This window comes from Prinia subflava, chromosome 13, assembly GCF_021018805.1.
Source record: "Prinia subflava isolate CZ2003 ecotype Zambia chromosome 13, Cam_Psub_1.2, whole genome shotgun sequence".
NCBI lineage: Eukaryota > Metazoa > Chordata > Aves > Passeriformes > Cisticolidae > Prinia > Prinia subflava.
The window spans coordinates 5,416,491-5,474,051 of NC_086259.1; the positions used below are offsets into that span (position 1 = coordinate 5,416,491).

Genomic DNA, 57,561 nt, shown 5'->3' on the forward strand with positions numbered 1-57,561 from the left:
TGATCCTAATCCCCAACAGATGACAGAGAGGTCCTGAAGCTTCTCAAGAGCTCAGGTGCTGCAGGCGGGGGGGGTTGATGGAAGAACCGTACCCACAGGGAGGTCTGCAGGACCACTCGCCTTACACACAGCATGCTGCGGTCAGTTTTGGAACTCCATAAATACATGCATCATTTCAGGCTGATTTACTCCAACTGTGGGGCCATTCATAAATTAGTCCAGGATTCTAATACTGAACTCAACAGACACTCCATCAGCATCCATGGAACCACAACCGGTGATCCCCCAAAATCCACACTCAGCTGCCCCAGGGGAGGCTGCAGGCACTGACCCTCATGAACACAGAGCTCAGTGGCTGATGCCTGAGCCTCTTTAGGGACCCAAACCAGGACAGTCCCAGGGAGCTCTGGGGTGTGGGTGCCTTGCAGCACACCCTGTGCTCATATGAAAGGATTTAGCTCCCCACAGGAATCAGCAAAGACCAGCATTGATCACCAGGTAAAGATCTGTTGCATAAAGGCTTAAAAGTGCTCTACAGCAGAGTCTCAAGCTTGTGTTTCTTGCTGCAAAGTGTGTGTCAGTCGTGAGGCAGCTGCCCGCCTCCATGGCTCTTCTGACGCTGAGCTGGCCCCAGAAGAGCTTCAGGCCAAGGAACAGGGCAGGTGTGACTGTGCACGCTGGGCTCCCCAGTGAGGATCAAGGGCTGGGCATCGCGAGTGGAGGTTTAACTCACGATGCTGTGAGCCCTGGGGCTCCGAGGGTGGCTGCTGCAATCAGACAGCCTGGCCTCACCCTCAGCTCAGCGGGCTTCGGGCTTTGCGCTGGCCTAAGGTGACAGTGGGGCTGGAGAAGAGGAGACTCAGGGGTGACCTTTTCCCTCTCTACAGCTACCTGGAAGGAGGGTAGAGCCAGGTGGGATCGGGCTCTTCTCCCAAGTGAAAAGTGGCAGGACTTACTATAGGTGCACCTCAAGGGAAGTTGAGGCTGGACAGCGGGAAGAATTTATTCACAGAAAGATGATTAGACACTGGCATGGACTGACCGGGGAGGTAGTGGAGTCTCCAGCCCTGGAGGCGTTTAAGGACTGGACGTGGCTCTCGGTGCCATGGTCTGGGTGACAAGGTGGGGATGGGTCAGCAGGTTGCACCGTGTGATCTCAGAGGTCCTTTCAAGCGGCCCTGTTCTGTGATTCCGTGGCGGGGGCTGCGGCGGGCGCTGCCCGGGCCGGCGGGCGCGGGGCGCCGCGGGGGCGGCGCGGGGCGGAGGGCGCTGCGCAGCCGGTGCAGTGCGGCGGGCGGGCCCCGGCGGCTCCGCGGCCATTCCACACGGCGGCACCGGCCTCGCACGGCGGCACCGCGGGAGCCGCCGCAGCCCCGCCATGGCCAAGGAGGGAGCGCAGCGAGCCGAGGAGACGGAGCAGATGATCGAGAAGGAGGGCGGCAGGGAGGCTGCCGAGAGCGGCGCGGGCGGCAGCCTGCGCGCCGGGGACGCCAAGGAGATGCGAGCCGTGGTGCTGTCCGCCTTCGGGGGGCTCAACAAGCTCCGCGTGTCCAAGAAAGCCATGCCGGAGCCGCAGGAGGGCGAGCTGAAGATCCGCGTCAAAGCCTGGTCCAGTATCGCCCCTCGCCCTGTCCTTCCCCGGGGGCGCGGGCGGGTGCGGGACCCCGCGGGGCCGGGCGGGGTGCGGGGTCCGGCGGGTGCCCGCGCTGGCGGCCGTGCCCTGCGGCCGGGCATCCCTGTGGCCGTGCCCTGCGCCCGGGCATCCCTGCGGCCGGGCATCCCTGCGCCCGGGCATCCCTGCGCCCGGGCATCCCTGCGGCCGTGCCCTGCGGCCGGGCATCCCTGCGGCCGGGCATCCCTGCGGCCGGGCATCCCTGCGGCCGTGCCGTGCGCCCGGGCATCCCTGCGCTCGGAGCGCGCCGGAGGAGCCCCGCAGCCCGCGGCTCTGGCGCCGACTTCCCTCACCTGTGGCTTCCCCGCGGGGCAGCCCCGCTCCCGGCAGCCGCTGCCGCCCCGTCCCTTCCCCGGCGGCGCCGGGAGCCCCGGCTCAGCGCTCAGCTCCGCGCTCCCCGGTCCGGGGCGGGCAGCGGGGTTCGTGAGCGCTCGGCAGCGGATGCGAAGGCAAGAAAATTGTCCGTGGCATTTCACGCTACCACTACCAGCTAGGGGAAAAGCGGGGAAAGCCTGGCCAAGTGCGTTCAGGCTTTGGGTTTCTGTGAGAAATGTGCATGCCAGATTGTGCGTGTTGCTCAGCACCTGTCTCTTTCCCTTCTCACACTGGCTGTTGTTTTTCTCCTGGGAATCACTTCCTTAAGTCAGCATCCTTTTTCATGGGAGCTGCTGTGGCAGCGTGGCCAGAGCTCGGGATAACTTCCCAGTGCTGGTCCCTATGGCCAGGTGACAAGTGGCTACAGTCTGCCAGCATCATGAAACGAGCTTTACTAGATATATTTTTTTTTCCTTGTATTCCCAGACAATAGGAGCAGACTGTTCTTCCTAGATTGCTGCTTCTTAGTGCACGTTCCTTCGTGAAAATAGGATTTTTTTTTTTTTGAGTGAGAGAAGCCACATTAGGCTCTTACTACACAACTTGATGTTTACCAAAGATTGAATTAATTTTGCCTAGGCAAGGATTTATCTTCTGTTGTTTTCTGCTATGTGAAAATGTGGATGTGGTGCCTCTGGAAGATAAATTCCAAGGTGAAGGCCAAGTTGTTTACTTTAGAAGTAACTTGTGTTAAAAATGTTATGGAGGAGTGATCTTGTTTTGCATCACGTATCAGTGGATCTGCTTCAGATTTGGGATATCCTGGTAGGTTAATGCAGCTGAGTGTCTTGACCTGTACAGACGCTGTGCCTTCCATCCAGTTCATAATGGGGCTTATAAAGTTTTTGACCCATGTGAGTATCACCCGTACCAAAGTGTTGCCTATGAAAAATAGTGACATCCATCAATCTGCATGAGTACTAACAAATAATGGGCTGGAATGTTTTGAATTCACATTTGGTACTGGGTTTTGGGTTTTTTTTCTCTGCTAGTCACAATGAGAAATGCAAGAAATTCTGTGCTAAGTGAACAGAAGTAATGGTGGCATCATATCTGTTGGGCAGCTCATTTTGCTATCAAGCAGGGCTGTATTTTCATTTGACAACAGTCTGTCTTGTTTCCTCAGTGATTTTTTTTCCCCAGCCATTGGGTTAACAAAAGTTAACATGCAAAACCAAAGATGTTATTAGCACATGGATATATTTCTCTAAATGTGTCAGGGGTTTACAGCATTTTCCAGTACCTGTATTAATTTCACTTTCATGAGACTGGTAGCTGGGTATGTATCACAAATAGCAAGCTACCTGCACAGGAACACTTGGCTGTAAAATAAAATTGTGCAGCCACAGCTGCAGCTGCTCTCCAGGGCTGCAGTGTCAGTAGAGCTGTGTGAGTTGCACACGTGCTGTTTGACATCAGCAGAGCTGCTCAGCTGCTCCACAGGTGACTGCCAGGCTGCACAATGCCAGACTGCCCCGGGTGTTTGGGGAGCTTCCCTTCCTGCCAGAGAGCATCTGCTTGTCATTCCTGACTGGAAATGGCCACAGGGCTGAACTGTCACCAGGTCACCAAAGTGTGCTTCAGGCAAGGCTAAATCAATTTGCCGATCCTCTTGACCCAAGCCTGTAAATGCAGAGGATTGATTGGGATGATGATGGGCTTGGGAGACTGAGTGAGAAAGGGCTAGGCTTGCCCAGGGCAGCATGCACATGTTGATGCAGGCCATGCTGAACATACCCAATATGGGTTGCTCCAGTCATCAATACTTCTTACAAATCACTTTTTTTCTGTTCAGTTTTATAGTTGACCACCACTAGACATGATGATTGTTATTATTATTTGACTCAACAAATTGATGGAGAAAAAATAAGCTTTATTTTAAGAAGGATATGCACATGCTTGATGAATAGTGTACACCAGTAGAAGAGCAAGTTCTGTGTGGTCTCTGAATTCCCTGTGGATAAAACCAATTGAATCAGATGTCTAGACCCATTAAGTTGTATGTATACACTTCGTAGTATGGTACTAGAGATGGAGGAGATGGAGGATATGTTGCTATTAGCACTAAGACAGATGAATAATTCTTTTGAAAGTCTGGAATATCAGTGATCCAATTGAAAATGTGTCAGCTGAGATGAATCATGTGTTAGCCTCATTCAGTGACTAAGAAATAGAACAGCCATCAATGTCCAGGCTGAGTCACAGCTTCTGCATATTTCCTGAAATAATTTTTGATTGATAATGATGAAGCAGTTGAAGCTCCTGTATTTGTTTGTATTGTGATTTGCAGGCAGCAGAACGTTGGGATACAGACTGTTTAAAAGCTGAGACAAGTAGCTGGAATGAATGGAAGTCGTATTTCAGATAGGTTGTGTGAATAAGCAATGGTGTCCTATAATTACCTTCCTCTGTTGTTCTTTTTTCTCTTATAATTGTTTCTTCCTTGTGCTGCTGTACATGTGTGTCATGAGGAATGAGGCAGAAGTGACCCTTCTGACTCTGTGACTGAGATAACAGTACTTAAAAAAAACTGGAGCAGATAAAAGAAATCCTAAAGTGTAACAGAGTAGGGGACAGAGAATTGGTGTTGCTCCTAAAGGCAGTCTTGTTCATACGGTGTTGGTTTCTGCTCAAAAAGCATGAGAGCTGATAATTTTAAACCTTTCCTTTATATATAGATATGGTTGGTTTTGTTGTTTTGTTTTTTCTTTTTTGTTTTTGTTTTTTTTTTAATTTAAAGACTGAGTGGTTTTCTGGCTGGGGTTAAGAGGAAGGATTTTAAGAATACAAAACTCAGGAGTCCTCTTGTTTTCTCTGTGGCATTTCATTAATTTCAGTAATTAACTTTAGTGGAGTCTTACAGTGAAAGAAGATCAAAAGCAGCACCTCTCCAAACCAAAGTGGAGTGGTCTGCATGATTTGGGATTTTACAATGGAGAGCATTGGACATCCTCGAGTGTGTGGGATGGAATAAGGAGAAACAAGTTGACTGTTGCTTTCCACACTTTAGAAAAGGGAAATAAAAATGCAGCAAAACTAAACCGTAAGTATAGAGAATAATATTCAAGGCCCTCAAAAGGACCTGGTGTTAAGGCAGAGCATTGCAGACTGAGAAAGTCAGATTCAGATTCAAGAATAATTCCATATTTGAAAAACTCTGCCTCCAGTAGTTCACAGTTAATCCAGTCTGTGCAGGTCACAGAGACATCCCTGCTATGTCACAAAAAGGTTCTTGCAGAAGCCTTATGTCAGTGTATTGACCTTGGTAATTCATATCCTTCCCTCTTTGCATCCAGCTCTTGATTTAGGATTAAAAACATGCTGTGTACTGTTTGTCACTGGATTCCTTTGCATTTCCACTTCTCCCTCTGCATATTCCCTCACTTAAAGTTCAGGAGTCACTTTCTCTGGCTGCACACCAGAACAGGCTATGCTGGTTCGCAATGGTGCATAAAATAAATTGTGCTTAATCTCTAAATCCACCACTCTTCATGAGACATATTCTCTCGTGATGTTCTGCACAGCCAAACTTTTCCTGAGTCTGCTGTTGACTGAATCCCAGTGAAAGAGCTGGGTGTCTTGGGTGCAGTTACAGAATGTGCCATCCATCTTTAGGCCCTCCTGGTTATTCTAAGGAGAAAAAAAAAATGGCTGAGTTTATCAATATACCATAAGCATGCTTTCAGATCTACTGGTCTTCAAATTTCTCAGGTAAAATAAAACTTTTGTCCTTCCTCTAATGTGGAGAAGAATAGGAGTAAATGCATGTATGGGAGTAGCAGGGATGCCAAACATGTAAGAATATAAGAGATAAAAGTGAACAAAGAAGAAACTCTCTATAAGGTGACTAGAAATTATTAGAAAGCTTCGTCAACACTTAATGTTTCAACTAGTAATTAAATGATAAGAACACAACTTGATTATTGTTTACCTTGTGTAGTGTTTTTTTCTTGTCTTATCATACGTGTTCTATCACACCTCTCACCTCTGTGTGAGGTCTTCTAAGTTCATTGTAATAGAGATGAATTCTCAATATAATTTTGCTGCCTTTTATCCCTCTTTGGGGAAAAAACAGATGAAAAAGAAATGGAACTAGGACAGAACTGAACTGCCAGTATTATGTCATTAGATGCAGAACTGAACATGTGCCTTTTCAAAAACTGTCTGACAATTTATTTCATGAGAAGGAATCTGTTTGTGATCATTGTCATTAGCAACAAGCAATGGCTTTTGCATATCTACCTGCCTCCTTTCTAACTCCTTCCTGCCTGCTTGTTATGCCACCCTGGGCTGTGATCCCGCCCAGGTTCCTGCATCACAATCCTGCCTCCAGCTGCCTTTCCTTGCAGGAATGTGGGCAAAAGTTGACTTTTTGTAAAACGCTTGCAGTGTGAAAAGATGCATTTAAAAGACAGTTGCTGAAGTTAAGGTACACAGACAGTGGCTACCACCATCAGTGCTGTGGGGTTTCGGGGTTTGTGGTTTGTTTTGGAGGTTTTGTCTGTTTGTTTGTTCCTCTTCCCCAAACAGTGGCTGCCTTGCAGGCATTTTGCTCTTTGGAATTTCTCTTTCATTATCAACATCACAGTGGAGATGTAGCAGGTGGTCTAACCCGCTGGGTAAGAAGAGACCTTTCCAAAATAATTTCAGATTTTCCAACTTAACTGTGTGAAAACCCCTCCTATCTTCCATATGATTGATATAAGCTTTGTGTATGAGCATGGTGAAATTTGTGGGTTCAGGTTGCTCTTAAACCCTCCACCACAATTATGAATGCTTACATTCGGTGAGATTTCCTTCCCCCTCCCCAGTGACCTACATCCCATGAATACCATGCTGTCTTCGTGCTAGGGCCGTGTGTCTACTCTATTAATTTGTTGAGTCTGTTCAGTCTGTCTGTGTCTTGATTAGTATCTGACTAAGGCTGCATCTAATAAATCCTTGTGCCCATCAGTAATGTGACATATCCAGGCAGTTGCTGGTATGTGTGAGTAGCACTGGCTGTGTGCTTGGCTAACCATAAAAACAGGGCTGTGTTTTGGAACAATGGATTAATGCTGAAGTGTCTTTCACCCAGCTAGGAGTTTTAAAGTTTTAACTATGGCATTAAAGCCAGTAATCAATATATGCACATAGTAGATAAGTGGTACTTTTTTTTTTTTTTTTTTTTTTTTTTTTTTTTTTTTTTTTGTGGCTGCCTAGAAAACCACAACATTTCCCTTAATAAAATTAGATAGCATACAAAAGACAATGCAGAAGTGCTTTAGTATTTTTGCAAAGCTGACACTGTGGGGAAAGACGTGTATTTTTTTCTGAGCAGCAAACCTGAGAACTTCAAAGACCTAATAACTTTTGAAAAAATGTACAAACATGATCCAGGAAGAAACAGTTTTAAAACAAAAGCCTATCTGGTACTTAGAAAGTTCATGCCAGAGTTTGGACTCCTGCCTGAGACAAACACAAGATGCACTCCTGGGGTCACATCAAAGGTTAAGACAGTAACATCATGTAGCTTCTAGCCCTAAATAACTATAATGTGTGAGGCTTGGAGTTTTCTTCTTAAATTGACCTGGCTTGACTTGTCACCTAGTAATGCATTGGTGAGAATTCCAGTGTTTCACTGTACTGAGTGTGAAATGGCCTGTGTGGCTGCTGAGCAGTGTGGCCAGCCCGGGGCTGCTGCCAGCTGTGGTGTCCTGGCACATTCACCCTCTGCCCAAGGCTCAGCATCCCGGGAGCGGGAATGTCTGCTGGGCTCCTCCTACCCTGCACAGCCCAGCTTTTTGATGCTGCCCTGGAGTTTTCTGGCTGTCCCATCACTCGGGTCATGTTTTCCTCCTCTCCTTTGTTCTGTGGTTATAGTCTTGATTTTATTTTTCCTGTGTTCCACAGTGGTTTGAACTTTATTGATTTGATGGTGCGACAGGGGAATATCGACAACCCTCCTAAGACACCGCTTGTTCCTGGGTTTGAATGTTCTGGAATTGTAGAAGCTCTTGGAGACAGCGTGAAAGGATTTGAGGTAATATTTTTTTTTTATTTTCAAAGTGAGAGTTATAAGTCTCATCTAAATAATCACCAGTTCCTAACTCCTTCTGCTCTGCCAGTGACAGCAGCCTTCACCACCTTGCTGAGATTTAAAAGGTCAATTTTTCCTTGCTGCTTCCCAAGCATGAGAATGACTTCTTGAATTAGTTTCTGAATCCACCACTGTCATCTCCTTCAAATCCTCCCTGAAAAGTCACTTGTGCCATGGGCACATCCTGATGGCTAAATAGGAATTGGAAAGCATGAGTGATGTCCTTTAATAAAATGAAAGAAATTAAGTTAACTTGTTAAGTTTCTTTTCTTGGCCACGTTTCCTGTCATCACTGCTCTTTTCCTCAAAGCCCAGGTGCTGCAGGCTCTGGTTCCAGCTTTTGATCTTGAGTTAACAGAGCCCTGTTTACAGTGAGCATTGCTTCTGAAAACTGCGTGCATTAATGAGGTGCAGATTAAATTAGGATCCTGATTCTGGATATAGGACTTAGTCTGATTGCTCAGGAAAAGCATCAGTTTCACTTGACAGGTTGTGATAAATGACAAATAGTTGATGTACATAATCAAGATTTCATAAGTGGTTATGGACTCTTACTGCATTTAAGCAACATTTTGTCCTGCCTCCTATTCCATTATTGATATTAAACATCTATATTCACTGCAAACTTGCATTTTATTGCTTAACTAAGTTGAAAATTTTGGAAATAAATCCTGAGTTAATACATCTCAATCCTATCTTAGGTATTTGCAGAGTCAGTCATGTCAAAAGGTAATCAAATTTTCTGAATTCTTATTATATCTGGATCTTAAGAAGATATAAATATTTTTATCTAAAGACAAAATTTTTCTAAAACAGCTAAAATTTGTCAGTTGGATGAAGGTAGTGGCCAGTTTAGTTTAGACTGTTTTCAGTGATGAGATCTTCTTAGGGGATTTGTCTCAGTTCCTTTCCACCCCCATCTCTGCCTTGAAACAAGTTGAAATCTTTCAATGTACTTTGTGACAAATAACAACTGAAGGATAATTTTGCTGTTTGAAAACCTTTGCTCCTTCGAGGAAAGTTCTGCTAGTTCTGCTCTAGCATCTGTACTTCATAGCTGTGCCCCATATTGAAGAATATTCTCTGAAAGGAGTCTGGAAAGCCTCTGCTCCAGATCAGCACTCTCATTTTTAAAGTTCTTGCTATTTTTAAAGGGCCTCATGAGGCTACAGCATATGGTGCTTGTTTGAATAACACTGCACCTGATTGAATATGCTGTATCTCTTTTTAAAGTGATGTCTTTGTTGTGACTGTGGAGCACGTTTGTGCACTGGTGTACTTCTCCAGTTGAAACAAGCCATAGTACTTTATTTTTTGCATATAACCTTCATAGCCACGGTGGTGTTTGAGTGCTGCAGAAAAGGGTCCACACTCAGAGAGACAGCTGTGCATGGGTATGAATCCATCAGCAGGAGGACATGCCCTGAGGATGAGGATGATGGAAGATCGTTCTGTAGGTTTCCTTAGGGAATTCTTGCACAGGTTAGGGGCACACCAGATGCTTGGTGTCCCCTCGACATATGATCTGCTCTGTCCTCATTAACAGCAAAGATTGCACCCTCTGTCTTCTGACCTCCTTTCCCTGGGTACACCTCTTCCAGTTCAGGCCTGCCCTAATGCCTATTCCTTCTCCCATTGAAAGAAAAAGCTGCTTTCTGATGGTGACAGCTGTATCAGGCCTGATCTCTCTCCAGTTTTGGGGATGATTCTCAGGAAGTGTCTGTGGTAAAATGTGGTATTTAACTTTACCAAGAAATCCCTTGGGAATCACCAAGAGGGACTTCTCTGCATTCTTTTTGGTAATCATTTATGATTTATGGCAAAGATATAGGGCATATTAACATCTGCACTGATTAATCCTAGCAGACTTTCTATTTTAGATGCTTCTCTAAGAGCAGAAGGGAACCACAGGGTGATTACCAGTGAGGCATTGTTAATTTGCATGTTTTTCAAAAGGAGGAGGCATTTCAGTGAAATTGGAATGACAGCTCTGTTTCAGCATTCTCATTCTAAAAGAGACAAACCCTTCAGAACTGTCAGCAGCACCTTAGCTTTGAACAAACCTGCAATATCCCAAAGCAAAAGTGATGACTCAGGAGACCAAAATGTGCTTGTGCTGTAAACGTTTGCCTGAAGGCAAAAGTGTTGTGCTTTACTCCATACCTGTAGTTTTAAAGCATTAAAGGGCATTGGAAGAATGTAAGAGAGTATCAGGCAGATAAGCAAAGCTATTTTAGAGGGACAGCTGCTGTTAGTTTTAGTTTAAACACAAAGGCCTGGAGCTTGATACTATTCCTGTCTTATCCTGTGGCTCCACTGCAGAGCTCCTTTCATGGTTAAGGATCTTGTTTTGGTTGGTGTATTCTAGGGAGGCAAAGGGTCTAAGGCAAGGTAAAAGATGCCATGGGGTTGCTGGTGGCAAGCAACTCTTGAGAGTTTGTAAGAGTTGTGCCTGTGAAGATTTTAATACACACTGGCCAAACATTTGCTCAGTGTGGCTGTCCCTTGCAGACCCAGCAGCCCAATTTCTGCTTTAAGGTGAGTGCTGCTTTCCAAGGCTGTTGTGCCTTGTTGTTACTCTTGTCCATCTGAGAAGAGTCAGTATCTCTGATTTAAAAACCTGAAACTGCAATGAAGGCCATATGCAAACATGTGAGCTTGATGTGCCTGGACCTCTGAAAGGTTTCTAGGAGCAGCTAATTGTATTTAATATTTACAGAAAGCCTTTTTTTTCTCCACACTGAATTACTCTTTCACAAGCATATATTTTCAGAAGAAACTGAGCAGAGAAATGTTGCATTAAAAGATAATATTTCATTGCTCCTTTAAATCCTGTCAAAATCCCTTTGCAGATTTAACAGTGCCTTGAAATGCAAAGGTATATTTTTGATGTTTAAGGTGGCTTATTTGAAGTTGTAGAACCAAATTCTGCTCTGACACATGGCTTTGGAGATTACAACCACAGGTATATCTTGGTAGAATCAGTTAATAAGATGATAAAAATAGAGAGCGGGTACAGATGGTGTTATCTTCTGAATGAAGCTTTTGCCACCCTTTCATGTGCTCTGTCTACCAAAGCATAAGGCCTTCCCTTCTCAATCCACAGAGAGGAAAAGTAGCTCTGAATTAGTGTGAGGACTGAGAAAACAAAGTGAAAGTTATCCCAGGTATAATTTCCTTCATTCCATGTTTCTCACAAATATAATTATAACCTTTTTCCCTCATTTCTTTCTCTTTAGGAAAAGTTCTGCTTATTAGTAAAAATGCTGTTCTCAGTGTTTATGTTTGTTATTTGGGAGCTCTGCTAGCAAAAGATGATCTGTGTTAGTGATGATAAAAGATTGCTCTATCAGAGAAGAGTGGAGCAGAAAAGAACAAAAAAGGGAAGAAGTAGCTTCAACTTCTTCTGGTTATTTTTGTTAACATCAAGAATAGTAAAAGCCCAAAGCTGAACAGCTTAATTGCTATTTTGCCAAAGATGTGGAGCCCCTTTTTCCTGACCCACACCTTGAACAGGAGACTTGCAGGTCTCACAGGTTGCTCTCTACAGTCTCAATTGCAGTCAGATCTTCAACATTGTTTTCTTCCTTGCTTGTAGATTGGAGACAGAGTCATGGCTTTTGTAAACTACAATGCCTGGGCTGAAGTAGTGTGTACCCCAGTAGAATTTGTCTACAAGATCCCAGATGACATGAGTTTTTCTGAAGCTGCTGCATTTCCCATGAACTTTGTAACTGCCTACATGATGCTCTTTGAGGTTGCTAACCTGAGGGAAGGCATGTCTGTGCTGGTTCACTCAGCAGGAGGTGGGGTGGTAAGTTGGAACTTTTCTTCCTTTCCTGTCACTGAGTAATTGAAAGTCTGATGTGTCTTGATTCCTGAAAGGAGCCAGAACCTGCAGTTTGATGTGATATTCCTGTGTGAGGGATTGCACTGGGAGGAGCTGCATCTGTTTTCTCTTCAAAATGCTGATGTGAATGGTTGGCAGGAGCTCTTGGTGAAATAAAAATGTTATGGCTCTAAACTCTATGAAAAAACACTAATTGGTTGTCAGCAGATCAAGGATCAAGTGTTGTCCCAAATATTGCATTCCTGAACTTACACATGTTGTACTTCTGTGTTAAAGAAGAGTGTAGTGAAAGGAATAAATAAGCTCCCTGCAAAAGGTATTTGTAGATAACCATAATCCTCTTTATAGTAAATGTCCCTGTTGGAATAGTCCTGCATGTATCATGTGTGAGTGTGTGTGATGCTTTCACTGTGAAGGATTTTCTTTTCCCCTTTGTTGTAGAGGGATTGAAAGCAGTGAAAAGTTCTCATGTGAACCCTGAGGAAAAGGTACAAATTGGAAATTGTAGCCAGTGGTGGTTGCTGCATGTTTGGATCATTCCTGAGGAGGAATTGTGTGGCATGGGCAAAGGTGGATTTGTGGGAATACCAGGCCACACAGTGAAACAGAGTTGGCATTTTGTGTTACCAGTTCCTGGAATTGTCTTTTAGGAAAATCTCTGTCCTTTGGAAAGTATTTAAGTTTTGTACAAAATATTACAGTATTGACTGGGGAGTTTGTTTACATTTGAAATTGTGCAGTCCTTTTTCATAAGACAGGTTTTATGAGCTGAGACCATTAGCAGATAGCAGCCTTTGAAACTGAAGCACCTTTTCTGTGTTCCTGTTATGCTTTATTTATGCCAAATTAATGTTCTGTTTTCTGCTGAGGTCTGGTGGGCAGCCCCAAACACGCCGTCCTTAATTCTGTGCCCTTAGCCCTTCTTTCAGGTTCTCATATAAATGAAGGCTGTAATCAAAGGAATAAATTCATGAGTTCCCTGTACAAGGTATTTTTAGCTAACCATAATCCCACTGGCAGTGGAGGGTCGGTCCTATTGGAATACTCGTGTCAATGAATGGAATTTATAATCCTATTATGCTCTGGCACAGTACAGCCTGAGTGTTATGGCTGAGTATTGTTCTGGGATGTTAAATCTCTTCGTGTGGAATTCAGGGCTGCTAAAGCAACATGAGGCCACACATTCAGGGGAATATTCTACAGGAGTCAAAGTCTCAGCTGTGGCTCTAAGGCCGTTTGCCCACCTGGCACTGTCCAGACCCTGTGTAGGCTGAGCATACAGAGTTAGCCCTAGAGCAATCCCTGCACTTACCTGTGTATCTAGAGAAGTGAAACTCCTCCTCCTTTTTCAGATTTCTGTCTGTCTTTCTCTTTCTGACCTTCCTTGCCTCTGTTATTTCCTCTTCTTTTCCTGAAGGACTGGTAATGCTCTGTAATGTCAGTTCTCACAGATCTGCTCTAGTGCCCAGCCTCTGTGCTGGGCTGCTCCTGGAAGGAGCTGCTGGCTTCCTCTCCCATCCCAGCTGTTCAATGGGCAGCTTTTGGCTGGTTCTCTGCTGTGCCTGCTCAAAATCTTCTCTGAAAGAAGCTAAAGGAAGGATGGATCCTGCTTGGCTGCCAGGAGAACAAGGAGAAATCAGATCCATCACTTGCTAAGTAGTTACACAAACCAGAGTTTCCAAGGGAAAGACCAGACATGCAGGAGGAGCAGCCAGGCTGGCCAGGAAGGGATGGAGGGAGGGCTGTGGAGGATCTGGGGGTCTGCAAATAAGAGGGAGACACGACTGGCCACCCTGCAAGCCTGGATGCTGATCACTGTCCAGGAGAGAGGGCCTCACACAGTCCCTTGTTTCTTGTAAGGGAAGAGCATGGAGAGGAAGAATTGGAAATTTCCCCATTGCTTGATAAATTTTCCAGGTAAAATATCACTCTGAAGATGCGTGGGGTTTTTTGGGGTTTTTTTTCTGCTAAGCAGACATAAGGATTTCAGAGGGGTCTGTGTTACTCTAATAATCTGCCTGTTAATCCTTTGAAAAATCTGACAGTTTCAATCAAACACATCATTCTCACAAAGATCTTTGTTAATGAACAGAAAACTGGCACTGAAGCTGCTATAGTTATTTTTGTGCTGTTGCTTTAATAGATAGAATGCCCTTCCCCACCTTTAGCTAGTGGGAAATCTGTCCAGTCTGTTTCTAAATGTCAGAGAAATTCCAGAACACTTTAATGAGACAATAGGCTCCCTGTGGGACTAGAAGTTTCTAATTGTTCATTTCTCATTATGCAAGATCATTATTTTAGCTGCTTCAGGCAGTTTATGAAAAAGAACTTGTTGCTTCAAAAATGTTTGTGAGGTTCTTTGTTCTAGCCACTCAGTCCCCTTTAGGAGGATCCTGCAGCTTTTTCAATAAATGGAGTCAGGGAAAATTCTCCAGGACCTTTACTCTTGTGTATTATCTTAGTTTATTTATGTGGCCTGCTTTTGTTGATAGATATTTTTGGTAGTGAGGTAACTATAGCAATTGTCTTCCCATCTGTGCCTGGAGTGTGATTAGTAGGGAACAGGATCCTTTTGTGTCTGTCAGGATGCTTTAGATAAGTCCACTTATTTATTCCAGAAGTTCTAGGGGACATCAGAAGATTAGGGAGAGAAAAAGGAGACATACCAAGATAACTTGTCTTGAGAAAGGTCTCCCGCACCTGTCTCTGTGTTACAGACTGGAATCAGGCTCCCTGTACCAAATGAGTGCCTTCCCTGCCACCCTCTCCCTGCAGAGGTCAGGGCATCTCCCCTGCTCGTGGAAGGAGACGTGGCCACTTGTAGGGAGAACCAGGGGACAAGAGGACACCCACAAACTCTGCTTCTGACCCTTGGTATACTGTACCCTTCCCTCAGAGGAGGAGGAGCTGCTGCAATGCTTGCAAGGGGGGTTGAAAGGAGAGATGACCTGTGGTTTCCACAGGGCCAGCTTGTTGATTTTGATTGCTTGGAAAGGAGGCTGCTTTGGCTTTCCTGTCTCTTTTTTTCCTCCTTGGCACAGGGGCAATTAAGAGACTCTCAGCTCTCACCCTGGGCAGGGCAGGAGGCTGAAGGTATTTCAGGACCCTCCTCAGAAAGCACAGAACAGGCTCCCAGTTGCATTCCCTGATTCTCTCAGGCTTTGACAAAAGATGAATACTTTTCAAATCCTTCTGCTGACTAAGATCTAACAAAGTTGCCATTTGCTCCTGTCTCAGGCCTCTGCTTGGCAGGACACTCAGAACTTGTGATTAAACTGTTAAATTGAGTAGCAGGGCAGTTCAATAATTAACAAAAAATAGAAATGTCTAATACAAATAGTTGAAATGCTTAAAGCTACAGAAATGTTCAAATGTCCTTCTGAACTGATTGCTGAATCAGGGAGAAAGCCAGCTAACACTAATCATCATAAATAGATATTAATGCTCAAAATTGTGACTTTGCAAGAACATATGACTTACTGTAGGACATATATTGGTAAATCTTAACTGTAAAACACTGTAATTAATGTTTGAAATGACTGTAAGGCAATGGAAGAGTAGCTCCCTTCTCAAATACACCCCCATATCTCTTTAAAGTGAAGCAAAGTGGTGAGTGAATAAAATACCCAGAGAAAACTGAGCAGTAGTGTGCACCCTGCTGGGACTGGTCTGCTCTAAGAGACAATTAGTTCTTTAAAACAAAGACTCTCTAAGTCAGTGCATTCAGTGCAAGTCACAGCACAGGCTTGTCTGAGATTATTATAAAGTTTTGCTTAAAATTATTAATGTAAACTGTTGAATTAGTATAAATATAGGACTGTTGTAGTAAAAACAAATTGAAAAAAAATTACACTTTTCTCCTCGAGCTTCAATAAATCCAATCCCTATTTCTGTGATATTTACCTGGAAAATTAATTCCTCCAGGGTTTTATATTTGTGAGAGAGAGCCATTATACCCACTTGGTTATTTGTTTGTTCTTCGTGTGCTTCCTATTCTGAATATTTAGAGCACAAAGCTTTGGTTATTTACCAAGATTTTGTAAACACCAGTCTCATCACTTAACTCTTCAGAGTCAAGGCAGAATCACAAGCTAATTCTTTAGCATTTTGATCTTGCAGATGCTAAAAATAAGCTGCCTTCCATGCAGGAGCATTGATTGCTTCTCCTGAAGCTGTTGTCTGACCTTCCCTTTCAAGCTCAGCAGCAAAGGAAGTGCAAGCAGAGTAAGTTACAGATGCAGTTCTCATGTTTGAATTTGAAGGGTAAATCTGACTTGGCAACAGATTTAGGCCATCCTGGCAGGATTTGTTACTGCTTGGCAGGAACCCTCTTTTTTATTGTGTCTCCCTTGCATACATTGCAAATATTTGAGGATGTGTTTCCAGCTGAATCACTGAAGTGGTGATATTTTATCTGACAAAGAACTGGCATTTCTTAGTGAATCTAGTCACCTGCTATCACAGAGAGCATATAGGAACCCTTTCAAGGGAATGATCTAATTTCTTCCTGAAAAAACACCTAAGTGTTTATCCCTTCAGATTCTCCCCACTCTGTCTTAGTGAGAAAACTTTCCAGACTTTGTTCATGGCCAGTAAATGTATCTTTGTTCTTCTACAGTTAATGTATCTCTTATTTAATGATGTTGTCCATTAATGAAAATTAGCTCCTTTTTCTTCTTGGGGCACTTCTTTTAGATCTTTTTGGTAGGATATATATGTTTACAGCTACAGCAAGCTCAGCATGAAATCTCTCCTTAGCCTGTATTTTTCAGGCTGAAGGCAGGTTTGTATGCTCATACTCCATTTTTTTAGGTTTTTAAGATTAGATATCTCTTTCCTGCGTCATCCTCCAGGCAGGTCCTGCTCCAGGCAGATGTGGGTGTGTTTCCTGGGCTCTGAGCTGGTTGGGAGCACAGCAGCAGTAAGATGGTAGGAAAGCCAGATCCTGTTAAAAGAGCTCTCACAGCATTCCTGATCCTTCTGAATCTTGTATGGGTAGGCTGCTCTGTCTGCACTTAGCAGGGAGGAGCACCTCAAACAGCACTCCTGTGTTTGGGTCAGAACTCCTGGAATGTGAGTAATCAGAACTGACTCTTGTGTTTGCTGGTCCTGGCCAGCACACTGTGCCAGGGCATTCATCCAGCCCGCTTTGCTGCCACCTTCACTCGGTACCAGGCTGCACTTGCTATTTTCATATCAGCAGTTCATAGCTGTTCTCTGCTTGATGCAGTGCTTTCCTCTTGTTTCCTCTCCGGCAGCCAGGGAAGGGGATAAATCAGCTCACACACTGTGGAACCAGGACTGGGCTGCTGTTGAAGCCAGGCAGGGCAGTGGAGGCTGAGCTGCTGGAAATGCTTCTGAAGCAATGGATGTGCAGAGTCCTGGTGCCATGGCCGAGCCCATTTCCAGACACTGCCTCACTGCATAATCTGTTAATCAAACACAAAAGCCCAGCGAACCATACACAGAAAACAATTCCCCTGACCAAAGCAAGCTGCAGCCTTTGGAGGCTTTTCTTTTTGCCTCTCGCAGCCCTGCACTCCCCAGAGGACGTGTGCTGTCCCCAGGTCACCTGCAGAGCCAGGTCACAGGCAGTGCTCCCCTCTCCCCTGCCTGTTCTGCCCTTCCAGGTGTTTCCCTGGGTAATTTTGCTCAGGTAGCTCCAACTGAGCTGCAGAGGATTTGTGCCAGGTGGAGATTCAGCCCTGAGTTTTTGATGCAGCTCTGCTGCACAAATTTGCAAAGGGGTAAGAAAAACACACCCTCCTAGTTGTTGTAGAAAATTTTTGAGGGTGAGAGAGATCATTATCTCAGGGTCACTTTCCCCCTCCGTCCCCTCCAAAACTCATTTGTGGTGCACTGAGTGTAGCAGATGCTGCCTAGTGCTTGTCCAGTTATCACATTATAGTTTGTCCACTCTGCAATGTTCACCCAGTGTTTGGTTTCCAATTTCCTTTGCTGTAATTGGGAAAGTGACACCTTCAGGAGATGAAATGTTGTGTATCAGACTTCCCCTAACACCAGAGAAGAGCTTTCCTGATGCCATGAGATCAGTCCATGATGCCCCTTGCAGTTTTCGTGCTGTGTTTGAGTGCTTCACAGCACCTTCAGGTATGGTTTGTGGAATCAAAGCATTTTGGAATTTGGATTCTTCTCACGTTCTGTTCCAGACAAGTTTCTTGTGCAAGATTAAGTCTGAATGCTATTTTTAAAAACGTTGTAGCACCTTTGGGCTGCAGAAATACATCATAGAAATGGTAACTCCTACTCTGTCTTAGTGATGCAGCGGTGTCTTACTTTATTGATGCACTTTCACAGGGTGGTATCTTTTACACGGTTTATTCTCTCCTGCTATCAGGCTGCCTTCAGTTTTCATAACAGTAAAAAAGATGTTTTCTTGAAAGGATTCTGCCCCATACCTGCTGAAGTTCAGTGTGCAGCTGGCACGTCAGGCTGCTGGCATTAGGTCAGACCCGTTTGGAAAGCCACTCACTTGTACACCTTATTTATGTTTCATCCAGCATGATGTTTATGTTAACAAGCTAATTAGATTAATAAGTTTCATTCCAGTCATGCTTTCTATATTGACTTTTAAATGTCAATGACCTTTTTTGCTTTGAAATAGTTGAAATGCACTAAACAGTCTGTTTCATTGTTACTTTCTGGAAAACTACTTTTCCATTCTTTTAGGTGATTATCTCGCTATGAGAAGTTTCCAATCCTGCAGGCTTAGACTTGAGTTTTAAAGCAATGGAATGTGAAGAAATCTCTCCTTTTTTTTTTTTTCTGGATCAAAACTACTGTAACAATATAAATTTATATCAATTTCTGTAATAATCATATGTGTAGATTAGGTTCAACATACTGGTTTTATGAATTGACAGGGTACCTTGAAAAGGAATCCATGAAGCAGGAGAGACACATCCAGCATTAGCAGCCATCCTTCCTTCCACAAGCTATTAATTTCTTTAATCTAAGCTATTCAGTCCAAGCTATTAATTTCTCTAAGATTTCACCACATGATGTTCTGCCTCACTGGAAGTGTTCAAAAAATGTGTGGATGTGGCACTTGAGGATGACTTGGTGATAAAACATGGTGATGGTGCTGAGTTGGTGGCTGGACTTGATGGTCTTAGAGGTCTTTTCCATCCAGAATGACTCTATGATTCTGCAATAAGTAGTATATAAAATGTATTAATATATTAAAGGAGATTAATTCCACTTTAAGGGACTATTCTGTAACCATGTCTATCCCTTTAGTGAATCACCTGATTTATTTTCTGCTTCCAAAGACTGCTAAATTCTGTTAAAAGTAACATTAATTGTCCAAGTGATAATTACTTTTTGCCATTAAAACTTACTAGTTTTCCTAGGTTCAGAAAGCAAGAACCTGGTCAGTACTTATATGTAGAAATTGGCATTGTATATGCAAAAATGAGGCATGTGAAGAACAATTTTCAACCCATGCTTGTGTAATTTAGCACCCTCTTGGGAGTTTTGGAGTTCATACACTGTTTCTGCTAACACAGTTCTTCTTCCAAAGCCAGTGGTGAGAGCGTGCAGGGGCACAGGAGCAGCACAGACACCTCGGCTGCCCTGGGGAGAGGATGCTCCTCCTGCAGCAGCAAAACCCTTTGTGAACCATGAATATTCTGAACGCTGGGCTCAGTATTTGCAATTAAAATGTGTCACCTGCTTAACGGTGGCAGCTAATCCAGAGGCAGCAACATGATTTGAGGGATTAGAAAGGAGATTTAGGAGTGACTTGCATAGCCACGGTGCTGTTTTGGAGCTTAGCTGAATTCCACAGAAATTAGGGAAATGGTTGAGTTCATAGGTTCAGTTCTCCTGTTTTGATGGGGAAAGCATGAAAAGTCCAATATCTGCCTTTATTCCTAGATTTCTGATAGAGCTACTAAAAATACTTTGCACAGAAATAAGTAAGAGTCAACTTCAAATTAAGATTTCAGAAAATTGTAGAAGTGTTTTGTGGAGTTGCTTCAAAATACTTTATCCAATTATAAAAGCACAGGTCACGAGTCAGTTTTAGGCTTCAGATATCTACAGAAAGCTGGAAAGTATTCCCAGCTGATCTGGGATTTTAGATAAGCTTATCTCTGGGGGGAGAGTCATGAGGAAAATAGGTTATTCACATCCTGATGTTTTTGTGCCTTTCTCCTATTCATCTGACTGTCAGTTTGTTAAATGTTAATCGTCTTCTGCAGGATAAAAATCAACATGCTTTCTTCTTGAATATTTGACCTTTTAAACATTCAGTGGTTTTGATTCAGGATATATTCATTAGCCCTTGTCTTCCCAAGTTAGATTGAAAATGCAGAAAACTAATTAGAGTATAGATCAATAATGTCAGAATTTCATTCAACTGCCATGCATTATAAAATACTGATTTATCCAAATCACTGTGGGTGTTTGGTTTCTGCCTGACACAGAAAGTGAGAAAAGAGGATTGCTTGTGAAAATTACTAAGTAAAGAACAGATACAAAATCCTCATTTGTTTTTCTTTTAATTGTATATTGCATTATTTGTGGAGGCTAAAATCTGAGAAGGATTTAGAATGAGATGGTAAGTAACAGAGAAGTGAGATTTGAGAATAGTGAAACATTTTCTGCTCCCTGAAAACATTACATCTTGTAAAATGAGGCTCCTCAGGAATGGATTTTCCAATGATTTTTGAGAGATTGGGGATTTCAACCCAGGAAAACGATGGATAATTTTAAAAAGAAGGGGTCATTTTTAATTCGGAGTTGGATTTACCGTGCCAGGAGTGATCATCGGTATGTGTGAGCTTCTCTGAGCTGCTGGACAAGCTGTTCAATTTGCTGTGGTGTTCCATCTCTCGTCTGCAAAGCAGGAATGAGAATGATCCCTTCTCATGCTCTTTTCTGTGTCTGTTTGCCTGTCTGAGGGATCTCCTAAGCTGTGCCTTGCTCTGCAGGCATTTACTGACCAACCCAGTAGGAAACCAGTCTGAAATTCCTGGGTGCCACCATATATAAATAATAACCTTGCCCTCTCTGGTGATGTTCAGCTTAGAGTTACATTCAGCAGAATACACGAGGATGCCAAGACCTCCAGGGTATGCAGGGTTAGCTAATTATCCAGCTCTAAATAAAACCCAAGTGCTAATTACTGGGATGTACAACTAATAATCAGAGTTTCTGGCTGGAGTGAACAGAAATGTGTTTATCCCTGGGTGATTTTACTGGTCATGCATACAGTTTACAAATGACAATCTTTAGGCTGTAGATGTAAGAGTCTGCTGAATTGGATCTGACAGGTTTTTTAGAGTGGCAGTCCCATTTTCTTAACTTCTGTGTACATCCATGTAACTGTGCTGGCTGCAGTGGAATAATGTGGTTGCAAGAGGAGATAGGGTGTGCCTACTGAAAGTCAGTTTTCCTTTTGTTGGTGTGTCAAGAGTGAAACAAAACCTGGGGTGGTAGAAAGATGATCTGTTGGGATGAGAAAGATGACCTCTCAGCCTTATGAAATTAGAGATTAAAATTCAATTAAGGCTTTCTGGGGCCCAAAACTGGAAACTCAAAGTACAGACACCTGATTGCACAAATTCTTCAATGCCCCTAGTCCTACCTAAAGGCTGGCGTAGCATCTGATGAGCCCCACTGGGTTCCTGCCCAGACCAGGAGGAAAAATGATTTTCCTGGACATGTTCTAGGCTGTTTTATCCCTTTTGCTTTTGAGTGTGATGCCCTGCCTAACCAGACCTCTCTTAGAGTGACTGGTGGCTATTCCTGCATTTTGAATAATCAGTAATAACTATTGTTATCCATAAGAGGTAAAGTAGATTTTCTTTATCATGCACCATTTGTTATAGCAACTTGCTGTCTCCCACTGAAGGAGAGACATATCCATAAGGAGATATGATCCCTTAGGAATGGCAAACTAGACCTCCTAGGACTGCTTTGTCTTCAGAATATCCTTGTGATTCAGGTGTCTCTTTTCCTGTGGCTGAACTGCATTTCAGTGGAAATAAACTAGTTTGGGAAGTGCTTGCACATGTTTGGGCTCGGCTTTTGCTGTGTCAGGACTGAATTGGCAGCTGCAAACTCTGTCAACCAATTTCCATGTCAGTGAACTAACATAATAATGTGTTTGCAGGGTCAAGCTGTTGCTCAGCTCTGTTCAACCATTCCCAATGTTACTGTTTTTGGAACAGCTTCATCTTTCAAACATGAAGCAATCAAAAACTCGGTAACTCACCTGTTTGACAGGAATGCAGACTATGTTCAAGAAGTAAAAAGGTAATCTTGTATTTTCCTGAGTCAGGTCTGTATAGTATCTGGCAAAATACTATGAAAGGCACCAGGCTGATCATATTTATGGGAAGATACTACATTTGTGAGTTTGGGAGCTGTAGTTTATTCCAGTTATTCCACCTGTCCACTAGGGACAGGATAGCAAGCATCTCCCTATGTCTTTATAAGCAATATAAAATTTTTCAGTCCATGTCCCTATTAGGACATCTGTTGTGAGCAAAGTAAATTAAGTGAAAGAAACTAAAGCTCTTAACAGAAGGATATACTTTTCCTTCTTTTGCATATGTACTTGCTCACTGTAATGCCCCAAATAAGATATTTTCCATGGATTTGTAAGGTATCCAGGTTTTGGAGCACTCTGGTGTGCTTTTATCTGCCTGGATTTTTATCCTCTGCCAGGGATTGATATCAGAGTACATGATGTCTGGTTTAATTTCAGATCCTTAGATTTTGTTTGTTTGTATTCAGATTAAAATCATCCTGTTGCCTTTTGAAGTCATCGTGTGTATTTCTGTTTATGTGCTTTCAAACACTTTGTTTTTCAGTTTTTCTTGCTGTTGATATTGGTGTTGATGCAGGTGGCAGAGCTTCTCTCTGGGCTGTTAGCAGTGCAGGCTGGTGTTGCAGGAGAAACCAGTGTGGATTCAAGAGATAAAACATGGGTGTAACAAGATAGTTTGTGCTTCTTTCCTGGCACAATAATGTCAGTTCAATATCGAGGTGTTTAATATCAGCTCAATGAATAGTCCTGATTGCGAGACAGGAGTGGCACCCTGTAGAGTATGCCAGTACTCTGATTTGTTACTCACATCCTTCCATTTTCACTTTGCATTGAAAAGATTTTTAATAAATCTACAGCAGTAACTCTGAGAATGCTGTTTTGACAAATTGTCTTTTGGCAGCAGAAGCGAGGGGAATGGTGTAGTTGTTTGGTTTGATGGATATTAGCTGTGTACTATGTTCTGCTTAAAGTGTTCATTTCTTAAAAGTCTGTGAACAGAAAAGGATGGAGCTGTGATGGAGGAAGGATAGTGGTAGGAACCTGCTTTATTGCAGGTCACTGGGGCATTCATTAGGGAGAAAACTCAAAAAATGGCACAAAACCAAAGCAACCACCAGTAACTCCATGCAAATGAAAAAAAAAAAACCAAACCAAAAAAAGTCCATAAGAGATGTTCTGAATGTGGAAATGTTCATAGGGGATGAGGAATTGGTTCAACCAGGGAAGCCACCAAAAGCTGTTGCATTGTAAAACCTTTTCTTTTACGGTGAAGGCTCATCCAGTGGCCTGAATAGAAACAATTTCTTGCCCCAAATGTGGCAGCAGTACCAGGAGTGCAGCTGCCTGGTTTGGTTGCTGTTTGTAATCAGTGGATGTCTGGGTCTCACCTTTGTTTGGTGAGGAAGCAGAAAGGTGCATTACAAGCCACAAATCTTTGCCTTTCCCCCAAATCAGGATATTCAGTATATTTTATTTTCTTCTTCAGCATCATATTGACGTTGCATTGACAGAGCTGTTGGACAGTTATAAATATGCAAACTGTCTATTGAAACTGTATAAAATGGCCTGATTTTAACCCTTGTGCTGGATTTCAAGCTCTTGGTGACTTCTCTTTATACTTGATTTAAGTCTTTTATGATATCTAATTGAAAAAAATAGCTGAAGAACAAGACTCTGTAAATAACTTTACAAGTAATTTTGTCTAAAAAGAAATTAGGTTTCCTTACAAAATCAGAAAAATAATATTAGATATGAATAATAAAAGTATCCTTTTTCTCTATAATATTCACAAAACAAGCATTCTCTGACATTTGTATTCAGTCAAAAAAGAACTTTGTATCTGTTGCCTTTCTTTTGATAATACAATTTTACTGAAAGCCTTGAAAAGGTGGGAACAAGATGGTTTCCCCCTCTTGAAAGCCTGAGGCGTAGGTTGGCTGAAAATTTTGCATTGTGCCATTGTATGAGTCTGAAATCTCTTTTGATGAGGGTAAAGTATTCACCTAGTCAAAGTCTCACAGTCTAAAGTACCTGGAAAATGTTAGTATTCTGTTAACAACCAGCCTGACCAGCCCTGGGTATCTTACTGCAAAGTAAGAACTTTTTCCTAATTTTTCAGAATCTCAGCAGATGGAGTAGATATTGTTTTGGACTGTCTTTGTGGAGAAAATACTGGGAAAGGCCTCAGTCTTCTCAAACCACTTGGGACATACATTTTATATGGTGAGTGGGGAAAAAGCAAGTACATATTTCAAAAACCAAAGCTTTGCAGAGCTTAAAAACATCAATGCCCCTTCTTCCAGAACTGCTGATAGACATGTTCTGCTTTCTCAGTTTGATTCTTTCCAATCAAGGGTTTTAGTGAAGCTGACCATGGACTAAATTATTGATAAATAAATGGTAATACAAAAAAAACATTTAGAAAAGTAAATCCAAAATTGAAACTGAACGTTCATTACAGATTGATAAACATCATTGGGGTTTACAGGAGAAGTGTGGGAGAAAGTTTGGATCTCTCGTTCTGGGAATTGTTGTGTGGCCAAGGAAACTGCAAGGTAGTTTTTGTGAGAGGGAAGCTTGAAGGACAATGTCAGGAAGAATGCTGTGGGTTTTATTTGACATGACTTTGAGGAATCCAACCCAGGCTTCTGTTCACAAATTTCCACTCCTGTTTGTGGACTGCTCCTCACACAGAGCAGACACGTGTCCCCTGCAGTTCTGCCAGGCTGCCCTGCTGTGTGGGGAAGCTCCTGTTGGAGGGGACAGCTGAAGGGATTGCTGCAATTATTTATATATTGCATATATTCTTTCAATAGAACCTAACCTGTCCCTGGCTTTGGGAGATTTGATAGATTGTCAATGTCTGCTTCCTCCAGTCTCGGAGTTCCTGTAAGCCTGGAAGGCTTGGTTGCCTTGGCCTCTTTGTTATGTATTCTCAAAGTATTTCTACTGATCTCTTTTAAGCCTGGGCATGTTTTTGTCTTAAATATGAATCATAGAGAAGATTTTACAGGTACTAAGTGGTGTGCTGTAGCTTGTAATAATAAGTTGTGTGTGAATGTGTTCATCTTTTACAGGTTCATCTAACATGGTTACTGGGGAGACAAAAAGCTTCTTCAGTTTTGCAAAATCAGTAAGTGTCTCTGATTGTGCTCTTTCCTCTAACTTCAGTCTTTTCATCTTCAGCATTTTCACTTATCTCTATTGAGTTGTTACTTCTGATGTTGTTTTTGGGCCATGTTTTCTTCTTGCAGCACAGCTAGACTGGAATTGGATCTGTGTGCAATTCATCTTGCCATTGAAATTGTCTGTGAGACATAGATGCACAGCTAAGTTTAGACTGCATTATTTATTTACTTATGGCAGAATATCACATCTGTGGATATGATGAACTGTACCCTGTAGGTTCTTTGTATCTGAAAACACTGTCAGGACCATTCAGTGGATTAAAGGAGATATATCTCTGAAATGGGGCCTGTGTCCAGTCCCTTCCAGCTTTTCAGAAGTTTGTTTCATACAGAAAAGCATTTTTCAGTTCTCCATGTTCAAGTGACGTCAAAGAGATGATGATGATTTGTTTCCTAATTGATGATGTCATCAAATTCAAAGTTCAAATGTTAATTTTTTTTTGTCTTCAGCTTACTGCAACAAAAATCTGTGCAGAAATCCTAGAGATAAAAATTGGGCAAATATATAATCTAAACTGCCAGCAAGAAATAAGTTAACCAGGAGTGAAAGCAATTCCTTCATACAGGAAAAACACAGGGAAAAGTCTTTTCTGAACATCTGTCATATGATTTTTTTTGCCAAAAGCTCATTTGCAGCTTCCAGCAACAACCTCTTCCCAGGAGGAATTGTCTTCAAAAGTCTCTCTCTGTGTAGATGAAAACAAGATAAATCAGAGACTGTAGCAGGGAGCTGTTCTTTGCCTCCTACATTTTCTTAATGGTGGTAGTGGGAGGATCCTTGTTATTGTCACACACTTGTGAAGTAAAACAAGATAATCTTTGCTGTGCAGCCTTTTTACTGGTAATGTAAAAAGATCCAGGTGCATATAATGTGTATGGTAGGTTGGGCCAATAAAATAAAGTTCAACTGAAGTATTTTTCAGATAGCATTCATATTTATCAATGGAATAAATTTTAATAAATTGAATGAAGTAAAAAAATACAAATTTTGTAATCAAGGATAACTAGTTTCTTTATGTAATTATGCTGTGAAATTAACTCATCAAAATTGTATGAAAATGATAATTAAAAATTTACCCATTCAAATGAAATTTGCAGGGAAGTGGCATCTCTCACTCTCGATGATACTCTTGGGCTGAATGAAATAAAATCCTTTCATTAGATCCTACGAGGTATGCTCATGTCATAAACATAATAATGGATGTAAGGCAGCTGCTGGGCAGTGCCTGGTTGGTTTTGAGAAGAGTCACAGCCAAGAGTTGCCAGTGAACATCTGGGCACTTCAGGGCCTGTCTGGAGATAGCAGGAGAGCAGCAGGGGGAAGGAAATCCAAACTCCCTCATACAAACCCAGATGTGAGATCCTTCTCACACCCTGACCTCCTCCAACACGAGTTTGTGTTTTATTTCTGCTTGTCAGTCAGCTGCACCCTTTCTTTCCTCGTGCTTAAATCACATCCTTGCTGCTTCCCTTGGCTGTTGCTTCAGACCTGACAGATGAGTCACTGATCACATCTGCACACACAGTTTGCTTGTGAACTTTCCTGTATGTTTCTTGAGAAATGTTTTTCTAACCATGCTGTTGTTTATTGGTTTCCAGTGGTGGCAGGTTGAGAAAGTAAATCCTATCAAGCTGTATGAGGAGAACAAGGTCATTGCTGGATTCTCCCTGTTGAATCTACTTTTCAAACAGAACCGAGGTGGCCTGGTCAAGGGTGTGATGGACAAACTCCTAAATCTATATAACAGTAAGAAGATCAAGCCTGTGGTTGATTCATTGTGGGCTTTGGAAGAGGTAGGAGCAAAATCTTTCCTCATTTTGAGATTTCTGAAAAATATTCACCTTTAGGGATAAAATCATATTTAAACATGTTTTCTAGTAATTAATGTGTTCTGCTTTTTAGATTGTGCCTAAGTTGTCTCCAGAGCCCTGGCTATTTGGAAAATCCAGGATCCACAGTTGTCCACATACTTCTCTACTAAATATTTATTTATTGAAAAAGCTAATAATAAATGTGTTTTTTCAATCTTAGAGAACTGTTTCTGTTTCCTAAGTGCATGAAACATGTGATTAACAAGTGCAGAGTGAAACAATGGAATTGAAAACAAGTTAGATTTTTTCCTCAGAATGCATTTTAATACACAAGTTTTAGTTTCAGTGCCATAGTTGTGCTAGCAAACCTTGGAAGTTTGCAGGTTTTCTGGCAGTTGTTGAAAATGTGTCAAAGAAATCAGAGCTCACTTTTAATGTAAGTTGCAATTGTGGACTGTGGATTTCTTAAGGTTCTTTTTTTAATTCCTCTGTTGCTCAGCTCTCCTTAAGGACATGTAAAGGAACTAAGCTGCTCACAGCCTGGGCAGTTACAAATCCCTTGTTCAAAGTCTGTTTGAGACATTTATATTTAAGATGCTGATGAAGGAAGAGAAGTATTTTTAGAGGTGTGAACAGACATTACCATATGAAGAGACAACACGATTATAGAGCACCACCAGTTTAATACTCATGGTTTCTGTGTTTGTGAAGTGCACTGAGCCTGACACGTGGCTTGGGGTGCGTGGTCTGTGGTAGCTCTGCTGAGTGGGGTGTGTCTGTGGCGTTGTATTTTGCTGTTCAGAGGGTGCTGCAACAAAATCCTGCCTGTGTTTGAACACAGTAGGTGGTGTTACCATGAGGGGATGGTAACCACCAGGCTCAATCCACAAGCAGTGCTGTATTTATTAAGGTTGGGGCTGGCCTGTGAGCTGTTTTTTGAGCCCAGTGTGTTCTGTCCATACAAATGTCCCACGGTGCTGCTTCGTGTGGTAGAGGTGTGAAGGGTCCAGCCCCTGTGGGCTCCCCTGTAGTGACCCTTCCCCAGCAACCCCCTCCTTTTCCTCTCAAAGGTGTGCCTGAGGCCAGGGACACCTGGGGCTGTCCCAGCTGGGGCACCCAGTGGCTCTTGTTGGCATCACCTGCCCCAGGAATGCCAGATGTTGTGATAAAGAGCAGCTGCTGGGGCAAGACAAAATCCTCTGCCACTGCCTACAAGAGAGAGCCCTTTGCAGAGCAGTATAAACTAGAAGTGGGATCAGATGTATGTTTTTGATGTTTTTTTTTTAATTCCATTATTAAATAAGCTTATGAAGGAGTTTAAAAATTTAAGTGGCACAGGTCTCTAGGCAGGCATTCTGCAATTTCTTTGTTCATGTAAAATATGTACTTTTCATGTACTGGTGAGTAAGAGGAGGATAATTAAAATAGTAACAATAGCTTAAAAAATATTTGATTGAGGACACGCCATAACATGAAACATTACACATGACAGGCTGATCTCGCTAGTCAACATGATGGGAATTTGTTGGGAGACTCCTGTTTGAGAACATTCCATCTAACATTTGGCAGTAGCATGCACCATCCCCACCAATGGATTGTGATATGTGTAAATACATCTGCTGTAGAGCTCAGTCTAGTAAACTCCAGCTCATCTGTCACACCTGCTGGCTTGCCATGAGCTGTCTGGGAACTGGCAGGAGGTGTCTGCCTGTACCTTAAGGGATATGGTCGTGCAAAAATTGTGTCTTTGATTGCAAGTATTACTGAAGGTATTACTCATCCAGAGCATTATCATTTTAGGGGTATATTTTTGTGGGTATAAAAATAACTTGGGGCTGACTCTCAAGTTAATATGATACACACAGAATGTGTCACAGCTGAGGACTAAATGGAACTAGTCTGAAGAAAGGTTGGTGCATTTCTGTTCTGTTTTGGTAGGTTTTTATTTTCAATTCCAGAGCTTGAACATCTCCCTCTTTCAGAGGTGGATATCTGATTGTTTTTCAATTCCTGTTGGGTAAGCCTGATGATCTCCAAATGTTCACTTTCATTTGACCTCTCCCAGCAGGCTTTATTAGAAACTAAACCAGTATGTACCAGCTTTTTCCAGGTTTCCTAAGGAAACTTCCTGAGCCATGAGAGCATTGAGAATGTGCATTAACTAGAGAGTGGCAGAAGGGTCGACTCCCTACATGGTATTTGAAGATGAATGGTTGATTAGTTTTCTGTGGAGGAATATTCCCTCTTCTAGAGCCTCATGGGGGAATTCATGTGTCCTCTGTCTAGCAATTCTACCCTAGAGATTATCTTGAATCCAGTTGGAGACATTCAAAATGAAAATTTCTCTTGAAAAGTTGTCACATGTTTCATGAAAACAAAACACCATGGGACACGTTTCCAAACATTTTATTTTAAATACCTGAATTATCATCACATAGATAACAGGTTTGATCTCTGTATGAAGGGCATGTCCCCAGCACATCCCTTCAGCTTGCTTTATTCACTCTGCATCTGCATTTATTTGCATGTATTCCTTTGTGCAAATATCAGTTCACAGATTAATGCAGACTCTCTAAAGCCAACATGGAAGACACCTGGTTTTGTTTCAAAGCTGTATTACAGTACAAATGCTGCTCTTTTCAGTCCTGTATCAGTTTCCATCCATGTATCAGAGCAGAGGACAATGAGTTCTATCCACAGTGGTGTTCCCCTTTGCTGCTCAGGGCTGGTTTCCTTGCATGATGACCCCAAAACTGAGGGCTTTATGTGCCAGTGCATGTGAGAACAGCCAGAGACAGGCTTTGTGTCACTTTTCTTAGGTCTTCATGAAGTGTAAAAAAAATACTTCATTGTTCTAAAAGCCTGGTATGGTTCCCTGAACAGCATTTATTTCTTAATACTTTCTGCAAGAGCACACAGTTTGAATTTAAAAGAATATACTGATGAGAGAATATTGTAATTGCAGTGAGACTTTCCATTTTAAAGTGTTTCAAGTGGCAGTAGAGAACTTGGAGAAAGTTATTAGATTCCCATTTGCCTATTATGCAGTCTCTGTTAATGATATCTAGCTGACTGTCAAATAATTTTAAAGATAGAACTGCTCAGAAATTATGAGATGGATTTCGTTTGATACTGTTCCTGTTGAACCATGAAGGTCTGCCCGAGTGTCCATGAGATCGTTCTAGTTAGGATACAAACCCTTCCAGTGTCCTCCTTTCTCTGCTTTGGGGCTGCATGCAAAGGCCAGGGGGTCTGGAAGGATTCCTGGTTGCACTGGCCTTTGTTTTGGGATAAGGACTGCCCTGCCTCTTCAGTGCAGGCTACTTAAACAAATTTGCCAACTGACTGAAAAGAGGAATTTACTGTGACTCAGTTTTCTTCAGAGCATCAGATTACTGCTGACACAAGGGAGCTCTGCATCCAGACTCTTGACTGCTGCTGTGGAGCAAAACTGTTTGTATTGCTGTGTGAGCTGCTGTGTTTGCTTGGGAAGGGTAATTTTAATCTCAAACTCACATCCATAAATCCTAGTAAAGCCAAGTCTTGTCTCAAGTAGGCAATTAGAACCACTTTATTGTGGAAAAGAAGGATTTAACTAAAAGAGACAGTAACAAAATCCACAGATACGTTAGAATGGAAATGCAACTTGGGAATTGCTCACCATGAGATGAATGAAGTCATACAGTAAATTAGCTGCTGGTGAGATATCTTGCTGCTTTGCAACTATTTGTTTATGCATTCAAGTGTTTAAAAGATGAGATGATTTGTAGATGGCACGTGCTTAAAATGCTGCTCTGTAGTAAAAAGATGATTGTCTGGTAGGGCTGGATTTCATTACAAGTAGCAGAGCTTAAATCAGAATTTGTATTCAGTGAGTATTTGTTGAGCTTTTTAGTTGTTTCTTGTTTAGTGACTATTTACCACTCATCTTCATTCATTAATTTGTATTGTGCATTTATGCATTAGCATTCTCCTGAGGGTCTGTGAGTATTTGGCTTTACTCAGTCATCAATTCTAGATTAATAAGATTAATAATCAATTCTAGATTAGTAAGCATGGATGCAAACTGACAGTTCTCAAAAGAAACTGGTGTGTTATAACAAAAACATGCACATTGCACTTTTCCATTAAAATTCTGTGGTTTTCATCTCTTTATAGTTGCAAAAGTATGTTCAATGTAGGACAGTTTATTGGCACAGAAGTTATAGGTGCCTTCTTTGGTGATGTACAGCAGTCAAAGTTAGCACTGAGCACGTGTAAAACAAACCTCATAAAGTCTTGCACAGGAACTGCCAGTCATGGTCAAAATCATCAGAATACCTGGGGCACCTTTCCCTTTGTCTGAAACTGCTTGTTTCAAAAGGGACTCTCAGAGGTCAGAAAGTTTTCAGACTTGGGCATTTTGATCCATGTGGGTGACGAGTGAGATTGTGGAAAAACATCCTGACTACAGGATGTGTCATGTACCAGAGGATTCATTGCATTCCCCTCTCTGGGATGATTTAAAGCAGTGCCCTGCTATGGAGCAGTAATGGTATCAAGGCTCCTGCTGCCTTAGGCTCAGCAAGAGTGATGAGATACTGAAACCTGTGCTTTAGAGTTGTTACTTACTCTGAAAAAATAAGAAGGTGATGTGATAATGTAGTAAGAACTGGCTGGTACAAGGTAGGTCCTGAATGTCACCACATGTCATTGGTTTGTAGTGATAATGTAATAATGCCTTTAGCAACACGTCACTTAGTGAATAGTCATGCAAAAACCATAGCCCAGACCCAGGAACACACCATGGCACTCAGCTGTGATCAAAATCAGTGGACTGGAGGCACTGAGTATTACAGATCATGACATGACTATCAGAGAGCTCTAGTGACTGTGCCTGGTGGTCAGTACATGGAATACTTTTAACTGCAGAGAGCCCTGAACCTTAATTTAGTTTGTAATGAGCACTGCACTGAGTCACTGGGGTTTTTTTGCCTGAATAATCATGAGAGATCTCAATGTAAGGTTTGTATTATTTTTCCTTTGCGTGCTAAAAGCGCTGATAGATAATGCAGAGAACAGATCTATGTGAGAAGAGCAACATGTGAGGAAATGTGCCTTTTGAAGGAAATTACTGTATCAGTAGGTCTATCTGTAAATATAGTTATTATCTAAGTGAGATTTCCTGCTCTAGAAGCCAGAGCATTTCTCTGGTAATTTGCTAAGGAAACCCAAGGTGTATTTAATAACCTGAAGCTAAAGGAATGCAGTGCAACTGGTGACATTACAGTGACATTATGGAGCACCTGCTGATACAAAAATTTCCTATTAAAGGCACATTTTGTCATGTGTTGGTGTTCTCACACCTATTGTTTGTTCTCTGCATTAGCTGTCGGTGTTGTTAGCATGCAAAGGAAAAGAGTGGGAACCCTCCTTGGAGATTACAGCCTTACTGAGTCCCAATCCACGGACGAGAGCGGGATGAAGGAACACTTCCCATACAGAATTTATGGCATGTTTTGGGGAGGGCAAAGCAATCACAATATGCCTGGTTTTAGCACTGCTCACTGCCTTCAAAGGATTCAGGTTCTGTAAACCTGTGTTTTCCACTGAACTCATCCTCTCCTGTAAATTACCATCTCAGTGCAGGCTTTTAAATATCAGCAATATCATTATTCGAGAGGAAGGGGGATGGGAAATCTCAAACCCATGATAGCAGAATAATAACAGTGGACCCCCTAAAGGAGAGACTTTAATTTCATCAAAAGCTATTTATGCATTTCTGTGATCTTGGCTTCAGGGCAAAAAGCCTGTCACCTATCACTGTGGTGAGACTAGAGAAAATTGACCCATTAGTTACTTCTAACTCAGAAAGAGGGCAATCTAATAATACTAGATTGGACTGGTATCCTGTTAGGAATACTAAATACTATCCCAGGTCTACTTTTTTTTTTAATAGTTACAATGTCATAATTATGTTGCAGATTTTTTTTTGGTCTTTCCTGCTTGATGAAAACATTCTCCAGGAGAACAAATTATGCTTTTTTTGAAGTCAAGGACTTCTACAGTGTTTATTCTTCAGGGTATGCAAAATAACAACATACCAGGATAAAAGTGGAAGTACATTTATAACCAAAGTAATAACCCACCCGTAAATACAGAAAAGATAAATTTTTTCATAAGCATAAAACAATTTACTTTGCAGTCATATGGTGTCAAACGAGGGAAGTGCAGCTCATTCAGTGAAACCTCCCACGAGTGTGTCAGTGTGTCTGTGCTGTGGTTGCTCCTCCAGCACTGCAGAGCAGGCTCTGCTTGTTTTGAGCATTCCTTTGACAGAACAACTTCTCTGCAGTTGTTCATGAACAGCTTTCCTGATGGACAGGTGTTAACTGTGCAGATATCCTGTCCTCTGATTCTGCCTTGGAACTCTCTTTGTTCTTCCTGTGTGGGGATTCTGTTCCTCTGACTGTGTGAAATAAATACTTGCAGTTCAAAGTGAATTTAAATGCTTTATCTGTTCATCACCATTGTTTCCTTGTATACACACTGGTCTGACACAAGCTTAATACAAGCAGTGTGCAGATATCAAAGCATACAAAAATGCAAGGAGCTGTGTCTTACTGATGTAACAGGTTTGAAAATAGAGATGTGGGGAAAGCAGACTGAGAAACAAATTTTGAATAATTCAGGGCACCTTGATTCTGTGTTCACAAATTATACACAGAGGCCAAAGTATCTTTCAGATGTGGGGAATCAGAAACTCATGGAAAGGTTTGGGTTGAACAAGACCTTAAAGCTCATCTCATTTCACCTCCTCCATGGGCAGGGACACCTCCCCCTGTCCCAGGCTGCTCCAGCCCCAGTGTCCAACCTGGCCTTGGGCACTGCCAGGGATCCAGGGGCAGCCACAGCTGCTCTGGACACCCTGTGCCAGAGCCTGCCCACCCTGCCAGGGAACAATTCCTGATTCCCAAGATCCCATCCAGCCCTGCCCTCTGGCACTGGCAGCCATTCCCTGTGTCCTGGCACTCCAGCCTTGTCCCAAGTCCTTCTCCAGCTCTCCTGGAGCCCCTTTAGGCCCTGGAAGGGGCTCTGAGCTCTCCCTGGAGCCTCCTCTTCTCCAAGCTGAGGGGAAAGCTAGTCCACCTGAATTTTACCTCACTAACGTTAAATATAATGAACACAAGTTCTAAAGGAATGAAAACTGGGCTATGAGTAAGGTGGTCTTTAATTAAGGCTTGGCAAAGAGTTTTTTCCCAAGATGCATATCTGAAATAGATATTAATTAAAACTCCAAATAATTTTGCTGCTGTATGCTTAGATGAATGAAACATACCTTTAAAGTACTGGGGATTAATTAGGTATTGCAATTTTTTTTCCCTCTAAAACATTTTGTATACCTGACTGGGATCTTTGCTGCTCTTGGGTGAATTATTAAGTTCCTACAAAATGCCTATAAAATTTCATTCTCTTTTCTTACACATTTAAGGTTGTTTAACAGGACTTCATGTTACTTCAGAATTCATTTTTCCCTTCCTACCACTAGCAGGAAGCAATGGCAGAACCCAGCAGTCTTTTTAGATTCACACACTGTTGATGGCAATGGTTATGATTTTATTAAAAGGGATAGAAACAAGACAAAACCTTGATAGAGGCATGGTGGTTCCATAATTAGGCCTCAGCTACATCACATTAGCTGTGATTACCACAAAATCTGATTGGGTAAATGAGCTGTTTTAGGAAACTCAGACTTTGCTTGCTAACTATGTAAGCAGAAGTCAATTCTTTTCAATTGCTATATATTATTCATAAACACTGTATGCAATTGAAACTACATGAAAGGAATTTAATTAGACAAGTAATTTATTTTAGCTCTGTGCTTTATAGTATTTTTTTACAGCCTCTGGAATTTATCTTGTTTTATCTAGCCTGCCACTTAAATACCTGTATTTAAACCATCTAGAGTCTTCACAATGTTCCTTTATGCACAGTGAGAATATCTGTGCTATAATACCCACTTAGCAGATGAATAACAAAGGAGATGGTGGATGTCATTACGTGCCTGGTGCCATGCAGCACAGTAGTGGAGAGCCCATGGATCAGCCTGAAAATCTCTAATTGCAGTTCTGGCCTCTCCCAGCCATAGCCCTGGGCTGTGTCTCAGCATCTCCAGGAGCCTTTTGTGACTGAGAGCCTTCATGGGGGCTCTGGTCTCCCAGAGGTGTGAGTTCTACCAAAGGTCAGTGAGCTCCTTCCTTCCAGGGGAATGGTATTTTCTTGTTTTGGCATGAAGTGGCAAACACGGAATGGATTTTGGCAGTATTTCCCATGAGCATTGGTTCTGTGTTCAGATGTTACAAAGGTTAGAAGCTGACCAGCCTGAGACTAAAGCTCTTCATTAACATAAACACAGCCTGCAGCCACAATGCTTTCCTGATCTACTGAGGGAGCACTCTGCTAAGAATTAATCAGTTATGGAGATAGAGGCAGGACAAGCTTGGTGGAAGGCAGGAGAGCTGGAGGTTGAAAGTGCAGGGTGAGTCATGGTGGTGTTTGTGGCTGTCCCTTCTGTGTGCCCTTGTGTGCCACAGCCACAACAGCTCCTGCAGCTGCAGGGAAAGGGAAATAAAGAGTGGATCTGATTCCTGGTGGATGGTGCAAGGGCAGGGGGAAATAGGCAGGGAGATAATATAGGATGGATTCCTCTGAAGAAAAAGTGTGCACTATTAAAGATAAACCAGTCACATGCTTCCAGTTAATTAAATTAGCAACAGGAGGCTATATGGGGAGAGCTGCTTTGCCATTTATTAGAAAAATAAGGCAAAGCTGTTATATTGAGCAATCTGCACAGCTTAATTACTGTGAAGAAGCAGTATTTTACAGGAGTAGTCTGTCTTCTGAAATATATTAGCTGGCTTCTAAGTAATAAATTGGCAGATACTCCTTTTGTATTGAGCTGACCTGATGATGCTGCTCCCCTGCAAGGAAATAAACAGAGAGCTGGTTAGGGAAAGCTTTATTGTGGACATCAGGGCACCAGCATGTGTGTATAGCCCCAGAATACAGTGTATTTCTTCTATCTTTATTTTGTGTATTTGAGTCCAACACAGTTGTTTTACACTTCGTTTTTGCTGTCTGTGTCATGAGATGTAAGCACGTGTCAAGAGACAGGAAACAGAGTGTCATGAGATAATTTCCCTATTCAAAAACAATTTCTACACTCTTCCTGAAGTACCAGAGAACAAAAGCTACTTGCTTTTACACCCTTGATCCAAGCATGCTTCAATCCATTCCTTTTTATTTCTCCCTGGTAATGCAAGGAAATACCTGCCCATCTTTTTGCAGTCTTGCATGTGGATGAAATATATGCCAACAACACAGTTTTGCATCCACCAGCAGAAACAGTTTAAAATTAATTCTAAGAGAAAGTTTACTGTGTCCTCTATTCCACAGAGTTGGTAACACCACTAATTGGCAAGGAATTCCTAAGGGTTGGAACAATGAGTGTTTTCTGTCACTCAGAAATAATTAGTGGGTGCTGTGAGTGAGACTCACTAAGAAGTAGCAGGTACTAGAGGGGAAATCCTAGAAACAAAGTTTTCAAAGGCACATTTAGATGCTGTTTCACTCTTTGGCTGGCCTCTGTTAGTGTGTGTATTTTCAGCCACAGAGCCTTTGAAAGGAACCTGGGACTTCCCGCTGTCAAAAAATTCCCCTCTCACTCCCTTGTTAATTAGTTGGGTGGTTTGGGAGGAAAGCTCTTGGTCAAGTTAGGCTGGCAGGGGCTGCAAAAGGGAGAAATTCAGCTTTTCTCTTGGGATAGCATGAACCAGAAATCTGAGGTTTGTGTTAACAATTCCTCCTGATGGTTTACATTCTCTGGGAAACTTCTTGTAGTCTGCATTCAAATTAAGGAAAAACCTATTTTCACAGATGCTAAAGATTTTTAAAAAACAGAGAGATAGAAATAATGAAGTCTACTTGGTGATGTTGAGAGAGTTAAGAGGTGTAATCCTTACATGTCTGGTACAACAGAGAATACAAAAAATTTGGATTCCTCCTGCCTTTGAAATATTTCCATTTTCAGACTGATGCTTTTGGATGAGGTTTTGGCCTCTTGATTTGAAAAAAATAACAAAAAACAAAAGAAACAAACAAAGCCACCAGAATCAGACTAATTCTTTTGTTTGTTTTTCTGGCTATAATCTGTGAGCCTGTTACTTCATTAATCAATGAATGCCCAGAAATCCACTTAAAAAGTCACTGAAAAGAAGCAAAAGGGGAGTGGGAGATAAGAATAATATCTCTAGATATATTTAAATTTGATGGGTCCATTTTGTCTAAGTGATTCTGCATTGGCAGCATCATCTGTGAGGCTATTTCTGTTGACTGGCAGGGAGCAGAAAGGTTAACAGAGCAGAAGGAAAAGGGCTCCTTTCATGCTCTGTCATGAAAAACACCAGTAGATTCTGTGCCTTGAGCATTTCTGCTGTAAATTCCAGCTCACATTTTTCTGCTTTGGGGAATTTGGGGTGCCTGGCCTATAAGGAAAGAACATTGACATAAGATTTTAGCTACAGTAGAAAGATGTGTAGATGTTAATAGGCACTGAACTCTGGTACAGTAAAATTAAATTAAATGGGCCTTTTTGGTTTTAGAAATGCTTTTCTAAGGTGAACATTCTGGCTCGTCTCCTGGGATGTGCTTATGGGTGTATCTGTGTAACAATAGCTAAAGAAAAAGTAAATTATTAGTTCCATCAGCAAAGCCAATTTTGTCTCTCAGCAACTGATCATGTTGATGACCAGTTTTGGCAGACTGGTAGAAATTTTGGAAATCTCTTGAGCAGTAGCACAAAATTATTCTCCAGGGTTGTTTTAATTTATTTTTTCTTTGGTACTAGTGGTCTGATTAGGTTACTAAATTGTCTTTATTGCAAAGAAATCATAAGTTTTGTGTTCTATTTCAAACAATTTTGCTAAGATCCAAAAAAAGGATCAAAAATCAAAACTATCAAAATAACACTACATTTTAGTGCATAGCAATTGTTAATCAAGATAATTGTTCTCACCTAATGAAAATGGCTCATATATTCTTTTCAATCATTTTAAACACAGATGAGTTTTAAAAGCAAAATTACTCTTGGGTATTAAGATATCTTTTAGCGTAATATAATCTAAATTTAATGTGATAATTGAGAGTTCTATGTGGTATTGCAGTAGTAATATTATTGCTCATTACAGATAATGATTTAAATTTACACTGAGGCAGCAAAGCAGATACATTGTCCATACTAAAAGACTCCTATATATATATATTAACCAGTTGAGAAAAACTGAACACAAAGGTATTTTGTAGGGGAAAACTGTGTTATGAGCACTGACCTTGAGAAAATAATGCTAAAAGGAAGCAGCAATGTAATGTAGGAGTTTGAAATGAGCAGTGATTTTCCAGAGTTTTGATTGTACAGAAAATGCAAGTTTGAGTATCAAAGCTCAGGCGTTGCAGGTGGTGTTACAGTGCACACCTCTGAAAATGTCAGGCCGTACCTGGAAGAAATGAAACCTCACCCATCACAGGCAGCTGCAGATCTTTGTTTAAATGAACTCAGTTTAGGAGAATAAAGGCTGTGCAAAAGTGAATTCCTGACCACCACCAAATATCCACAACCTTGAGAAGAACCTGAGGGTTTTTTCTATTATATGCTGTGATTATATCCTGGGTAAAATATCTTCAAGATCCTAAACTTTCCTGAGCAAGAAAGGCATAACCCTTCACAGGGCATAACCCAAAATGTGGGTTCTTGCCTGTTTCCCTGCATTGCTGTGCCTCATGCGCAGGACTTTGGGGTTGGGGTACATCTACACACACATTTAATAGAATTAAAGAACAGAATTACCTTAGGAGCTGCCTGGGCTGCAGCAGGGGTGTTCTGTCACACGGGCACTTGTGCTGCAGCTCCGTGCTGCCAATTATTGCAGCCTGAGCTGGGGCAGTGGAATGGGTGCTGAGCTGAACCAGAGCTCACACACCAGCATTAAACTTGTTGTAAACTAAATCAATTTTACAGCAATCACACTGGTACAATGCTAACAGGAGGTTAAGGTTTTTAATATAGGCTTAGAATGAGACATTTTTTAACAGTGCCGGGAGAAATATTAAGTAATAAAGCAAATAGGACTGCAATATATATTGTAAAACTGTCAACCAGCAAACAAGATAAATTCAAATACCTTTCATCTTGCCTGGATGAATTATTTCCCTCTTGCTGTAAAGTGATGCAGCTCAAACTGAGGATAAGCATGAATCATACTCTCTATCATAACAACTGCATTACAGTTTAATATAACAGAGGGTTTGGTTTTGTTTAGTTTTAATGAAGCTGCAGAGTGGCACCCAATGGTAAGGTCTGACTTGGAGAGCTTCTTGAATGATTGAAAAATACTGTGATAACTTACAAAGAATTAGGTTTGCAGTCCTCATGGCACTACTTTCTGAAACAAAAAAAAAATACACATGGAAATCAAAAGAGAAGTATTTTGTTATTTGTATCATTAGATACAAATCATCATTACCTTTGGTATTTACTTGGATCAGTTTCAAAAATTTACATAATTAGTTTACTGATTGGGGATGGATTTTACTGAAAATAATCCATTGTTACAAAATAACACAGAGATATTTTTCAAAGTCACAACATTAATGTGTTCTACTAATCTGATCATCGTAGGTGGATTTTTACATGAAGCTTCTCAGACTTTAGAAATTAGAGTGTCAAGACTTTTTACTGATTACCATCTGGAAGACTGAATGTTTACTGTATTTTGTAATCACTAAGTTTAGTTCCTATGGTTTTGGGATGGTGATTCTGGAATAAAGCAGTTTCTGCTCCTTAGTAGTGATAAGGGAAGACTTAGAGTTCTTTGGAATAAGTAGATCAGTCATACAGGATTTTCTCATTCTTTTATTAATGATTTTAATATCCCATATTGTGACATAAGTAGCTCAAAATTGAGCTTAAGGATGAGTCTGAAGAATATGTAATTGAAGGTCTTTGGGAGAAAAATACTTGGCTCATTTGAACCATTTAGAAAGTAAGATGCAAGGTTACAGGGGCAGAAGCTTTGTTGGTGACAGGTTTTGTGCCTCACTTCCAAAGAAATTCACCTGCCATTTGGGAAAGGTGCAGGACAAGGACGTGTTTTCATGTAGAAGAAAGTAAGGGATGTTTAAGGGAGAAAAAAAAGAGAAACTACCCTCATGCAGGTTGTGGTGCTTGAAGTGTGGCTTCAAAAATGTTGGTGAGAAATAAAAACTAACCAATGTTGGTGTTGGTAAGAGACAGAAAAACCTCTGACAGACTGTAGAAATGAGTTTTTTGTGAAAATCCAGTTATTGGTTAGTGGTTCTAGTGAATCAGAGAACTGGAACAAGCCTGACAGACAAATCAGGTGGAACTAATACAACCCATGAGCACGGAGTGCTGGTAGAATAATAGGAGATGTAAAAGGACATTCCATGTGGAAGTTTTCTGTAGTTTTGCATCTTCCTAAAAGAAAGCAAATCCTCTCTAGTGAGGTACAGACAACAAAATACCTCCTCTATATAAAATAAACTCTTTTGTTGTGAATAGACAGAAATTTGAGTAGAGAGGTGCTGATGAAAGCTTGGGAAGCAGCAAGAAGGCAACCACCTGTGGAGTTTTGGTTTTATTGTATCCAGAAGGGGCTTGAAAGGGCTTTTGGCCTAAACATAAAATTGAAAAGCAATACTTTTGTTTTACACCATGGTAGCAAGGAATTCTTCGTACCAGTTACCTTATGCTTACAGCCACAAGCCCAAAGGGTGTGTGGAGATGTGCATCACAGGAGTTAGAACCGCAGGGTTTCCTCCACGCCACTGTGCAGCTTCTGAGAGGACAAGGACTGCAGGTTTGAGAGACAATGAAAGAAGCAGCACTGGAATGGGCACTGAGTTCTGTGGCATTTCTTGCATTATTTGACCCTGAACACAGAGTTGTAATAGCCTGAACACTGAAGCAGGTTGGAGGGGCCCCCTGACCCGTGCTGGCACACAGCAGTGTTCCTGTGGAGCTCCAGAAAGGCTGGGGGATCTTCCACTTGTGTGGAGAGGATCCACTGGATTCCCACAGGGAAGTAAAGATAATCCAGATGGGATTGCTGCTGCAAGGCTGTTCAGAGATCAGCAATGCTGCCCTTCCACAGTGCAGGCATTGTCACTCAAAGGGCAGCAGCAGAGCAGCACAGCAAGCAGAGTGCCTGGGGAAAGGTCTGCATGTTCTGAGGGTGGAGGAGCAGGAGACTTTAATGACACTCACAACTACTGGAGCTGAGGCCAAGAGAACAATAAGATCATGTGTGGGTTGGTGCAGTTTTTCTCCAGATGATTTTTGAAGAGATCACAGGGCAACATTGCTGAGGGAAGAGTTCAAAAATTGATGGCATGGAGCTTGACAGTCAATAATAGCATAATATGTCTTTTTTTTTTTTTTAACTGCATAGTGATGTAGTAATAAAGTTTATTTCCTGCCATAATTTGTTATAGCAGATTGTGATGGAGTACAGGAATACAGCAAACTGAGCATCATATATTAATTCAATTTACCCAGCAGACTGCTGCACCCTGACAGAGTACAGAGGGTCTCTTTCCATGTGGCTGCCAAAATTCATTTGCAGCTAAAGGAGTTTTCCTCACCATAAGAGCTGCTGCTGCAGACCAGCGTCTCTGAATACCCCCAAGGGGTGTCTGGGGCATCTGTGTGGGCAGACCTGGCTGCAATTTACTCCTGGATTCATTAATGCTCAGAAAGGGGACCAGCTCTGAGCTCCTCTGCTTGTGGATTTGATGTGCTCAAAACCATTTCCCTAGCATTGGGACCATGCTTTTGTAATTTCTGCCATCAATTCCAAGGGTTCAGCCAGTCCCAGGGAGCCAGTGGCTCACAGGAATAGAGTTCTGGCTTTGTTGCTGCTCTAAAAAAAATACCAGTGGAGGATCCTAAAGCTCCATCCTGATTCTCAGGATAGGTCTTCTCTGCTCAAATGTGTTCCAGGGATTTCATCACCAAATTTATGCCCCACACAGAAACAACTCTTGAATCTGAAAGGAATAAGGAATTTCCTATAGTAATGCAGAAAAAAACTACTTTCTTCAATCTTATCTTAATAATAAGTGATATTGAGGAAAGATGTGCCAGTTTAAATCAAAATGAATGTCCTTTCTGGCTCTGTGCAGGTTCTGAGATAATGCACAGTGTCATACAAGTGTCCATTCTATAGCACTTGGCTGCAACCAAAAGTTTGTCTTCAGCTGTCAGTGCTGAATGCCCCTGAGCTGTCCTAACCTGCTGGAATTCCCTGTGTTGATGGATCAAATTTCAGGCTCTTCTTCTCTTTTATCATGTAGAAAAGCTCCCACCAAACTGATAGTCTAGGCACTGCTCTTTAGTACTTGTAAATATTTAATTTGTTGTTGATTCTGCCTTTTTTTCTGCTTTATCCCTGTTGACTCTGTAAGTAAAAGCTGGCAAGACTTGGCTCCGTTCTTCTGTAATTGCAAGGCTTTAAATCTCTTTTTCTTTGAATTTTACTGCGACAAAACAAATACCCATTGACGTCAGCAGGAGCTTGTAGGACTAAGGGAGTGAAGGCAGCCCAGCCCTGCAGTTGTAGCTCTGCATCCACAAGATCTATCACTTAATAGGGATCTTCAGCAGCCCAGGGAGGACTTTCAGTCTGCCTGTAGCATCAGTTTTTATTCCTTTGACATTTTTCTCATCTTGGGTCTGGTTTTAGTCCTGCTGCCATGGCAACATACAGAGAGGCTAAAAGGTACTCCAGAGAAAAGGTCTCTCACTGCTGACAGGCAGCAGAAGGGAACAGAGGCCACTGCTGCTGTTTGCAACTGCAGATAGCAGTGGAGGGATGAAAGGGATGTGAGAAGGATTTTCTGTTTGCGTGTGTGCAGGCAAAACCATTGGTGCAAAAGTTCAGTGTGACAGGGCACAAACAGTGGTTGGTGTTGGATAAACTCATTTTTGCTTTCAGACAGCTTCTAGGAGGACAGGACACGATATGATGTGACATGACATGGAAACAGACTTCAGGATCCAAGTTTTTCCTGTAAGAAAAATACTCTAATCAGCTCAAAATCGTTGCTAGTGATACTAAATTTTTACATTCTGATTGTATCCATGTTTTCTCCATGCTCATGTGGGCGTGTATGAAAATTGTGCCCCGCATACTCTGTGTTTGATGTGTCCTCTTACATATGCTCAGTGCTCAATTTCTGTATCTTAAGAGCTGGCTGCATTTACCACAGGCAGGAATAGAGCCTATTCAAAATCCTGTAAATATTATGCTGCTTTTCCATCTGTCATGCAAGCTGCTGCACACCCTCAGCCTCCAGGAGAATACAGAGGCTGGGAGATCTCTTCAGAATTAATGGTGTAGGTGAGACAGGAGAATCCAGCCTGGTTGCAGATGTAGTTTGCCACCTCTCATATACCCAGCTCCCACACAAACAGGTGATTGAAGGGTTTTGTCACAGCAGATAAGGCAGTTTAACACTAGAAGCACCTCTGTGCTGGCTATTCTGCTACACAGTGCAAGGGAAATATTCCTGTCATGAATGCAGATCGTTCCCAGGGAAGTGTGCTGTGCTGAATGCATGTTATTCCATTGCTCTCAAGGGAAATAATCCCTTACAGCAAAGGATGGTTCTGTCCAAATAACTGTGTCTGGTAGGATAATTGTCACTAATCACACAGAAAAACAGTTTTTCTGCAAAAGCTTGTACAGAAGGCAGCCTGAGAAAGAGAAGTATTGCAAACTCACTTTAAAAAACAGAAACAAAAATCTTTGAAAAAAACCAGCATGTTTTCTACTGAAATGTTACCTCAAAACATCATATTGTACAAACACAAGAGAGACATTTCGATATTATCAAGGAGAAAATATGCCAGCAAAACAACAGGACTAAATTTTGACAGGTGTCTCTTTTGGGAGTGAAGGGGCAGTTGTTAGCCAGGAGCCAGTGCCTGCTGGCCACGTGTGTGTCCTGCTGTCCAGGGAGCCACCCCCTGTCCCTTCATGAGCCCAGGCCACCCCAGCAGGGCTGTGTGGCTGCAAAGAGACCTCTGCTCACTGCCCTGACCCTGGCAGGGTCTGCAGGGAGCAGACACCACACACTCCCTGTGAGCTGCCAGCCAGTTCAGGAGCTGCTGTCCTTGGTTCCTGGAGTTTCTTCCCTTCCACAGACCAGATGTAGCAGACAGAATCCAGAAGACAGGCGATGTGGCTTTTCTTTGTAGCGAGTGCAGTGTTGGTTTTAAAAGCCATGTATGCCAAAAACAGGAAAGAAAACTCTTCTCCTGGTCTGAGAAGTGCATCTGCAATTCGAATGCAGCTCACAATCCATATTAAAGATAGCATAGCTTTGTAATAGGACACAGCAGTGAGCCTGATAAAAATTATTTTGCTCTATAGCACTAATGAAATCTATGGTATTACAGCTTTGCTTATGTGGGATCTCAGCTAGAATCTGCTGCAGTATGCATCTTTTTTCTTCATTACTGTCTAGAAATAATGCTTAAATAATTATTCTTGATATTATTGTTTGTAATTCTAATGGAGGTAGCTCTGGGCTCATTGAAATAGTGCCAGTTATGAGCAGCAACAGAACAGAGTCAGCCCTAGAATGAAAAATGGGCATGTTTTTAATTCAGATTATTTTTTCATAAATGTGCAGGAGATTTGGATCATTACCTGTGACACTTGGGTTGCCAAAGTAACCTTGCCTAGCCAGCTGATGTTTGCACAGCGCATGGCACTGTCACCATGGAGACCCTGCCCATGTGATTTTGCAGGCATGATGCAGTTGCAGGCATCTCAGAGAGGAATTAATTGTTGGTGAGCAATGCTCGTGCAGACAGCTCTGCCCTGGCAGACAGAGCCTGCACTCAAACACGAGCTAAATCTTTCCTTTTTGTTTGAGCTGCACAGAGGGGACCAGGACAGGGGTGACAGGGGGAGCTCTCTGGGCTGTGTAAGGAGAATGCTGAGTTCTCCTGGTGGAAAGTTCATGCTCAGGGAGGAGTGGCCAAAGAGTGCTGGTCTGTGTAAAACCCATGCTTGAATGGTAATAGTCATTTACAGAACATATGTTTGAGTGATTGAAGGCTATGGAACACTCCTGGTATTCCTTTATCAACTGAAGGGTTTTGCTCCTCCCAGTACCTGCTCTCACTCACTCATGTGTGACCTAGGGATGTCAGGGAAATGACACCAGCAGAGCAGGGACTGAAATCTGTCTGTACACACAGGATAGTCAAAATTCTCCTCCAAATGTAGCTGTCGTGCTGTGCTTTCCATTCTGACCTCTGAGGAACCTCACAGTGGGACTGTGAAGTGGATCTTGGATCTGTTTTGCACAGTATCAAACCAAAGACCAAACAAACCTTTTGATAAGAGATATGCTTCTTTTTCTGATGGTTAAGCAGTCTAAAGGGTGCTGCCTCCTTTCTCTCTTTATTCTTTGGAGAACAGAAGCCAGCCAGCCTCAAGATAAAGTCATTTTGCTGTGGCAAAATACTTTGTTCCCCCTGTTTTACTTAATTACAAATGGCCTGGGTGGTGGCAGATGGTTAAAAGGTGCTGTTGCGATTTCTGGGTGCTACAGCTGTGAGGAGCAGGCTGCAGTAGGATCAAGTGGGGGTTCTGTAGACATGACAAAAACCCTCAAGGAGACACAGTGCAGGCTTCAGAAACTGCCCAAGAGCCAGTGTGTGAAGGGATGGGTCAGCAAGGGCAGGAGAAAGGTGGAACTGGGTCTGAGGCATGCAGTCACATTGACATTTGGGGAGCTGCTGCAAAGAACCACTGGAGCACCAGCTTGGAGTTGTCTGTGTTGGACATTCTATTATGTGAAAAAACCCACCAAAAAATCACATGGATGTTTAAAATAATACTGGGCAGAAGTGCTCACAGGAGGGGATGTGGGCAGAAGGGACTTGAGCTGGTGGCCAGGTGCAGGGAGTAAATGTTGCTCCTTTTGTCTTTGCTTCTGGTCTGAAGAATCAGCTGAAGGGTTAAAGAGGGGGATGTAGCTGGAAAAGCAGGGCTTTGAGGTGATGTGTGCAACACAGATTAAAATTTATGATGGGATTATTTCATGGCTAGAGGGGGAAAGTCATGTCATGCTGGAAGGCTTGGACATTTTCAGTGTGTAAGCAGAGGATGAAAGGTGATTCTTTGAGATGATCTATAAAAATAAACAGTAATCTTGAACCTAAAGGTGTGGAACTAATGAGAGGGAAAATTGCAGTTGTAGCTCATAACCGAAACTGATGCTCTGCTTCACTGTGTCCATCTGGTACTGAGGGATGTTTCCTTCATTTGGGTGCTGATAACCTTTGTGACAGCTCATGATGATACAGTGTTAGAATGACTGGGGAGTTTTACAGATTACACTGAGATAATTGAATTAATATCACTCCTGGTTTGGATTAAATTTGTAATCTTGGCATAAGATTCTTTAGCCTTTCATAACATGACCTGATTTATCTAAAAGGGGAGTGAAAGATTCCTTTATTGTTAAATAGAAATCTTTTCAAATACCTCAGGGGAAAAAAAAATCATCAGAGGGCCCCAAGGAAAGAAAAGCCAAAGTCCTCTGCCACCATCCAATAAATTGCCTTAGCTGACAGTGAGGGGGTAAAGAAGTTGTCTGCAAAAATGGAGCTGTAATCTGTAGATAGGAATTCGTGCAACTGACTGCATTCAACCTCATGCAGCTAAAGAATATCCACTCTTCTCTTGCACTAGTGTCTTTCAATGCCTTTTTTTTTTTTTTGAAGTAAATGTAGAACTTCACTAAAAAAATCAATAAAATTAATCACATTCCTGAGCTAAACAGCTTCATGTAGGATGATGAAAACACTGTGTTGTGACATTTCCACTAGGAAGTTTTTCCATGGCATGTTGCCTTCATTGTTTCTCCATCCTAAAGTCCACATTCCTGACGTGGGCTTGAAGCCCCCAGCGTGTTGTGCTGGCAGAGCGAGTGGTTTCAGGATCCAGCTCCCCAATCTCTTTTATTTTACTCCTCAGACTGGTTCCTTGTAAGAGCCAAATACAGAAATGGATCGTTGTGTTTAAAATAATACCCGAAGGCTTGAAAATAGCATCCATTTCTTAGGTAGGCTGCATTTCTCTTTCACACTGAGAAATGGTGCAGCAGATAATTAGTAATAGATTTTCCATTTCAATTTCCCTGTATTTATAAAGCAGTAGACTGCTCTTGCAATGTTCTAACAGCAAAATGAAGTTCCAGAGCCAACTGAATGTCAGCAAGAATTTATGAATACATCAGTAGAGATTACTGTTGGCTCTTGATTTTGAATGTAAGCAGCCAACAAATTAGTTTGGTAGTAAAATGGGTAAGAAAATGGAGGCTTGACTATAGCAATACAAAGTTGGAGCATAATTGTTTGTTTCAGGCATGTATTATTTATAGAGGGTCAGACTTGCACCCAGGAAAGTATCTCTGTTCAGGAACTTTCCAAAGGAAAAGGAACCAGGACAGCAGAGGTGGAGACCTGAAATGAAAGACTTAAGATGAAAAGCCAGACAGGAAATCTGTCCCAGTTCCTGATTGCACCTGGGGAAAGCATAGTGCTAAAAACAAACAAGAAAAACCCAAGGAGAACATGCGGGGAAAGGAGAATTAAGGCAGGTGTACAATATGTATTTCAGGGGGAGAAGAGTCTTTTAGTTGATTTTAAATGGACTGTTTATGACACCCTGACATCCAAAGCTGTGGAAAAGCAGTGTAATCAGAGACTGGCTGCAAATATCCATATACAATGTCAGCATGTTATATTAGTTGTTCTGTTTGGAATACACCTTGGTTTTCATTGTTTTGGCATGGCAGATACTGTTTGAGTAAAAAATTGTGTAGTGCCTGCTATTTTTAATTTCACTATGAAAATCCTTTTTGTCTGGTCTGAGTCATTACAGGCAATAATACACTTAATTTGGAGCTTTTTAAACCTGTATTTCTCAAAGAGAAGTGTATTGCAAATTAGTCAGGAGTGCTGACAGAGACTTCATTAAACTTCTTTAAGTTATTTGTGGCTATACTGTGATTCCTGAAAGCTGGTTTCTTACTTGCAGTAGTAGTGCTTCTCTATCTGCTATTGCTAGTGCTTTACTATGTAGAAGGAAGAAACGGAGATAATTATTCTCTTTTTTCTATGCAAGTTTGTATTTTACTTTAAAGGAAATTGCTATCAGCTCCCTAAAGACAGAATAACTACAATAAAATCATACTATGTTCCCAGTGCCTACACAGGTGCTGTGTTCAGTAATGGAAAATAGTTTATGATATTTACTGTAGAGGATTCACTTTTGCTTTTAATGAAATAAAAACTTTGCAAATCATTAACTACAAAGAAATTGAAATATGGATTTTCTTAAGAGATATTATATCAATTCAGTGTATCATTGCTGCCAGGGCCAGTGGTCCACTAATGTGTAACAGTTCTGATTCCCTTGCAGGGCTTTGATAGAAATTGTGTCAATCTGAGGGCTCTCGAGGCTAAAATCTGTAGTTTGGCATTGGTTCAGACACAGACCCTGTCAGGGCTGAGCCATACTGAAAGCAAACACAGCACAACAGAGTTTTGTCCTTTATTCCAGTGGAAACTCCTCATACCAGTAAACACCCCTTTGCACTATTTCCAGTCCAAGAGCCCTCTGGTGATGATGCTGCACAAGAATAATTTCAATTAACTCATCACATAAACAAAAGTAAAACACATTTACTTGGCTTTGAGCTGACAATTGCAAATAGCAACCAATATGGAATAATTGGTGAAAAGGGATTTAGGGATAGAATGCTGTAAGAAGAGGGAAACCCTTGTGATTCTTTCTGCTGGAAGGAGTGTTTATTTTGAATCAAACCTCAACCACTTCAGGGAACCTCCAGTACATTCCAGAATTTCTACCTGCCTCCCTGTACAACCAATTGACCTTGGGTCTGGTTTTAACCAAGTGCAGAGGGAGGCACTGTCCTCATTAGGAATATGCAAATACTGAGGCACCAACTCACAAAGCTCCTCCCTCTGTGAAAGGCACAGAAAGAAATAAGTTCCCATTCAGTCTGTGCAGAACAACTTAACCATACTTGTACAGCAAAAAAGGGTTTTAATGCTCTCTGTCCCCTCTAGGAGAAGAGGGAATGGTTTTAATAGGCACCTAGGGAAACAAGTAGTTGCAGTCTTGGTTGAATAAGTGGACTGTTAGCAGCCCTAAACATAAAATTACTCATTTCTAAAATAGCTCGTGGTCTCTTAACTGAGGCATCATGTGCTGAATGGCACTGCACTAGGACAGAATTGGACTGACTGCATTAGGTAAGTTGCAAATAACACCAAAAGGCACAGATGTTGGATCAGCTCTTCAAATTCTTTTCAATGTTTTTATATATTTTAATAGCTCCATCTGGATTCCATAGCCACTATTATTGTTATAAGTTTTATTGTTCCCTCTGCCTCCTGTTTGCATTTGCAAGTTGCTTACAAGTGTCTTGGAAACAACTCCTGAACCTTTCTCCAGGGGCTTAAATTTGATATGGTGTATGTGGGAAAAAGCAGGGAAAGCACATTTTCTCAAATTTACCTTGCTAAATATGATATGGTACAAATTAAAATAAATGTTGCATGCCCTGCTTCCCACATGATGTTCTGGTTATAAATTTCAGTGGACGGGCAAGTGTGTTTGCTGATTTCCCCAATTCTGTTATTTACGCTGTAACCTCCTAAAACCTTGATTTGGGTGATAAAAGACATAAAAAATTATAGAGCTGCTGCTTCTCCAGCATCATGATTGGACATTCTTAAAAGAATATTATCCATAGTGCAGAACTAGTCTGGCAGGATAGCTGAGTGTTGTTTATGCTCTAAGGTAGCTTCATAAAAGGTATTGTGATTTTGGGGACTGCACTTGGAGGTCAGCCTGCTATCCAGTGGCATTCATAAGACTGTGTTGTGCCCTAAATTAAAAAGCCATTGCATTTGCAGTGCAATTTTTCTTTTGTTCTAATAGAATTTTTTCCTAAGTCTGGTATTTAATAATTGAGGGAACACCTCTGTAAAATTTAAGGAGTAACACTGAGTTCACTGCAGTCAGCTTCCCAAGCAAGGCCAGCAGATGGGAAAGATATTTTGTGCTGTGCCCAGTATCCATTAAATTTAATTGGAAGTTGAATTCTCTATAATCTTTAAAAATCACATACCTCCTTCTGTATTAGACCTTCAGGGAATATTTTGGGAGCCTGGACCCCAATTCAGGCTTTTAAATGTACTGTGAGACCCATCAGGTCCCAACTCAGCAGTTTCTTTCAAACTTATATGCCTCTATTGTTCAAATATTCAATAGAACTATGTCACAGGTGTTAAATCCTATTAACATAAAATTCATTTTTGTCTCAACCTACCCTGTTATGCTGGCAAAGAGCAGTGTAATGAGGATATGGAACAGCGTGTATGGGCACATTGTCATTTCCTGAAGTTTCCCACTGTGAAAGTAAGGAAACTCTTGACATCTCTCAGTTTTTAGTGATTTATAGAACCACAGATTGGATGAGACCTTAAAGTTCCTCTCATTCCAACCCCCTGCCATGGCAGGGACACCTCCCCCTGTCCCAGGCTGCTCCCAGCCCCAGTGTCCAGCCTGGCCTTGGACACTGCCAGGGATCCAGGGGCAGCCACAGCTGCTCTGGGCACCCTGTGCCAGGGCCTCAGCAGTGGTCTGTATGCTGCACATGAAACATGCAGTGCAACACACACACACAAATTGAATTTATCAACAATGAGCTCTCCTGAGCTGGGAAACTTCATATATCAAAATAAGCTTCTCTCCAGTGCACTTGTAAGAAGGGGTTCTTGTGCCTTTCTCACACGCACTAGCTGCAGCCAGCTGTTAAACAGATGGTCTTGGTGATATCAGTAGGACACCAGTTATTTAACTTTTTTTTGGTGGGGGGAAATAGTGAGAAAAGAAGGAAATAAATGTTTTCATAGGCAGCAAGACCCACAGTATTGCATTATCCCAGCCATAGCCTGGACACAGCATTTCCTCTGTGGAAACCCATAAGAAATTGAAAAATATCATAGGTCAATTTGAAAAATGTTTCATACTTTTAGTGAAAGGAGGATGTCTTGATAAATATTCTGCAAAGACAAAATGCAATGAACAACCTTTTAGGATTACCTCCCTGAGCCTGTATTTCTCCCTGCACCTGAGCTATCCATCATTTTGGTTCTGCAGTAACCTTATGGATTGTGTTATGCTAATCAGAGACTGTCCTCAGGACTCCCATCCCATTTTGGCAAACACAATGCAAAATCCAGGCCTTACAAATTCACTAAAATATTTAACTCTCGTTCTTCTCTCAAGCAGCTCTTTGAGTGACCTTGCACATAGCACACATTCAACGTTTTGCTGGTTTTGGAAGGGAGGGACTCAAGGTTCTCCTAGGGTGTGACTGAAAATTATCAATAATGATCTTTCTTTCAGGTGAAGGAGGCCATGCAGAGAATCCATGACCGAGGAAATATAGGAAAACTCATTCTGGATGTGGAGAAAGCCCCCACTCCCCTGGTGAGTGCAAAGCACTACAGCCATGGTGTACAGCCAGGCATGGTACAGCTGGCAGGGACTTCTGGACACATGTAATGCTTTGTTGGCACTGATTTCTTCTAAATCCATAGCACCCAAATGTCACCAGTAATCAAAATTCCTGTATTTAACCCAAGTGAAATGTACTTCCTGAAGTGCCAGCAGTTACTTCTCTATACTGAAGGATTATCTGCTGCTCCAAAAATGTGCCAGCAAGTGTTGGACTGGGCTAAAGCTGCCACGTGTCTTTCTGCCCTTGTGATGGAAAACAAACAGACTTTTCTCAAAGTAAAAAATTCCTCTATTAGTAAGTGGATTGAGCAGGAAAAAACCCAGTCAATATTGCTTCGGTGTGCAAACATAAAAGTGCTTTCTGATTCCCATACTAAAGTTATACTTTTGGTAGGAATTTAATTTAATGGGTTTTGTAGTATATAAAGGATAGTATGTACATATTTTTAGAAATATCCTGAAGGAGGATAGTAGTGATGGAGCTCTGGCGCACTAGATTTGGAGCACTTAGGATGGTACAGAAACCTTTCAGAGAGCAGTGGTAAATGAAAGCCAGGCTCACTCCTGAGCATTTGCTGATGGTGTAGGAAAGAGCAGTAAAAAAGGTAATGCAAACCTGACTTTAAATCAATCCTGATGTATGAAGTTTGCTTTCAGACCTGAGAAACCTCTCATTTCAAAAGAAAAGAAAAGAACCTGGACTTTCAATTAAGCTCTTACTCTAAAACTGCCCCCAAATCTCATACAAACTCTCTGCAAGGAAAAGGAGGGCTTTGAGGACCTTACATGTGGAACAATACACTCCCATGAAAGGGTGTTTACTCAGAAATACAGGTATTTTCAGTGCAATGTTTTTTTCTGCATTAAAATCAGGTTGTGTTTAAGATTTTTATTTCCAGCAGAGGCTAATGATCAAACAGGGAAGGAACACCTTGCCTTTCTCTTTAAAAAGTAAATGGGTCCCTTGCTTATTTGGTTTTGAAGCATTTATAAGCTAATACAGGAATCTTCTTGTGTCCTAAGAGAGGTAACTTGGGTGTATAAAAGAATGCAGTCCCACTAATCTGTGCTGTTAAACACGACCCCCATCCAATGAACCAGGCTCCTGTGCCTCCACAGACCTGGCCCACTGACAGGGTGAAGTGCTGGAGGGTCCTGCACCTTTACACAGCTTGTAATAAATATTTCCACATGAAAAAAACCACAATGTATTCCTTCAGTGCTGTTCTGAACTACAGATTCCTGCAATTGTATACTGCCTGTGCAGGCATCTTCAGTAAAATAAGAAAATGCAGTTTCTTCCCACTCCTGTATGATCTGGGGCCTGCACTCTGTGGTGGGTGTATCCTGCCAGCCTCTGCACTGCTCTATAAGATGTCAGTGGGGTTTTAATGTATAAAAGAAAGGAAATTGTCCCCTGATTTTCACACTGTGCCTCAGATGGGGCATTAGCCTGTTCCTGAAAGAGCAGATACAGGAGTTGTAACCCAGAGGTCCCACATTCTGTAAACTTCTTACACAGCTGTGTTTCCTATCCAAGACCCTTACTATCAGTTTACTCCAAGTGCACAGAGCAGAGTCCTCGTGTGCAGCTGTCCTACAAATAGCTTTTTGTTAGGAAACAGAGCTGTGAGCTGTGGGGGAGCAGCTTGCAGGTTTAGCTGGAAGTGGTGTAGGGCCAGCAGCAAAGGCCTTGAACAGACGGAATATTTATTTTCATGTGACAACCAACCCAGTGTCCTTGAGTTTCCAAAGTTGCTTTATCCAGGGAATCAGACTGAACTAAGGAGGAATCAAACTTGTTATAAATGCCAATCCAATATTCCAATTGAAAATATGATTTGGTTTATTAAAAAATCAAATTACAGAATTTCGGTAAAAACCCCATCGGGGTTATGGTGACGATGACCCGGGGAATCGTCAAGGGTGAACGGGGACGCAGCCTCTAGTGCACTGCAGCCCCAAAAGTTCACACATTGGGCCCTTCTGGGATCCAGGTTTTATACACTTTGTTTTGCCCCGACATAAGATTTGCCCACACTGGTTCCTGGGACTGGTTATTCAAATTCATCGTAGTCGTTGGTCTGCTGAAAGGAGTCTCTTCTGGGAGGGAGAGGTGCCAGTTCCAGTCCTCCAGGTGAATGGAGACCAGGTTTGTGAATGCAAAGGTGTTCTCCTCCGGAGCTCTGCTGCCCACAGGAGGAAGGACTGATTGCTTATCTTAATGTGTCCTCCTTTCTGATGACAATTCTTTGTCTTTTCCTAAATGGTGATTCTAGGGTGGTCCTGCCTCAGGATCAGTAAATTCCGAGGCTGGCTGGAACTAAGGTTACATTCTCATATAACATATTTACAGTTGGTGCTTATGATTTTTAACACACTCTAATCCATAAGAACACGAATTAACATTCCGTATTTATGACAAACTGAGCTGAGGAGGACTCCAGGGTGGGGAAGGCTCTCTGATGTGCTTGGTGTTTGGTGGTGCAGATGGCCAACGACAGCACGGAGACGAGCGAGGCTGGAGAGGAGGAGGAGGACCACGAGGGCGACACGGAGAACAAGGAGCGCATGCCCTTCATCCAGTAGCAGCCACGGGCGGGCGGGCAGCAGGAGGAGAGAGGAGAAGGGAACCAGACTGGGAAATCTCTTCTGTGCATCAGTGAACAAATGCTGTAGTACAGTGTGTGTTGTATTTGTTTGCAGTCAGCTGAGCTATGAGCTGTTGATCATTGTTGTTTTGAACTCAAGTGCCATTCTCATCCAGTGCAGTATTCTGACATTTCTGTGTAATACCCAGGTTCCCTGTAGGAGTCCCATGGATTTTTTCTGTTCCTGTTTGGAAGCCTTATTAACTTACTGTGTAATTTTAGATGGGCATCTTTCTCATGCAAATTTCAACATCTTGCATAAAGTTATTTGGGAAGTTTGGGCTTTTTTTGCAAGTTGGAAACAGTAAAAAAAAATCCCCACTTGCTGTCTGAAAGATTCTAGTAACTGGAGGGATAATTTTATATTTCTGGATTTTCAGTGTTAAAATAGTTTTCCTTTAATGAACCACAAATAAAAGTTGCAACAAAGATTACTTTTTATTTTCCTCAGTCATACTTCATCATTTCACAAGCAGGCCTATCTTCATTTTCAAAAGTACCTCATCCAGAATCATGGAATCTGAAATTGTGCAAGAAATCATTAATTGAGAGGCTTTGATCAACATCTTCTGGTAAGGACACATTGACTTATATGTCAAATTCAAACCAATTTTAAATTTCATTTTTCAATTGCATTGGTAAGGATCACTTATCAGGATGTGAAAAGAAATTTGGTGATGGAGTTTATTGCTCTGAAATTGCTAATATGTGGTCAACAGTCAGGCTGAGGCCCAACTCCTGCAGAAGTTATCTGTGTAAAAAATCCTTAATCCCACCACAAATCATGTACAGGGATAACTTCTATCTAGGTGAATTGTTCTATCAAAAACTCTGTTCCATATGTACAGTTACATTTATAATTATTTACAGGATCAAGTATTCAAAGACCAGCTAGTCTTATCTACCTCCCACTAGTGGAAACTGTATCTAAACATGAAAAAATAAATATTTTTCCACGTCCTTCACCTATCCAAACAGCAGCTACTCAGGTCCTCAACTGTCTTGTTAAAACAGTTATTTTAAAATTACTGTGATCACCTACAGTAGAAATGCTGAAGGACTGGCAGAGACCTTGCATAATGCCTACAGCTTCCAATTAATATTCTGTTTTTTAAAAGAAAGTATTTACCCAGACATGATTAGTTGTTCACCTAAATCTACCTGTAGCATGTTATGATAGAAGTTAAAAATTAACACAGAAAAATGAAAAGTGGGGGCTTCTCAGGCTTTTCTCAATGTGAGAGGATTTCTGGGTCTGGATGACTTTTATGTGTGGTTTTAGAAGATTCTCGTGAGGTTTTTCCTGTTTGTTTGGTTTTGCTGCCTGAGTATTAATGTCCATCTCTTTACACTGTACTCATGAAGTCACTGTCAGATCATTGTGCAGATGGTTCATTCTGAAGGAGTTCCCCTTGGGTTGAACAAATTCAAAAATAACAGCAAGAACTAACTGTGGAGAAAAATGCCAAAAGCTTTTGAACTATTGATCCAACCAGAACTTCATTTTTCTCTTCATTTCATTATAGTTGAGTTTATTTTCAAGCTGGACTTGCCTGTACTTCCAGTGCCATTTCAGGCCGAAACAAGGACTTTATCTACAGAAGAAAATATGTATTCAGTGAGAGTTTTCCATTTATTGGGCTTGCCAGTTGGACTTTTAAGAAGGGCCATTAGGTTTTCATGACTCATCAGCTGACAGCAGTAGGAAACATGCCCAATTTTGTTTTGCAGCTAGTGTAATGATGTTGTCCTGCAACAGACCTTAACATAACTAGGAATTTTGATTTGACGCCAAAGTGAGCAATATTGCTGGTGACCTTCGAGCTGGCAGTAAGTGGCATTCTCAAGGCCTTAAATTAGTAGGGCAAGCAGAATAGCAAACCCATTCTTCTGTTCTAAACCACAGTCTGGTGGGCTCTGCTTCTAAATTACCCTGCAAGACAAATATGGGTGATCTTGGTCATGGCCACAGACACCACAGGGACAACAATCACATAATTTGGGCTAGTTCTTTCTGGTTTTGTTAGCAAGGCAAAAAATACTCTCCATGCTAATTCATACCGATTTTAGGGCCATTTTCTGATCAGCAGAATATCAGGAAATTGCAGTGAGTACAAAGGAATACTTCTGGAAGTACCTGCGTGCAACACAGCTGAGTGTGTGTCCATCAGCAAGCCAAACTCTGCTCTGTGTTTTACTGCTGTCAATAAGCATGGAGAGAGGTTGCTGCTGAAATGAAAGGAGGTGTTCCAGGCATCCATTCTGGGAGCAGGATGTGTGCTAGCAGAATTTGGCCCACGAGCCCTCAGTACCTTTCAGGAGAGCACAGGCAGTAGTATCACGCTGGCAGGGGCGGCGGCCGTGCTGTTCAAACTGGTGAAGCCAAGGCTTGTCACTGACCAAGTCTTACTGTAGCAGAAATGAAGGGTTGTGCTTACTACTGACAGTGTTGTTTAAACAACTCTGAGACAATTGGATAGTTTCTTCAAGTGAAACAAATTATTTCTCAATTTGCCTTAAAGGAACTGTGAAAGCTTCTTTAACTTAAGCCTGATTGAAGTGAACTGAAACACTGTTTAATTGTATTTGTTGCTTTAGAGCTTTTGTTATATTGTGCCTACAAAGCAAATTATGTTTACACAAAAATATAAATAAAATGTTGAGCATAGCATTATCCTTGGCCTCTATGTTTTATTCTGGTATTATGGTCATGTTAGGGAACTGACTTGGAACTGCTTAAGAGGAAAATGTGAGGTCTTATTTTCCATTTTGGTCACTGTGGGATATACAAATAATTTATTCTGACTATTACAGAGTAAATTGAGGTTATTAAAACTGCTGTGTGCTGTTTTACAGAACATTAACAGTGTAGATATAAATTTTTGAATGTCACAGTCTAAGAAATTCAAAACATTATATAAACGCCTTTAAGTGTTTAG

At 41.8% G+C, this 57,561-nt stretch overlaps 1 protein-coding gene across 1 annotated transcript; it reads left to right on the forward strand.

Annotated features, from left to right (window-relative positions):
• Nucleotides 1–732: 732 nt before the first annotated feature.
• On the forward strand, nucleotides 733–57,281 carry VAT1L (vesicle amine transport 1 like). Its single transcript, XM_063410917.1, has 9 exons — nucleotides 733–1,608; nucleotides 7,940–8,069; nucleotides 11,725–11,940; nucleotides 22,118–22,260; nucleotides 24,396–24,499; nucleotides 25,354–25,409; nucleotides 27,064–27,258; nucleotides 51,858–51,941; nucleotides 54,462–57,281. Exons 1-9 carry the CDS (start codon nucleotides 1,379–1,381, stop codon nucleotides 54,558–54,560), a joined length of 1,257 nt encoding a protein of 418 aa, XP_063266987.1. The 5' UTR covers nucleotides 733–1,378; the 3' UTR covers nucleotides 54,561–57,281.
• The last annotated feature ends 280 nt before the right edge of the window (nucleotides 57,282–57,561 follow it).

Bases quoted from the DNA above. Each gene is read 5' to 3' on its own strand.
- VAT1L (XM_063410917.1), top strand. From the start codon at position 1,379: ATGGCCAAGGAGGGAGCGCAGCGAGCCGAGGAGACGGAGCAGATGATC. The intron at 1,609-7,939 runs GTCCAGTATCGC...TGTGTTCCACAG, and splicing joins AAGATCCGCGTCAAAGCCTG to TGGTTTGAACTTTATTGATT. The intron at 24,500-25,353 runs GTGAGTGGGGAA...CATCTTTTACAG, and splicing joins TGGGACATACATTTTATATG to GTTCATCTAACATGGTTACT.